Source organism: Macrotis lagotis, chromosome 1 (assembly GCF_037893015.1).
Source record: "Macrotis lagotis isolate mMagLag1 chromosome 1, bilby.v1.9.chrom.fasta, whole genome shotgun sequence".
Classification (NCBI taxonomy): Eukaryota; Metazoa; Chordata; class Mammalia; order Peramelemorphia; family Peramelidae; genus Macrotis; species Macrotis lagotis.
Genome location: NC_133658.1, coordinates 515,060,023 through 515,132,111, shown reverse-complemented (window position 1 = coordinate 515,132,111; position 72,089 = coordinate 515,060,023). Strand labels below are relative to the sequence as shown.

Here is a 72,089-nt window from a genome sequence, read left to right as displayed (position 1 = left end):
GTCAGGACAGAAGACTGAGTGATTCAATGCAACTCTAGAAATATTTAAGTGATCTGAATGAAAAGCAGTGTATTAAGTTGTGAGACATATGCAAAATTTAAATAAGACAGAACCCCTGTCCTCATGAAACTACTTGCTTCTGTCTGGCAAGGGAATATTAAGGAAAAACCAATCTTTGCTCCCTTTGACGCAGCAAGGGAAAGCTTCCTGACCTCTGGGTTGGCCCCTTGAGAAGCAACCTAGGGTAATTTGTTTTACCCTGTCCAGATGTTGCAGAGAAAGATAGGAAAATGAAAGAGAGAATTAGTATATTCCTTTCAACTGCAAAAATTAATGGAAGGTATCGTCTCCCATTGGGAGGTGTGTAGTCCTCTAAAGGTTTTTACTGAGGGTTTTGTTATTGTTATTCAGTTATGTCTAACTCTTCATGCCCCTGTTTGGGGTTTTCATGGCAAAAATACTGGGGTGGTTTACCATTTTTCCCCCTCTAGCTCATTTTACAGATGAGGAGAGTGAGGTAAACAGGATGAAATTCAGGAAGCTGATTCTTCCTGCTTCCCAACCTAGTGCTCCATCCAATATACCTCTTAGCTGCCCCATTTACTGAGGAAGGGTGAAGCACATAGGAAAATGAACTTATTGAAGAAGTCCAAGAAGAAGGACACAGCTACCTGAAGACCCATTGCATGGATAATGAAATTGTGCAACACAGATGTAACTACCACAAAACTGAAGGAGCTCTCATTTCAAACTGCTCAAAAATTGACACCAGAAGAGAAGTAATGAGCATCATTTGCTGAAATGGAACTGAAGAAAACAAGCCTGAATAACACACTGGGAGAGAGAATCATCAAGGGCTTGAGGTGATTTAGGAGAGGAAGTTTGAGAGACCCAAAACATTTGTTTGTATTTTGGTGTTGTTGTTTTGTTTTTTTTTTGGCAAGGCAATGGGGTTAAGTGACTTGTCCAAGATCACACAGCTAAGTAAGTATTAAGTGTCTGAGGTTGGATTTGAACTCAGGTCTTCCTGACTCCAAGGCCAGTGCTACCACCTCTGATGTGAGGACTTGCCAAGTCCTTTTCAGGGCTGCTCATCTAGTTTTGGTGTCTATCTACCATCCAACTCTATCTTAATCTGTGACTTCAAGAAGCTACAGCATAGGGGGCAGCTAGGTGGCAGCTAGGTGGCGCAGTAGATAAAGCACCAGCCCTGGAGTCAGGAGTACCTGGGTTCAAATCTGGTCTTATACACTTAATAATTACCTAGCTGTGTGGCCTTAGGCAAGCCACTTAACCCCCTTTGCCTTACAGAAAAAAAAAAAGATGTCAAAAAAAAAAAAAGAAGCTACAGCATATACAGTGGCCACACCTAGTAAAACCATCTTGGCAGACGGGTTGAACCAGTAAGGGGTAACCAACAAGCTCAAACCCCTCAGGGAGTTAGGGGGATGTCCACCTCAAGCATGTGAAGACTTTCTGGGACAGAATTCAGGGATGAGAACTATTTGTTCCAAAAGCTAGGAAGACCACCCATGAAAGTATCATGGAGGTGTACTTATGATGCATCCTGAACCATTGCCACTTGTTCTGGTTTTTGCCTTGCCATTGGACTTTGATGACTCAGAAAGCGAGAGGCTGAAGACTTCTGGATATTCTATCCAATTCAAATGAATCTCAAGACATCATAGGTCCTCTTCAAAAATAAAGGATTAACAACAACTGAAGAAAAGCTGCTAATTAAAGAACAGTGTGGAATAGTCAAAGGAGGTCTTGGAGAAAAGAACTTAAATGATGGAGTAAACTCAGGCCCCTACCATCTCAGGGGAAGGGCTTACTAGAAATCATGAAGATTATTTAGGTTTTTTAGGGGAAGGTAGATCTTTGGGAATGCCTTTGGTCTTCTATAGCCTCAGAAAAACAGTTCTTTTCATGTCCTTTAATTTGTAAATCATGAGTCTGAGTGCTATCAAGGGGGTTTGGGTGGGAATGGCTTCCACTGGAGGGGTGCCAGATTCTGAAGCCCTCTGGATCTACATTACTGGATCCTAGCTGAACAAATAGGCCAAGAACTGGATTTTGTCTGAAAGATGAGTTTGGGTGGGGGTGGGGGTTATTATTATTATTATTGTTAGATAAGAGAAGGCTGGAGCTACTAAACTGTTGGTTCTCTCTAGGCCCATTAGCCAATGAGTGAAAAAAAAGACGTCTGTAATCCTAATTAAAATCTTTACTCTTTTACTGGGAGTTCACATAGTTAAAGTCACACATGATCTCCTTTTAGCTTCATAACCTGATCACATGAGTCTAAGTTCTTTTGATAGATGGGGAGCTGATGTTCCAGAAAGATTAAATGATAAACTATGAAATCATAGGATTTTGAATTGTAAAGAACTCTAGAGATCCTTTAGTCCAACCTCCCCGCATTATACAAATAGGGAAACTGAGGTGAGAAGGCTTAGTGGTGATGTGACTCGTACAATGTCATATAAAGGCAGCCAGGTGATGCTTGACCTGGAGTCAGGAAGACCTGAGTTCAAATTCGACTTACTAGTCATGTGACCCTAGACAAGTCATTTATTGCTGTTTGCTTAGTTTCTTTATCTGTAAAATGATCTGGAAAAGAAAATGGCAAACCACTACAGTATCTTTGTCAAGAAAACTCCCAAATGGAGTCACAAAGATCAGATACAACCGAACAAAGGTCATATTGATGCTCAGAGGCAGAGCTGGGATTCAAACCCAAAACCTTTGATTTCTGAGCCTGTTTTCATACTGTTGTACGCCTCCATTACACTAAATGTACATTAGTCTCTTAGGCATTTTTAATATCCATAATAATATTAGACTTATGCACTGTTACTATCTAGGCACATAGTTTTGCTTTGTTGAACTTTTAAAATTTTGTTTATTTTGAGGGGAGATTTTTAACCTTCTTTTCCCTTTCTACCTCCCAGGATGGTGGAAGATTTAGATCAGGAGGAAGTTGGGACACTTTCTTAGCGGGCAGACCCATAAAAGAACCGGTCCCTTAGCACCCTCTACTGGCTACTCCTGAGGAGTCACTGGGGATGGTAGAGACTGCCTCTTCTGAACGGCACTTTGGAGTCTAGGGTTGGGGAGTAGAAGAAATAAGACTGATATGCAGAGACTTTGAAATACTATGGAAGCATTGCATGACCTGGAGTTAGGTCAGGTGGTTAAATTGTTCCCCTAGACTTGGGGAGGATTTAGGGCCATTAATTCTAAAGACCCTAGTTTATAAGAATAAGGATAATATAATCACTTCCTTCCTTCTTTTCTTTGTTGCTTTCTTCCTTTATTTTATTTCTTTCCTTTTTTATTTCCCAAACTTGAGATTAATTGTTGCAAAGAACTTCTAGTGTGGAAACTCCCTCTACTTGCCTATAATCCTGATTTTTAGAGTTGCTGGGGGCACTGGAAATTTAAGGAATTTTCTTAGAATCACACAGGCAATATGTGTCAGAAGTAGGATTTGAATACAGCTTTTCCTGACATCAAGGCCATTAATCTACTCACTATGGCAAGCTGCTAGTATACTACCATTAATTTACTATTCAGACTTTCATAAAGCTTACATTATCTATTTCCTAGATTTCTGCAAAACATTACAGATATACAAATCATTCAGGACTATACAGATTTGTTTAGAAAAATATTAAGTGTGCAAAGGGGGCTTCAAAGATATATTTGTGAGGTAGTGGTATTTGTTGCCGATGTAGATTATATGTGACTGGACGTGACTCACAGGTAGGCATGAATAGATATCTCTATAGTTTCCTCCATCCTTTAATTACTTCCCTAGGAGAGAACCCTAGAGATCCTCTAGTCCAACCTCAACCCCCCATTTTAATAATAAGGAAATGGAGGTGATACGACCCAATGGTGATATGACTCATTTAAAGTCATAAGGGTAGCTAACTGATGCTAACCTGTAGTCAGGAAGACATGAATTCAAATGTGGTTTAATAGTCGTGACCCTGAAATTTACCCCTATTTGCCTTAGTTTCCTTATCTGTAAAATGAAATGGAGAAGAAAATGGCAAATCACTCCAGTATTTTTGTTAAGAAAACCCCAAATAGGGTCACAAAGAGTCAGATACAACAGAACTAAAGTCATATAGATTCTCAGAGGTAGAGCTGGGATTCAAAGCTAGATCCTTCAATTTCTAGGGAGGCAATCTGACCACTCAGCTCTCTTTAGAGAGACAAAAAACTGGGCTAGAATTGTATCTATTCCCCATACCTACTCCCCAATATCCTAGACTATAGGATGATTTTTAGGTCCAAGATGAGTTCCTAATTACTCAAGGATACCTAAGTAATTGTTAAAGGATGCCTTACCAGGGAAGGAATGCCCCAGCTTCAAAGCTAGGGTTTGATCCCACATATAGAAAATATTAAATAAACCTTTTTTATACAAGCTGATAGCAAACAAAAATCAGAGATTTTCTGTTATACAGATGAAAAGATGGCAAACAATACACAGGGTGAGTGAATTCTCTCACTGAGATGGATATATTAACTCAGAGAAAGTCTCAGATCTTGTCCAAATGAAAATTCCTCAAAGTATCTAACATGGTAAACTGGTGAAAGGAATATGATTAAAGCTAAGTCCTTTACATTTCATCTTCTTCTTAGAGTCTTTCCTCAGGGACCTGAAGAGAATGTTCTTCCTGACAGCTGTAAATTAGAAAACCACAATCTCTCTTCTCCCAAGCTCTTAGTAACTTCCAGTCTCAAAAAAGCAGTTGAGTATTGAGTAATCTATATTTATGAATAAGAAAAGTTCCATGAAAATGAACTTTGAGCCCAGGGTAATCTATAAAATATAATCCTTGACATTTAGGCATTTACCATCAAAGAGGGGAGATAATCTAGGTACACAATAAATAGAATTCAAATATTATGTTAAATGCAAGGAAATATTGACAGTGTGGGGTTAGGGATGAGGATTCATTCTTTAGCAGTTAGGGGTTTAGTGACTCTAGAAGGAGGAGGACAAATTGGGGTGGAAGTATATTAAGTACTGGAGAAGGAATCCCAACATAGTAACAATGAGAGCTACTAAGAAAGGCAGATTTAGAAGGTTGAGCCTCTGGGTTTCTGCACAGTCAACTGTCCTGCCTACTGTGATGCTTTATCCTAAAGAGTATTTGGAAGCTAGCCTTGAAATTGTATTCCTGGCCAGGAGATTTTTGACAGTCAAGTTGGGGGCAAACTTGACTATTGTTGGTGTGTCCAGAAATCAACCAGGAGGTAGACAACACGAAATCCAGTAGACTTGAAAGTAAGCTCTTGTTGTGAGAGAACTCAGCAGGTATCACATCCAAATAGTAGCTGTGAGAGAAAGAAGGCTGGCAAACGAAGGCCAGATTGCTAAAGTTAGAACTGGATATATATATATTCTGGAGGCAGTAATGGGGAGCACAGTGAAGTTGGTATAGGTTCTGCAATCAAAACAAATCTAATCAACAATCTTGTATACCTATCAAAAGGAGTGACCAACAGGCTCATGACATTGAACTTGATACTTGCAAGAAAACACCATATCACCCTCATCAGTGGCATATATTCCCACAATGACAAATCCTGATGAGATCAAAGAAAAATTTAATGAAGATTTGAAGAGTCTCCTCAACTCACATAAAATATACCCAAAGAAGACAAGCTTATGATTCTGAGTGACTTTAATGGGAGAGTAAGTGCAGGCTACCTGACATGTCAGGGAGTTCTTGGGAGGAAGGGAGGTAGAAACAGCAACAACAGTGGTCACATGCTACTAAAGACTTGTGCATCTCATGACTTTCTCATCACTAACACTATCTTCCATTTACCTAAACTTTATGGATGCACCTCAAAGCAAAAAGTGGCATTTTAAAGCCTATATCATTGTAAATAGAAGAGACAGACAGAATGTGAGAGTGAAGAAGGCTATTGGCACAGAGTGCTGGACTGATCTTAAACTTATCCTCTTCAAGCTCGCTCATATTCAGCAAAAGTGACCACTAGAAAACTCAATATAGAAAGATCAGGATGCTTCTCTGTGTGTGAACAGATTGAGTCTGTTGGAGGGAAAGATGAACCTACTCTTAAGCTGGCAACAGAGCAGAAAGTAAGTGGGCAGTTTTCAAAGATTCAATTATATAGGACTCCATTTGCTCATCTGGGCCAGCACATTCAACATCAATTGGTTTGGTGAAAATGATTGCAGAAATTTAGAAGTTACCTCATGAAAAACCAGACTTCCATGAGATTTATCAGCAGTATGGTTTGTCTGCCTTTTCAGAGATAGTATTTAACTCCATCAAAAAGAAAGTAGTGGTAGCTAGGAAACAATAATTACCCAGCTGTGTGACTGTGTGCAAGTCACTTAATCCCATTGCCTTCAATACATAAAAAAATTTTTAAAAAAGGAAAGTGCAAGCAAAACTTAGAGAACTGCAGGATTCTTGGCTCAGTAAGGTGGCAGATGAAAGTTAGTTTTATGTTGATAGTAACAATCCAATCCAAAGCACTTTTATGAAGCCCTGATGGTTACTTATGGGTCAATGGTACATCTCAACTACTTAGTGCTAATGGAGTCACATTGATGATGATGATAATGATGATGAGTATTTTGGTGGTAAATTATTTAACTTAAAAAGGCTTTAATCTAAGACTAAAGTGGACGGAGAGTTGGTGCATGATTTTTTTTTGTTTGTAGATGATTGTGTACTCAATGCAGCCTCTGAAGCTAGATGCAACAGAATATGGATCAATTCTCTGCCACTTGTGCTAATTTTGGCCTGATAATTAACACCAAGAATTAGAGGTTGTCCACCAACCCAAACCACATTATCCATACATGAAAACTTTGGTTAGATAAAATAAAGACATTTTGAATACTTTGGATAAGTTCGTTTACCTTGGCAGTATATTTTCCAGGTATGTACACATAGATGATGAAGTTGATACACATATTGCTAGAGTTAGGTCAGTGTTTGGAAGGATCCAAAGAAAAATATAAAAAAGTTGAGGTATTAGGCTACCTACCAAAATGAAGGTCTACAATGCTGTTGATTGACCTTATTGTTGTATGCCTGTGAAACCTGAACAGTATACCAGTGCCATTCCAGAAAACTGAATCATTTCCATTTAAATTATCTTAGGAAGATTCTGAATATCACCTGGCAAGAAAACAGTACCAGATACTGAGGTCTTTTCTCAAACTGAACTGCCAAGCATTCCAGCCAAAATAGTGGAGAGAGACCAGGAACTTAAACTCTCCTGAGTTTTCCTCAGAAATGACATTATTCAATCCTCTAAATAGATTCTGGCAAACAGAATCCACAAAAGAACAGAGTGGAACATCTTCCAGCAAGTTCTGTCATGGGGAGGAGGGAAGGGGAATGTGAGTGTACCCTGGGCAGAGAACATAAACCTTTTGAGGGGTGGCAGGGCAAAGCAGAGACTAACTTGGGGTTCTTGGCTGTGGGAGAAATCTTCTTTACATCTTGCAGCAGGTAGGCTGGGAGACTCCAACACTGTGCAACTGGATGAGACAGTTGAACCTGGATTGCAAGCCCCTGGTATTCACAGCCTGGAGGGCCTAACTCAATGACTAAATTACTGGCTTTCTGGCACAGATAGCCCAGAGAGCAAGCCCCAGGTATTCCCACCAAGGGCCTGCAGAATGGGCAACTGGCACTCCCAATACAGGCAGTCCAGGCAGCAAACTGTGGGAGTTCTTAATGGTGACAGACCCAAGTCAGTAAGCAAGCCTCTAGGGTTCTCAACACTGAAGGTCTGTGAGTGGATCCTCCCCCAACAAAACTCAGTAACAAATCTCAAAATGAGTATGAGAGGTCAGAGTAAGTTACCTTAGAGATAAGGATGGGCAAAACACTATCTCAGAAAAGGATGGGAAGAGGAGGAGTAAAGCTGAGGAGGAGAATATGAATTGATCTCCAGCCCAGAAAGATTTCTTGAAAGAGTTCAAAAAGGATTTTAAAAATCAAATGGAAAACTTGGGAAAAGAAGTACAACAAAAATTCAACATTGTAAGAAATAGATGAAAGAGTTAACTTTAATTTCCATAGAAAAATAAATAGAATCTGGGTCATCACTCAGCATAAAAAGGGGGGTGAAGTTAACCTAGACAGAAAGAGACAAGAGTAAGATTCAAGGAAAGTAATGTTTAGAAATATTCTAGTGAATAGATTAAAAATTACCTAAGCCAGTAAGCTGGTGAAGGCCAGTTCTTAGGTTAAACATAGATTAGAATAACTATATTAGTAATCATACATGTTTAATGGGTTTGTTCATTTAAACATATATGGAATGTATATGTATCAAGGGGAAACATGTATTAGACATATCAGATTGTAAACACCTTACTGCCCATCCAAGGAACAGTCAAAGGAGGGACTTTTGCAGTTGGGGTTAGGGTTAAAAGAGGTGTCTTTCCAAGCTGTGTGTGTGCCTTTTGGGGACACCCATTCTTAAGAATGTAAATAAAAATTTTTCCTGTCTTCATCAATGGTCTGAGTCTGTGCAGTTTTAGGTAAGATACTTGTTTCTTCCAATTCTATTTCTCACTAACATCTTGCAACAAGAAGTGACAGAAGAAAATAAATCCTATAAAAATAAAATGAATCAAATGCAAAAGGATATTCAGACACTAACTGAAGAAAATAATTCCTTGAAGAATAAACTGGGGCTAGTAGAACCTAATGACCCCATGAAACACCAAGAATCAATTCAACAAAATCAAAAAATGAAAAAATAGAAAAAAATGTGAAATACCTTATTGAAAAAACAACTAACTTGGAAAATAAATCCAGGAGAGATAATTTAGAATTATTGAACTACCTGAAAGCCATGACCAAAAAAGAGCCTGTATAGCATTTTCCAGGAAATTGTCAAGGAAAACTACCCTGATATCCTGGGAAAAGAGGGCAAAATAGTCATTGAATAAATCGACTGATCACTTCCTGAAAGGGATCCCAAAATGAAAATGCCTAGTAATATTATAGCCAAACTCCTGAATTATCAAGGAGGGAAAGAAGGGAGGAGAGGGATAACTGCTTGAATCTTATTGTCACTGCATTGACTCAAAGAATATTTGAATAACATATCTACTCAATTGGTTTAGAAATTTATCTTTCAGATATTAGGAGGGGAAAGGGGGGAGTAGGGAAGAAGGGTCTGATAGAAGGGAGGGAAGGAAGAAGAGCAAAAGGGAAAGCAGGAAGTAAAGAGAGGGTGACGGGTAAAAGTGGGGACAGATTGAGGGAGGAGTTAATCAGAAGTAAAACACTGGCTAGGAGGGATAAAGTGAAAGGAGAAAGAAAAGTGCAAATGGAGGGGAAATAGGAGGGAGGCTAATAAAGAGTTAGTAATTATAACTGTGAATATGAATGGGATGAACTCTTCCTTAAAACAGAAATGGATAGTAGAGTGGAATAAAAAATAGTGTCCTACAAAATGCTGTTTACAAGAAACACATATGAAATAGATATGCACAGAGTGGAGGCAAAAGACTGGAGCAGAATATATTATGTTTCAGCTGAAGTGAAAAAAAAAAAGCAGGGGTAGCAATCTTTATCTCAGACAAAGCAAACATAAAAATAGATCTCATTGAAAGGGATAAAGAAAGAAACTATTTCCTAAAAGGTACCATAGACAATGAATCAATTTCAATACTAAATAGCATACCAAGTAGTATAGCATCCAAATTCTTAAAGAAAAAGCTGAATGAGTTACAAACTTTTTACAGAGAGTGAAACTCTGATGGGCAGGCTACATTATTCAAATGCAAAATGTAAATTTGTCTAAAAGACTATTTTATGGAGAAAATCATTCAAAGCAAGTGCTCATCACAAGGAGGTCAGAAGAAGCAAAAGAAGGTCACACTCTCTCTGAAGAACTTTGGAATCAGAAGTGAGACAGAGGAGACATTGGCACCAGACTGCTCAGCATGACATACCTGCAGTAAAGTAAGTACTGTGCTCTAGGAATAAAGTGACTTTATGCATGAGGTGTACAAATGTATTTATTTGGGTTTTTTTTTTTAGGCTTTTGCAAGGCAATGGGGTTAAGTGACTTGCCCAAGGCCACACAGCTAGGTAATTGTCTGAGGTCCTATTTGAACCCAGGTACTCCTGACTCCAGGCTGGTGCTCTATCCACTGCACCACCTAGCTGCCCCAGAGGTACACAAATTTAGAGACATTTCTACTCCAAATTTTCACTTGAGCTATTTGTGCCCAATCTGTGGTAGAACTTTCTGAGCTTGTATTGATCTGATTAGCCATAGTCAGACATTCTATACCTTGATCCTGACATATAGTGATGTCATCTTCATCCTCTTAGGGAAGAGGTAGGCGGTGGTGTGTCCCATGTCCCAGTTCCCTTGTGGGAAAAATACTGACAAATTACTTAATTTATGTTTCCTCATCAGTGAAATGGGAGGGTTGGATTTGATGATCTCCAAAGACCCCAGCAGCTTTCATTCCCAAGGCAGAGTTGTGTCATGGCTTGCTTTGTGGAGTCTGTGCCAACAAGCTCTCACTCTTCTCAGATATGATATATAGTTAGGGAAAAATATGTATTTTAATCTCACTGGTACGACCTTGAACAAGTCACTTAATCCCTCTCTACTTAAGTTTTCTCACCTCGGCCTTCTATTTTGAGTAGTCCCCACTTGTCCAGACAATATTGCATGCCAGATTAACGTCTTACATCCTCCTAGTACAGTGATTCTTTAAAAATATCATTCTCATCTTGTGATGGAAAATACCATCCACATCTAGAGATGGAATTATGGAGTCTGAATGCAAATCAAAACTTACTATTTTCAATTTTAAAAATTTGCTTTATGTCTTATGATTTCCCCCTCTTGTTTTTAAATTCCTTTTTGTTCCGATTTTTCATTCACAACATGATTACTAAGGAAATATGTTTAACACAATTATACATGTATAACCTATAGTAGATTGTTCTGTCTGGGGTGGGGGAGAGAGAAAGGAAAGGAGGGAGGGAGAAAAAATCTGAAACTCAAAATTTTTCAAAAAATGATTGTTGAAAACTGTCTTTGCATGTAGTTGGAAAAACAAATAAATTAATTTTAAAAAATAATCCTCAGACCCTTGGAGATTCCCAAATTCCATTCAGAAGAGTTTTCAGTTCAAAATCATTTTCATAATAAATGCAAAGGAGTTCTTCAGAGGCTTCACTACCTGTAAAATAAAAATTCAATTGAAAAAAGACAATATCTCAGCTGCAGAATGGTATGTTTACCTTACAAATGGATGAATCTACAGATATGTCTAGACTTGCTCTTTTGCTTATGAGATCAAAGATCTTATGTAAACTTTTGGCAACAAACACAAGTGATGATAAAATATTCACAAGTTTTTTTGGATCTCATGGTTTAACTTAGAAGAACATTTGCATCAAGGCACAAAAGCAATGGTGGCTAGAACTGGTGATGCCACAGTATGGAACAAGACAATAGTACTTGAACTAGCAGTCATTATATTCTTTACAGTTACACACCTTCAGGTTTAAAAAAAAGTGAGTTTCACTTAAAATTTCCTTGAAGAAACAATAAAAATGATTAATTTTATTAAATCTCAACACTTGAGTACACATATTTTTAATTTTCTCTGTAATAAATAGGAAGGAAAAGACTTGCAAATATCTGAGATGTGAGCTGAAATAACCACTTTTTTATTTGAAAGATGATTGACAGACAAAATATGGTTATTCAAATATGGTATTTAGTAGATATTTCTCAAAAAAGAGTGAAATGAGCCTGTCATTTCAAGGAAAACAACTGGCTATTTGTTGCCAATGATAAAATGTGAGCCTACTAATAAAATTTGAATTTTAGAAAACTTGCACCACTTGCTTCCAAAATACCAGGAGTTTGTCATTTTTTCCAATATTTAAAGAACTTTCTGATAAGGGTTTTTAAAAATATTGTTAAATAAATGTGTCAACATTTGGAAGATCTGCATAACTCAATGAACCAATATTTTCCAAGTGACTGATGTATGATGTTACAAAATCACATATGAGTAAAAGATCTGTTCATTGTGCAAAATAAATCAATGGATTTTAATGTAACATGCAATGTCATATGAAAAGTTCATTGATATGGTTTCATATTGCACATTGCAATTAACCTTTAAGAAACTCCCATTTGTTGAGAAGGCTATCTCCAATTATATAAAAGCACTACTAAAATACCCCTCCCTTCCTAGCTACATATTTGTATGGGGTCAAATTTTCTTCATATGCTTCAACCAAAATAGCATCACAACAGTTTGAATGTAGAAGTAACTATGAGAATCTGTCTTCTATTAAGCCCAATGCTAAAGAGATTTTCGAAAATACAAAACAATGCCACTCTTCTCAGTCATTTTTTTGTTTTGGAAAATAGTTATTTTACAAAAAAATTTATGTTGACACATAATGTTTATTGTAATTTTAAAGTTAATTCAATGTTAAATTTTAAAATTAAATATTAGAAATGTATCTAATTTAATTTCAAATACACTAAATGTCAAAAGCTATAACCTACATAAATGCTCTTTGGGGTCTTCAGAAATTTTTAGGAGTGGAAAGAGGTCTTGAGACCAAGAAATTTAAGAACTGCTGTTCTAATAGAAAGTAAGGTTCTTGAAGGCAAAGCACATTGATTACACTTTTATATTTTATATTTGGATTCCCAGTCACTAAATAAATGCTCTCTGATTTGTAGAATAGGAATAATATCCATAGAACATATTTACCAGGGTTATTAAAAGGTTTGATGAGATAATTTATACAAAGAACTTTGCAAATTTTCTAATGTTATATAACTGTCAACTTCATTATGGTCATCATCATTGTTGTCACCATCATTATCATCTTTATCATCATCATCCTCCTCTGCTCACTTTATGTTGCACTCCACTACCTTGTGGCAGAAAGGTGGGGAACTGTATGATAGAGTAAGCTTATTATTCCTCACTCTTAGATAAGGTAGTGGGGTGTGGTGGGGTATATTATGTGGACAGGTGATACTGGGGACCAAGGAGCAACTTAGTTTTTCTTTAATTAGACCCAATTAGCCAGATTCCTGCTGCCTAAAACAAGTGCAAATGAGGATAGAAATTATATCAGAGGTAAAAGATTTGGAAGAGGTAGAAATTTATGTGATTGTATAAATTAATATAAATATGTATAAATAGGTAGTAAGGTGGCACTGTGGATAGAAAGCCAGGCCTGGAGTCAGGAAAAGTCATCTTCAAATCTAGCCTCAAATACTTTCTAGCCATGTGATCCTGGGCAAATCACTTGACCTATTTACCTTAGTTTCCCCCATCTGTAAAATGGGCTGAAAACCCTCACTTTACAGAGAAGAGTGCCAAGACCTCAAATGGGATCAATAAGAGTCAGACTCAACTGAAAATGGTTGAACAATAAAAATAAATAGATGTCATCTTAAAATGGGACCAATCATGGCAAAAGGACATGTTCTGGACACTTCTTTCTACACTTTCCACCTTAGAAACTTCTATTCCTGATACATTATCTTTGAGATTTGGGGGTGGGGAGGGTATTTGACCCATAAACATAGATTTATGGATCAAAGATCTTGGACCTTTAATTCTAACAGCAATCATTCTGTAAGATATACTCTTACAGAGTTGCCTAGGGACACTGAGAATGATTTGCCATACATCTCAAAGCCAGAGGAAATATTTAAACCTAGTATTTAAAGTATTTTAAGGTTTGCTAATCAATTCACAAAAATCTCATTTGATCCTTATAACAATAAGTGAGGAAAGTGAGGCAGGTAGAGGTTAAATGACTTGCCAGGGGCAATCTGTTACTGGACAGTCCAAGAAGGGACCCTTTTTATAAAGTTGATATATTTATTTTACATGTGATTAATTTTTTTATTTACCTTTATTTGCAAGGCAAAGGAGTTAAATGACTTACCCAAGGTCACACAGCTAAGCAATTATTAAATGTCTGAGGTCGAATTTGAATTCAGGACCTCCTGACTCCAGGGTCAGTGCTCTATCCACTGGCTACCTAGATGCCCCACTGATTGAGAGAAATTTTCTGAAAATATCTTCTTGGGACCATGATATTTAAATTTATTCTAGCTTAGTTTCCTTTGGCACTCAAATTAATTTTCTAACTTTTTCAAGATTTTCCTCTCCATATATACTCATGGAAAAACAGAAAATCTGGGTTTGACCAGCACTAATTTTATACTAATAGAAATCAAAGGAAAAGAATCTGTAGCAGAACTTCTTTTGGTGTTAAAGAATTAGGAACTGAGGGAATGATCAAGAATTTGGTAGTAACCAAACAAATTATGGTATTTGATTAGGATGAAATACTTTTGTACTATAGGAATGAAGGGGGTGGTTTCAGAAAATCCTAGAAAGATATAAAAAAATTGATAAGTGAAATGAGTAGAACCAGGAGAATAATGTACCCAGTAATAGTAAAATTGTAACAATTATCAACTGTGAAAGACTTAGCAACTTTGATCAATTCAATGATTCATGACAATTTTGAAGGACTCCTGATGAAAAATGCTATTCATTCCCAGAGAGAGAATTGCTGAAGGAGAGTTCAGATTTAAGCATTTTTTCTTTTTTTCCTTTTTCTTGTTTTTTTTACCTTCACAATATAGCTAGTTGGAAATATATTTTGAATGACTTAATATGTTTAATGGGCATGATATTTCTTTCCTTCTCAATAGGTGAGGTAGGGGTAATGGGAGAGAAAGAAAATCCAGCTTAAAATTCCACCTTTGATCTTCATTACCTTCGTGGCCTTGGAGAAGTCATTTAACCTCTGCCTGCCCCAGTTTCCGTATAGGTTCAATAAAGGGGATGGGACCAGACAAGAGTTCGGATGTCTTGTCCTAGGATTCAACATATTGGCATACTTGATGGCACAACCTTGAACTAGCTCTTCTGGAGAAGCAAGGGCTTGTGATTCCTATCTGTCACAGGTCTGTGACTTGGAGGGCAGCACTACTCCCAGAGACAGGTTTCTGCTTATTTGTGAGCCTTTGATGAATCCATTTTCCATTTTCCCTTTGCAGGTCCACCGTGGGGTAGCTCTGAGAAAGCCGCCCACTAATTGGCTGGCTAGCAGAAGGAGGTCTTTTGCTAAAGATGGAAGGAAGCTGCAAGAACAGCAATAGGAAGGATTGTCCCCAGAGGAGGCTTTAAGAGAGATGCTTACACCCTGGGGAAGGGAGGAAGCTGGGGATTGGAAATGCAGGCTTCCTGGGGCGGAACATGGAATTGAAGGCTGGCCGAGGTTCTAGCCCTTGTTTGCACAAAGGATCAGTCTCCCCCCTCCCCCCCGCAATCTCACTCTGCTTTCTCAGTCTTCACTTGTACCATCCCCGGGTGGAAAGGGAGGGGGGAACCCACTCCAAAGCTGAGAGGGATAAAGGAGAGCTGATTTTTCTCCTAGTCTCCCCGCACCCCACTCCTACTCCCAAACAGCGGTTTACTTTCCAATAGAGGTCAGGGTGAGTTAGGCTAATCTTTTCATGATTGGATCCAAGGTAAAGACCCTCACCCACCCCACCCCATCCTGTGCCAAGCCCCCTGCCTTCTCCCTATGGTTGAAGATTTTCCAAGCGACCCCCTTCACTCTTCCCCTCCCCCGCCCCCTGTCCTCCCACCCCCTCCCCGCTGGAGAGAAGTGGCCTTGATGACAGGAAAGAACGTCCCAAGCCTGTGTCAGCACACCGCGTCTGGTACAGCACACATCAAGGGGCTGGTTGCCATGGAAACCCGCCGGCAGCCTCAATATCTGTCTGCACACGATCCAAGAGTGGATTATCAGATCTAACCAAAGGGAGTGTGTGATGAGGTTCATGGTGACTGGGGGAAGGGAGAAGGGGGTTTCTCGACACAACCTTATTTAAGTAGCTGGTTAAGCCTACCTCCAATTGTGGAATCTCGGGGGGGGGGGGTGTCAGAGGCCATCGACTCCAACCCAGCCTGGGGCAGCTGAGGATGCCCTGGGCTACATTAACAGACAAGCGGTCGTCTTATCCCCGCTTGAGTGAAGAGCCTCTCACCCGGGTCCCTCTGCAGCTTAGCCCACTTTGGCATACTCTAATTGTTAGCCGATTTTTCCTTCCATCAAGCTTCAATCTGTCTCTTTGAAAACTCTATCGTCCTTAGCTCTGTCCTCTGGGATCAAGAAGAATTCAACCAAAGACTTCTGCCTTATAAGGCCTGAATGCCATCATATCTGTCTCCCCTACCCAACTCCAAGCTCTCAGCTAAAGTCTTCTCTTTAAAATACCTCCAATTCCTTCAACCAATCCTCATGTTCCAAGGTCCTTTGACATCTTGGTTGTCCTCCTCTGGATCTTCCCTAATTCATTAATATCCCTATAAATATGGTGCCCAGATTTGAACTTCAAGTGTAGTCAAGACAACATTTTTGTTCTGAACATTATGCTTCTATCAATATTTCTAAAATCATATTTGCTTTTTTGGCTGCCATCTCACAGTATTTGCTGCTATTTGGCATATACTTGTGACATTTATGCTTAAATTTGCCCAATACCAACTAGAAATCTCATTTGTCTATTTCTACAAAGCCCAGCAATATATATATATATATATATACATATATATATGTATATATATATCAGTATCCAGTGTGTATATATATATATATATTATATATATATATATATATATATATGTATGTATATATCAGTATCCAGTTTTACTCCAAGATAGATACAATCTTCAGTATTTCCAGTTCACAGTCTCCTGAGGCCTAAAGAAAAATGAGGATTGCCGTTTCTTATTATTCGTCCTTCCTTCTTGAAGACCAAAGACATCACTGGGTTGATGTCTTGATTTCAAAGTGAATTGGATTTAAGTGAGGCAGAGCTGTGCAAAGTCATTAGCCTCACTTTCTCCTTCAGAGTCACTGGAGTTCAATGGCAAGACACAAGTTAAAACAACTGATGATGACCCCCAGACTATTCAGTGATTTCCTGCTTTAAATTTTGCAAAACATTTCCCCATAACAGATTGGTGAAATGTGTTCTACAAGTGTCATCAATCCCATTTTATAGTCAAGAAAAGTGAGACTTGAAATACTTAAGCAATCTGCTAACTTGTCATGCAACTAGTTGGTGTTGGAACTCAGATTCACAGGATCATAGATATAAAACTAGGGAACATTTAGACCAATTTCTTCCTTTAAAGGATCCTGAGACACAGAAAAGGGAAGTCTAATAGTAGTGCCACAGCAGGATTTGAACCCAGTTCTTTTTACTTCAAATTTAGCATTCTTTACCTTACATATTTATCTAGGTCAGAAGGGGTTACTTTGTTGGAAAGGAGTAAAAAAAAAAATTCCTTCCATGCCAGAATTATTCATCTCTTATCTGTTTGAGATAACAAAATTCACAGATACCATTTTGCCATAGTTGTTTTTCTTGACTCCACCCTTTGTTCATCATCTTTTGTTGGTCATACCTTCTGGGGTACAGACATGCAGATAAACCAACTACTATCTCCCTTTAGAATTCAGGGGCTCTTAACCTGATGCCTATTACTTTAAAAAATTTAATAACTTTATTTCAATATAACTGGTTTCCATTGTAATGATATGTATTTTATTTTGTGCATAAACATATTATTCTGGCTTACCAAACTATCACAGAAGTCAATGACACAAAAAATGGTGTAAGAATCTATTTAATCTTCAGCAGTAATAAGGGGATAAGAATATTAAAGGATGAAATTTATAACCATATCTGCTCTTATTTGATCATAGTTTATTACTGTTATTAGAATAATACTAAAATAGCAGTATGCATTTATTTATTCAACATGAATTTTTAGGTCATCACAAATTCTAAGCATGGTGTGAGACAAAGGGAAAAAACAGATTTTTGCCTTCAAGAAGCTTACAATAGAGTGAAGGAAACAATATAGACATATATAAATACTAAATATCTCCAAGTGATGAGGGTGGGAACAGCACTAGTATCTGAAAGATTCAAGAAAGATCTTATTTAAGAGGTGGTGGTACAATGAACTAAGCTTTTCATTTATTTATTCATGTATTTATTCTTTTATTTGTTTATTTTGGAGGCAATCAGAATTAAGTGAGTTGTTCAGGGTTAAGTGACATACTCAGGGTCACAAGTGCCTGAGACTGGATTTGAACTCAGAAATTTTCTGACTCCAAGGCTGGTTGTTCTACCCATTGCCCTATGAGCTGAACTTTAGTGGGAATGAGGGATTCTAAGAGGTGCAGGTAAGGAGAAGGACACAAAGCTACATAGATAAGTCACTGTGAGGAACTATAGCTCAGTTTGACATGGAACACAGAGGATGGATATGATATGTCAGAAGTTTGGATGATGTGTTGTAGGCAGATTGTGAAGTATTTTAAAGGTCATACTATTGAGTTTGTGGGCATAGAATACTGGACCTCAAGTCAGGAAGACTTGTTTTCATGAGTTCAAATCTGACCTCAGACATTTATTAGCTGTTTTATCCTGGACAAGTAAATTAATTTTCTTTGCCTCAATATCCACATCTGTAAAATGAGCTGAAAAAGGAAATGGCAAACCACTTCAATATATTTGTCAAGAAAACAACAAATGGGTTTTACAAAGAGTCTGATACAATTGAACAACAAACTGAGTTTGTATTTTATCCTGGAGGAAACCAGTAGAACTTCTTGAGTGGGGGAGTAATGCAGCTGAGTTGTTTCTTAGAAATATTATTGTCGGGGCGGCTAGGTGGTGCAGTGGATAAAGCACCGGCCCTGGAGTCAGGAGTACCTGGGTTCAGACAATAATTACCTAGCTGTGTGGCCTTGAGCAAGCCACTTAACCCCATTTGCCTTGCAAATACCTAAACAAAATATCATTGTCAGTGAATATGATGGAAAAAAATTGTTGGATGTTGGAGGAAATGTGGGAAAACTGGGACACTACTGCATTGTTGGTGGAGTTGTGAACTGATCAGATCATTCTGGAAAGCAATTTGAAACTAGTCCAAAGAGCTATAAAATTGTGCCTACAGCATACTTTGATCCAGCGATACCACTTGTAGATCTATATCCCAAAGACATCAAAGAGAGAGAGAGAGAGAGAGAGAGAGAGAGAGATCTATTTTACAAAACTAAGGCACTTCTTTTTGTAGTAGCTAAGAATTGGAAACCTAGAGGGGTGACCAACAATTGGGAAATGACTAAACAAGCTGTGATATATAATTGCAATAGAATATTATTACTGTGCTATTAGAAATAATAAACAGGATGATTTCAGAAAAACCTGGAAAGACTTACATGAACTGACACATAGTGAAGTGAACAGAACTAGAAGAGCATTGTACACAGTAATAGCAATATTGTTCAAGAAGAATTGTTAATGACTTAGTTATTCTCAGCAATACCACGATCCAAGACAATCCCAAAGGAGAAATGATGAAGTATACTATCTACCTCCAGAGAAAGAACTGGTATTGATTGAATAAAGATTTTGAAGCATGCCACTTTTCACTTTCATTTTTTCTTTTATTCAAGTCTTTTTGTTCAAAATGACTAATATAGAATTGTTTTGCATATTTGCACATGTATAACCTATATCTGATTGCCATCTCAGGGATTGAAAAGGGGAGAGGGGGGATTGAATTTAGAACTCAAAACATTGAATAAAAATGTTTAAAAAATTGGACAAAAAAAGAAATATTCATTGACCAGTTTTGTGGAAGATGAATTAGAGAAGGAAGAAGCTTGAGGCATGGACATCAATTAGGAGATCATTACAGTAGTCCTAATAGAAGGTGATGAGGGCCTGAACTAGTAGCTATGTAAAGAGAGTAGAGGACAGATGAGAAAAATTGGTATGGTAGAATTGGCAAGTGATTAAATATGGGGGGGGGTGATAGAGAGTAAGGAGCCAAGGATGAGAGTACAAACTTCAGGCCTTATCACCTTCCTTTTCTCAGCCCCTTTCCTAGATTGTTTCAATAGTCTGTTTTCTTGGGGGAAAGGAGAAAAGGAAACCGGGGTTAAATGACTTGAACTAGTAAATGTTTGAAGTGGAATTTGAACTCAGGTTTTCTTCACTTCAGGGTCAGTTGCTCTATTTACTCTACCACCTAGACACCCTATGAGATAATGCAAATTGGAAAAAAAATTATTGCCTCCGGAATAGACTCTTTTGTCTCTGTGTGTGTGTGTGTGGCCGGATTTGAACTCAGGTACTCCTGACTCCAGGGGCGCCCCTGAAATAGACTCTTAAGGGTCCCTATGCTTCAAGTTTAATCCTCTCTAGACTATCCATTGCCACCAAAGTCATCCTCCCTAAGCACAGACATAACCATGTGACTCCCCTTCTTAACCAGTAGATTAATACAGAAGATTCTTATTATTCCTAAGATAAAATATCTGATTAGCTTTGAAAGCCTTTCACAATCTGTCCCAGGATTTCCTGCTCCATTACTATATCTACATTCTGTGATCCCCACACATAACACCCACCTCTCAATTTCAATTTTTTTCTAGCTGTTCCCCAAGGTAGAGGTTTTCCATTTTTTCCCTTTAAACTGCAGTTCTATCACAAATTCTGCATGAAGCCAATCCTCATCTTTCCCAACTGTATTTAGCTACTTTAAATACATATGTTTTTATTTACTTATGTGGCATGCCTCAAAAGTCATAGTGCAATCCTAAACCATTAAAAGTTAGGATTGCACTAAGGTTCTAAGCTATTACAGGTTGTTCAGTCATTTTTCAGTCTTGTTTCAGAGTGACTTGCCCAGAGTCTCACAGCTAGGAAGTATGTGAGTCCAGAGTTGAACTCAGGAAGACTCATCTTCCTGACTCCAGACCCAGCACTCTATCCACTGCATCACCTAGCTATTCCTATTAAACATCAGGACTGCTAGGTGACCCTGGGAGGAAATAATAAACTAATCCAATACCTTTGCCTAGAAAACTTCAAATGAGGTCATGGAGAATTGGGCATGATTGAGCAACAAAAAGCTATTAAAGTCAGAACTTCACAAGATGTTGAGGTTGGCCTGGGTCTATATTGTGTTTTTAGATGTACTTGTCTCCATCATAGAATATAAGCTCTGAGAAAGTGAAACTTGTTTCCTTCTTTGTACTTTGTATTTCTAAGCCGAGCATAGCACCTGCTACATAGTAAGTGCTTAACCAATGATGTTTGTCCTTTGTTCTTGAAGAAGACCATGACATCAGGGAGGTGATGCCATGACAAGCTCATGGATTGGATTTGAATGAGGAGGTGCTGAGCTAAGTCACCACCCTCACTTTCTACTCCAGAGCCATCTGGGTCTATTGGCCAGATAGGAATCAGGATGACTGGAGATGGCCCTGGATGCGAGGCAATCAGATTTAAATGACTTGCCCAAAGTCATACAGCTAATAAGTGCCTGAAGTTGGACTTGAACTCAAGTCCCCTTGATTCCAGAGCTGTTGCTCTATCTTGATTGAATGGAAAAACCACAGTGCCTTGACTTAGGAAGTTAAAAAGAAGTGATTTCATTAGAAACAAAAAAAGGAGTTCCGGACAACATGTTTTGGACATGTTGTATTTGAAATGCTTACAGAGCACACTGAACCAATACTAGAGACATACATAAGCATTTCCTTACAACTTTCTTATCTAAAAAGTTGAAATTGCACTAGCCATGGAAGAAGCATTTGACAAGCACTCTGTATTTCTATTACTACCCTTGGTGTTGAAGAGAGGTTGAATGGCACACATGGACAAGTGGCCATTCCTTGTCAGTAAAGGCTCAGAAGGAAACCCCCTAGATTTATAGATCTAGAGCTATTAGAGACCTCAGAAACCATTTCCCTCATTTTACAGAGTAGAGAAACTGAGGCCCATTGAGTTTAGTGGATTTGCCCAAGATGACACAGAGAGTGAGGCTCAAAAGCTAAATTTGAATCTGAACCTATCAGTACAAGGTCAAGTTTCTTTCCATGGTACCACCTTACTTCCTAAATTCAATTTTATTTTTAAAGTGCCAGTTTGGGCAAATCCTCTAGTCTGAGGGGAGGATAGCTTATCATAAACTGTTAAGTGAAATTAAATGAAATAGGATCCTGTATTTGATGGAAGATATAACTCTCCATTCTTTCCCCAGTTTTGAGTTATGTAAAGTCAGTGGTGCTCAGTCCCATTTCATGTTATTTAGGTGTCAAGAAGCCAACATCAAATTGATTTTGGGTGAGATTTGGTTGAGGGATGAGAGGAAGGGGAATTCAAGGGGATGGGGATGATGGCAGAACAGAAAGGGCATAGAATTCTAGGGATATGAGGATAAAGCAGAATGATCTGTCAACAAAATCTGTCTTCCTCTGAGGTTTTATAGAGCAGACACATTTTTCCATCTCTTTTAATCCTCATCTGACAGAGAGGATTTTCTAGCCATTAAATCATAGCTTTTCTGGGGAAAAAAAAAAAGAAAAAGAACCACTCAGACCCACAAAAGTATCCCATCCCCTCCTTTCCAGTACCTTGTTGTTTTCTGCCGAACTTGGGCAATAGGTGAGGAAGTGGATGGTCAGTTCTGAGGAATGGAGGAAGACCCAGAGGGCATCCTTCCAGGTAAGTGATTGATGCTCTGAGTTTCTTTATCTAATGAGAAACAGTTCTTTGCACAGGCGTGCAGAATATTGTTTTTCTAGCTCCCTGGTCAGTAATTCTGTTTAAAAGATTTTAGTCAAGTGAAGGACTCACCAACAGTTGTCCTGATGGTCAGACTAGCCCCGGGGCACCTCCCAAAAGGGCTTTGAAAATTGCTGCTGAAGTATTTGTTTTCTAAAATTCTACCACAAAGATGGGTTGCTTACCAGGGAAAGGGGAATAAAAGAAAAGGAAGATTATTAGGAAGTTCAAAATAATAAAGGAGGGTATATTTCCTAGTTCTAGAGCAGTAGTTCTTAAAGTGAAGTTGGGGGTCTACTGGGGTCCCTAGGTTCTTTTGGGGAATTCAAAAAGGTCAAATAATTTTCATAATAATAAATAATACATGCTAAATGTTAAAAATTAAAAATAACAAATTATAAATTATAATAAATTTAAATTTCCAATATGGTAAATATCAATTGGTATAATCCACATAAGCAAAAGCTCTTTGGGTAGTGTTCTCTATCATTTTTAAGATTATTGAAGGGATCCTGAAATTAAAAAGATTGACAATTGCTGCTCTAAAGTCCAGAGGGATGTACAGCTGAGTACTATTCAACTACTAATATTTATAATAATAGATAGATTTTTATAGGGCTTTACAGCTTAAAAATGTTTTTCAGAATTGCAGGGTCATGGGATTTTTAGAGCTGGAAGCTACCCTAGGGATCACTAGTTCAACCCTTTTATATTACAGAAGTGGAAACTGAAGGACTGTAGTATGTTAAAAAGGACTGGAATTTGCACTAGGATCTGAAACTCAGTTCTGCCCGCACTGTGAGACCTTGGGTAAGTCATTTTACTTCTTTGGACCTCAGTTTCCTTATTTCCTGTATTTCCTTATTTGAGATAGGGTTATTGACTTGATGATATCTAAGTTCTCTTTCTGCTAAATATATGATAGACAAATTCTGAAATGCCTGGAATCAGTGGATAGACCACTGGCCTTAGTTAGGAGGACTAGAGTTCAAATCCAGCCTCAGACGCCACTTACCAGCTGTGTGACCTTGGGTAAATCACTTAATCCTGATTGCCTCACATCTAGGGCCATCTCCAGTTGTCCTGATTCATATCTACCCACTGTCCTAGAGGGCTCTGAAGGAGAAAGTGAGGCTGGTGACTTAGCACAGCCCCACCTCCAATCCTATCCATATGCTTGTCATAGCATCACCTCTCTGATGTCATGGTCTTTTTTGAGAACGAAGGATGAACATCATCATCTAAGATGCTCAGGGAGATTAGGTGATTTGATTGGCTAAACTCAAACTCCCCAAAAGAAGACAGAATATGAACCCAGGACTCATGGCTTTCTGCCACGGCTTTCTTCTATTAGGTTTCCTTTGTTTCCATAGGCGCAGAAGCTTAGCTGCCTCTGAGCTGCAGGACGTGAACAGACTGGAGATGTTTGCCCTCATCTTGAATGGTGAGTAATCACCAAGCCTCTTCTCCTTCCCTCTTCCCTTCTCCGTCTCCTTCCCTTCCCCCCTTTCCTTTCTCTCTCCCTCTCCCAATCCCCCAGCCCCCTCTCTTTTCCTCCCTCCCCTCCTGTCTTTGCTCTCCTCTCCTCTCCACTTAAACCTCAAGCACTACTTTGACTGTTGCACGCATGCGTAAGAAAACCTCTTAGGAAATTCCTGAAAACCACACAGTTTTTACCCAGCTAGAATGCATTTAACATGGAACAAGTGAAACCGCCACTGGAATATTTCTTTCGGACAAGCTTCCACCAAAAAAAGGGAAAAATATGATGGATGAGTGGAAAGACCATAGAAAAAACAAGCCCTCCAAAAGCAAACACCTCCCTCCTCCTGCCTCCCTCCCACCCCCATCACACCCTACCCCCCCCCCCCCCCCCCCCCCCCCCCCCCCGCCAAATTCAGTCCTTCTTTTTCTGATTTTCTTATTCTCATTTCAGTTATGGATCCATGGCCCTGTGCTCCCCTTTTGATTACACACACAGCATTCTTTCCCTAAAGGTAGTCTCTTCAGATAAACAAAAAGTCCCCAGTAAGTCCCTTATAGCATTCCAAATCCGGTAGGGATTGCACCAGGAGAATTTAGCTCATTCCAGATGAAAAATCTTCTTCCTCGTATGGTCCCTTCCTTCTTCTGGTTTATGAGCTAGATAATAATTACAACTGGAATATCACACTTTTTTTGCACTGGGAGGGAAGGAACACAAAACTAAAGAATTTGAGTCCCTGTCTATTTGTGAAGCAGAATAGCGACAAGGCATTTATTAGAGCAGGAAAAAAACAATAAAACAACAGTAACCTTACTCCTTGCACCATCTTTAATCAGAATTTAGCCAACACCAGTGATGCTGTCTCCATAACGGGCTGGAAGGAGAGAGAGGCAAAAAGAGAGAGACAGAGATACACGGATGTATCCTGTTTCCAAGGAGTTTATGATTTTGAAGAAGCAAATTAGTAATGTAAGAAACTCTCAAAGAAAGGAGACGGTGTGATAAAGTGCTAACTTTAGTGATATGAGCAATATTACACTTAGTATGTGGCATAGACAGGAAATACAAGATGACCTCCTCAAAGCAAGTGAAGTGTAAATCAAAATCGATCTGTGAAATCTAAGGGGGACAGGGAGGTACCCAAGGAAAGAAAGAAACCTCAGAAAATCAATGAAGGGGAAAGAACCTTGAGTTGGAAACAAAATGGTGGTCATTTAAATTGGCCCAACAAATAGATATTCAATAGGTGAATGGAGAGGTTAGAAAGACATTTCAGACCTTGGGAAAGGGATAAACAAAGGTAGAAGAAAGGAAAGTGTTAGGTAGGGCATGGTCATAGGTCCCAAAAAGGGATGTAGAAAATATCATTTAGCTTCCAATTGATTCTTGAGTTCATATCTAGCAGTGTTTCTAGAATCCTGGACCCAGAGTTCTTCCTACTACTGGAAATGAATTCCACATCTTAGGCTTTTCAGCTAGTATCCTCTTGATATTTAGGAGCTTGCTCTGTTTCTTACTACTGACAAGTGGCACAATGATCTATACAAGGGCAGAGCAGACACAGAGGAAAAAGTCTCTGATTTTCAAACCATTATGCCTCCTCTGGCTTCTGGCTCCTCTCTCTCTCTCTCTCTCTCTCTCTCTCTCTCTCTCTCTCTCTCTCTCTCTCTCTGTAACCTAGAATCTTTCAGCTGAAGTATCAAGTGGTCAGATGTTTGTCATTTTTTTCTCATTATGTATTCACGGACTTTTCTAGCTCAACATATTTATGAAAGGAACCCTTACCCATTACTGATATGTGATCAATAGACCTCCAAGGAAAAGATGCCATTTTTTCTCTAGGCAGTCCATTCTACTTTTGAATATCTCTGATTATTGGGAAGCTTTTCCTGATATCAGTCTTAAATTTGTCTCTTTGCTACCTCTTATTGGTATCTCTATTCTCATCATTCTTCAGGAGATCTTTCTCTGTGTCTCAGCTGTTAATGTCTCCTTCTCTGAGATGACCTTCTATTATTCCTTATTAAGCTCATTCTATAATTCTCATCCTTTCTCTATATTTCAGTCCTTCAAATATTTGAAGACAACTATCCTGTCTCTTCCTCTTTGCTAGTCTTTTGGTCTCTCCAGGATAAACATCCTTCATTCTTTCCATCTTCATCTGACCTGGACTCAAGACCCTTCCTCATTCTGGTTGTCGTTCCCCTGATAATCTTCAGCTTTTCAATGTGCTATGCCTGAAGTCAGGAAGAATTAAATTCAGCTTCAGACACTTTAATAGCTGTGCAACCCTGGACAAGTCACTCAACCTCTGTTTGCCTCAGTTACTTCAACTGTAAAATGGGAACAAAATTTCACAGTTGTGAAGATCAGATGAGATAATATTTGTAAAATACCTGGTACATTGAAAGCACTTACTTAATAAGTGCTTATTCCTTTCCTTCCCCCCTATTTTCTGAAACCATGGAATCTAGGATTGAACACAATAATCTGTCTGACCACTGCAGAGTCCTTGATCTCGTGTTAACTCTTTCTCCCTTGCTAAAGAGTCTTGTCACTCCTGTTTATCAATTTACTTTATCACTGTTCACTGGTAGTTAATGAAAGTTCCAATAATTTGGGGAAGGGAGGGGAAGCAGACAAAACAAGATAATACCAACAATTCTCCTCAGCAGAGAAAATTGTATTTTTCTTTCTTTTTTCTTTTTGACATCTGTAATTTTTCTTCCTTTTTCTTCCTTTTTTTTTTTTAGGTTTTTGCAAGGCAATGGGGTTAAGTGGCTTGCCCAAGGCCACACAGCTAGGTAATTATTAAGTGTATGAGGTCACATTTGAACTCAGGTCCTCCTGACTCCAGGGCCAGTGCTTTATTCACTGTGCCACCTAGCTACCCCTGACATCTGTATTTTTAAAAGTGAACTGAACTAGTCTCTAAAGTAAGAGAGGGGAAAAATGAAAAAAAAAACCCAAGAAGAAAGTTGTCCAATTATAGGGCATAGGAATCATCTTGAGATCCTTCTAATCTAGTTATAAGTAGTCAGCAAAGCTCCCAGGGTTCATTGGTCCCATTCCACCTAAGGAGCATCTTCTAGGCAGATTGGTGCCTTCTCTGCATTTTGTAATCTTAGAAAGGTTCCTGAGTTGACAGTGTGATCTGACAGTCCCTCCCCTCTACCCAACTGAATGCATCTTTAGCTATCCTATGTGAAACATATGTTCCAGGAATAAGGAGGACTGAGGATGTGCCCTGATCAGAACATCTCTAAATTATTGTGTTGAGTTCTAGATGGTTGCGTTTAGGAAGATCAGGAAAACTGTCCTAGGAAGGCAGCCAGAATTCTAAAGGACCTTGAGTCTTTGCATGTGAAGATTGAGTGAAGGAACTGTGGATGCTTAGTTTGGAGAAGAGAAGACTCAGGAGGGACATGACAGCTGTCTTCAAGTTTTTGAAGGATTTTGTACTGAGGAGGGAGTTGTCTTAGCCTATTTGCCTTCAGAGGGCAAAATGGGCAGAATGTTGCTAGAACGAACATTGAAACTTGATTCCAGGAAAAGCTTCCTAATAAGTTGAGGTACCTAAAAGTGGGTAGAATGGACCACCCAGGGAGAAAGTGGGTTAGCACTCCTTGGAAGTTCTTAAGAAAAGATTGGGAAAAAACCACTTATTTCTAGGGAATTTTATTTTGGGGGTTATGAATTGTACTAGATGACCACTAAGGCTCAGTCTAAATCTAAAAATTCTAGGATTTTTTTTTTTTTGGTCTGTTGAAAGAGTAATTTTTAATGACTGTTTCATCTTAAAAGTTTGCTGTTCAGTTGTTCAGTCACATAGAGATAATAAAAATAGAAAATTTAAAAACAAAATATGCCAATACTTTTAAAGATACAAAATCATTACATTTCAAAGGTTTTTCTTTCCAATACAAGATTCTACCTAAGATAAAAACAGATAAGTTATAATTAGGGTGCTTCTGACTTTTTAGTAACCTCAGTATTTTTTTATTTTACTATTCCCTCACCTCCTTCCCAAGTCTATTACACTTTAAGCTAAAAGTCAATAAGCTGCTATTAGGTACATTTAAGTTCCATCTTGAAGGTAGGGACTATGTTTTATTAATTTTTCTATTTCCCCTCACAATCTAACATAATACTTTGCTTTAAGTAGGCACTCATTAAATGATTATTCAAATTCTTGTTGAATCTTATAAATTCATTTACCCTAGGTATTAAAGACTTAATATATAACACCTCTCAAGAGTATCACATTTGCATTTTAAAAGCAAGGAAGATAGTCTTAACCAGAAGGACTAATCTCATCAATGGTGGAGAAGTGGGGGAGGAGGTCTCTTTTCCTAAATTAACACACCATTAGGTATGGCTTTCTTCAACTACAGATAAAACTAATCCTGATTTCCAGTTTCATATATCAACAATTCAGAGAGGAATCATGGAATAGGAGATGAGAGCTGGTCTCAAAGTTAGGAAGAACTGAATTGAAGACCCATTTCTCAGACCTGCTGACAGTGTAGCCTTGGACAAATCTTTTAATCTATTAGTGATCTAGATAACTTTCTAAGACTACAAATTGCAAAGAAAATGCTATTTTGTACAGGCAGTTTCTTCACCAATAAGTTCTCTATACTATGGAAAAAGAGTTCAGTTTTCTATCCTTGATTATCATAATCTGCCTGGGGAAGACTTGCAGACTAGAAAGCAAGGTAAATTGATTTCTTGATTCCAACTGGCCCATTACTGTGGTTGATTAAAGCTCTCTTGGGAAGGTTCAAAACTACAATTCCTGTCCAATCCCTAGAAAGATACTTGGTTGGTTTCTATGCCGAAAGCTAATTGGGAGACCACAGGTGGTTTTTGAAGGTAAATATATGTGGTCAGTCCTTGACAGTGCTAAAGAAATTCTCTTTTGTTTGAGAATTCCACTCTAGGTCTCAACCCAAAGGCCAGTGGGGGATGGGGTAGACAGATGTGGATGGGACAGCTTACAAAGCTGTTGATGACAGCTTACAAAAGGGGTTGAATAAATTAAAAAAAACCAACAAACCCAGAAATTTAAACCCTCCCACTTGCTATTTTGACTTTATGAGGTTCACAAATAATTTAAAAACAAATTAAATGAAGACACACTCTAAATCTGTGGTTGGAAATTGCCTGAGTAATTATTCCCTTAGCTAACCTTGAGAGGAGGGGAAAAAACTCCACACATATAAAAACGTATGAACTGTGGAAAGTGGAATGGTTCAGCTGGTATGGATTAAACATGTTCCTAAAGGGGGAAAAAGCAGGGATGGTGTTTGCTGCTCTCCACAGGCTATTAAGTGTACCACCACCAAGAAACAAAACCAAGAATCCATCAGGGGAGAAAAAAATTCTACTGAGCTGTGGGGAGCTATTCGTTTTATGCTCTGTATTTAATATCACACTATACAAACCCTTTTTAATTGCTTTCATCAGTCCGCTTGCAATCAGAAGGAAATTTAGCATTACCTAATTTAATTTCTTGATTGCAGAGTCTGTACAGTACTTGAAGGATTCTCATATGAGAAAATTTATCATCGTTACAGTTATTAGTGACAACTCATTGTTCTCAAGGTGATACTAGTGGAGTGCAGGGCTCTAACCAGTCCTACCAGTAGCAAGCATTTCAAGGTAGGCCTGGTGAGAACTGGCTTCTAGATTTAGAAGGGCTTTACACTGGAGGCTTGGCATGGAGGTGTTGCCAATTACATCCACCAAGGGAGTACCCATATAACTATGAAATCCCAGATCCTTGAAGTATTGAAATATTAGTGTTTTCAGTGTTGCTAAGACAATGTGGAATAGTGACCAGAAAGTGAAGAAGTCTAGAATTCAAGTCCTATCCTGTTCTATGTTGGCTGTGTGATCCCATGCAAGCCACATAATCATTCAGTGTCCCAAGACAATTCTTTAAAATTATTAGAATGCAAGTTCCTCAAGAACAAGTTTACATTTTATCTTTCTTTATATCCCTAGCACTCAGGAGAATATTTGGCTCACAAGAGGCATTTAATAAATACTTATTGATGAAGATCATAACATGTAGAGTAAACAGGAGTTCCCTACTGTCCCAATGATATCATAACTCTGGACAAAACAAATATATAACAAACCCTTACTCATAGATGACAGTATCTTATACTTTTAACTTCAAAAAGGTGATTTTACAATATAATTTCATTTCAACCATAAAACAAAGCTATATTAGAATGATTCACTTTTAGGAAGAAATAACCTTGTTATTTAGTTGTTTCTAATTCTTCATGACCCCATTTAGGGTCTTCTTGGCAAAGATACTGGAGTGGTTTGCCATTTTGTTCTCCAGTCCATTTCACAAATGAGGAAACCCAGGAAACAGGGTTAAGCGGCTTGCCCAGGGTCACACAGCTAGTATGTGTCTGAGCCCAGATTTGAATTCAGGAAACTGAGTTTTCCTGACTCCAGGTCTTGTACTCTCTTCTCTAGTCACCTAGCTGCCCCAAGGTATTAATGGAGATATTAATTCCTTCATCTTCTTGATAGGTTTGAATTCTCTTTGTCCTCTTTGCCACTAGCTCAAGTTCAGGGCTAGTTTGAATACCTGAACAATGGCCTTACACTTGGGCTTTAAAAAGGCTTATTTTATGACAAGATAGAACAGTAAGGAGCTTCACATATGGCACATCCAAGGAAGTGCAATGTACTCCTGGGAAATCCATACATCCAGAAGGAGACACAGAATGAATGACTCAGTCCTGCTTTGCTTCAATCCAGTTCACAAACAAGTCAAGATCTTATCCATATCATGTCATTAGTCCTTTTGAGAAGGAAAGACAAATATCATCAACAGAATGAGAGAGAGCATGGAGGCATAGAAGGAGCCAGGAAGCTGACAGATGGAATCAGGAAGGAGTACTAGTTTGATAGGGAACTGCATCATCTTAATGCCACCTGGGTTTCTTCTATTCATTGAGTCATAAGAGAAAATGGCACCTATCACAAGAAAAGGGTTGCTTAACTCTCTTCCTGGCAATCTTGTATTTCTTCCATGCTTGTGTATATGTGTGTGGACTCAACTCTATGGTACTACAAGTCTGGAAGATTATGAGGTACTGGGAGAAAGGGGTGCTTGCTTCCAGAGGGAAGCGTTGTTTGATTTTCTATTAACCTTGAGTTCCTTCACAGTTTTAGGGGAAAAATGGTTTATAGAAAAAACTGAGACCATTCACCATCAACTCCCTTCTCTCCCTTTTCCTTCATCTCCTATCACTCAAGTGCCTTCTGTCACTATCTCCACCCTGGTCTCTGTGTCTCATGATGAAGTGATCTTATTCGTTACTAAGGTAAACCCCTCTTAACTGTTCAAATGATCCCATTCGATCTCACAGATTTCCCCTCAGTCCTCCCCACTCTTTCATTTGTTTTTAGTTTCTCCCTCTTTACTGGCTCATTTCTTATTGACTACAAATATACCCATGTCTTCGTATTCTTAGAAATCCTCTTTCCATTGTCCTATTTTTCTTATGCTCTTTGTAGCTAAACTCTTTGAAAAGGTTGTCTACATTAGAGACCTCCATTTTCTCCCCTTTCATATTCTTCTTAACTCTTATAATCTGGCTTCTGACCTTACCGTTTCAAATTACTGGTATTTCATTGTATTGCCTTGAGGGAAACCTTTTTGTAATCCCCCTCCCCCCATGATAAGACACAGGGCCTGGAACATTTGTTGTTCAATCCTTTCAGTCAAGTCCTACTCTTTGTGACTCCATTTGGGGTTTTCTTGACCAAGGTACTGGAGTGCGTTGCCATTTTTCTTCTCCAGTCCATTTTATGGATGAGGAAACTGAGACAAACAAAGTCAAATGACTTGCTTACATGGGAAGTGAAGGCCCTTTCAGATAAGAGATGAATTTTGATGATTCCAGAAGATCAAATAAAAGAGGGTGGGAGGAGGACAAACTATAGAAATTATTTTTAGAGGCATTCAGAGTTGAACTAGGTTTATGAGAAGCCAAAGATGCAGCAGTTGGCCACTGTTTATTATTGTTACTTCTATGACCAGAGCCATTACCAGCAATCTTAGTACCTGGTAAAGGAACCCCAAAACAAACAGCAAATGTGGTATCTACAGCAAACAACATGAGTGGTATCTTTAAATAAAATTTTAAAACAAATACAAGTGGGTTTTGGGCTAAGGAGAGACCCTGGGCTACCCTGAGCCTGCTGGAGGAAGGAACCAGATGGTTTGGGGAAGTTTTTGGAAATTATATCCAAGCCTGGAATTCCTGAGGGCAATTCCTCTCCCTCATTCCCATCAAATCTTAAACAGACTACCTCCATCTCTTCTCTGGCACTTGTTCCCTTCTCTCCTCATCCTAGATTAGACCCTTATCACCTTTCACCTGGGCTATTACAATAACCCCTTATTTGGTCTCCCATCCTCAAAACTCTTCCAACCCAATCTGGCCTTCCTGTGGAGGCCACAATTCTGACCAGGCTATTCCTTTGTTCAATGAACTCTATGGTTTCCTGTCACCTCTGTGACAAAACGCATTTAATTCAATTCACAACTTGCTTCCAGTCTATCTTTCCAGGTTTATTATACATTATTTTCTTCAGACAGTCTGTAAACAATTCAGCCTAACTGGCATGCCTCTCACTTTTCCTCACACAAAATCTTCCATTTCCTTTAAACTTATGTCTTCTCTTGCCTCCATCTTTACCAATCTTTCATTTCCTTTAAAGCTCAGCTTAGATATCTTCTTAAGTAAGTCTTCCATGATAGATACACTCACCTGCTAAGTCCTTCACTTACATTGTGGGTATATTAATTAATTAATTTATTTATTATTATTTATTAACTTTATAATATTTATTAAAATATATTTGTGCAAATATACACACACATTTATGCTATTTCCTATTTAGAATGTAAACTCCTTGAGGGGAAGGACATTTCATTTTTTTTCTTTGTATCACCAACACAAATCACAGTACATTTAATAAATACTTATTGCCCAACTGATTAAGAAATTCCTGGGGTGGCTAGATAGTGCAGTGGATAAAGCACCAGCCCTGGAATCAGGAGTACCTGGGTTCAAATCTGGTCTCAGACACTTGATAATTACCTAGCTGTGTGGCCTTGGGCAAGCCACTTAACCCCATTGCCTTGCAAAAACAAAAACAAACAAACAAACAAAAAAGAAATTCCAGAAATCTGACAGTAATTTGTGAACAGCACACAATCCCATAGAAGTTAGATAGAATCTGGACTGTTCCAGTGGCAAGTTGTAAGGTTGTGAAAATTCTTTTCTAGTTATAAAGAAAAGTTTGATGTATTCCTTGGAAAGATAGAAAATTTTAAAAATAAAAACAACTAGCATCTCTATTCTACTACAAGGTTTGCATGGGATTTTACAAATATCTCAACTTTGGGAGACAGGTATTATTATTATTCCCATTTTACAGATGAAAAAACTGAGGCAGAGAGCAGTTAAGTGACTTGCCCAAAGTTATTACACAGATAGTATCTAGAGATGGATTAGAACTCAAATCTTCCTAACTTCAATTCTAGTTTCTTTAGTTGATTACTTTCATTTGGTTTTAAAAAGAAGTATAATTATTGGAAAACTTATCAATAAGGATAATAATAATGTTTGATCTATGAATCAGAGATTCTATAGATACAGTCTTGGCATATCCATTAGCTTAGATTTCTATGTGGGATTCATGTCCATTCCCAGAAAATTTCCATAATAAATCCAGTGTGCCATAACCTCCCCTGCTTCTTTTAATTATAGTGAATACTAGTAAAATTCTTGGGCTTTTCATCTATTTTCCCCTTTCTTAATCTTTGGACCAAATTATCATTCATATGAAGCTATAGGCCACCTAGGCCCACCCGTGTGTCTTTTTTATTGCTATTTATGTTACTTGACATTTTGATTCTTCTGAGATGCTCATGTTCCCTGAGTCATCACCATTTATAACTTTACTGGGAAATGTTGCTAAAATTTATGGGTTTTTGTAATAGGGAGCATTGAAAACAATTTCCCAAATGTCTATTCTGGTCATTTTCCAAATGCTTCCTTCCTCTCATCATTTTTGGGCTAAACTCATTGTCCATTTGAAGTGCCCATTCAGGATACATACAGGACGATACAAGCATGCACTATATATATGTATATATATATATATACATATATATATATATATATACATATATATACACACACACAGTTAAATCACCAATGCATTCAAGAATCAGATCCATAAGGAAGAAAGAAAACATTAGAAATAACAAAATTACACAATACATTCAACTGCCCATTCAACTGCATATTCAAATGTGGGTATTGCCTCATTTTTCAGGTAAGTCCCACCTATCCACCCAGAATGGATGATTAGACTGATTTCTTTCAAATGCCTGTGAATTTAGTTGAGGAGGCTTTCCTGATGTCCTTTGTGACTAAGGGTTTTTGGAGAATCTCATCATTTTTTTTTAATTAAAGATTTTATTTATTTTGAGTTTTACAATTTTTCTCCAATCTTACTCCCCCCCCACAGAAAGCAATTTGTCAGTCTTTATTTACATTATTTCCATGTTGTACATTGATCCAAATTGAGTGTGATGAGAGAGAAATCATATCCTTAAAGAAGAAACAAAGTATAAGAGATAACAAGATCAGACAATAAGATAGCAGTTTTTTTCTAAATTAAAGGGAATAGTCCTTGAATTTTGTTCAAACTCCACAGTTCTTTATCTGGATATAGATGATATTTTCCATTGCAGATAGCCCCAAATTGTCCCTGGTTGTTGCACTCATGGAACAAGCAAGTCCATCAAGGTTAATCATCACCCCCATGTTGCTGTTAGGGTGTACAGTGTTTTTCTGGTTCTGTTCATCTCACTCAGCATCAGTTCACACAAATCCATTCAGGCTTCCCTGAATTCCTGTCCCTCCTGGTTTCTAATAGAACAATAGTGTTCCATGACATACATATACCACAGTTTGCTAAACCATTCCCCAATTAAAGGACATTTATTTGATTTCTAATTCTTTGCCACCACAAACAGGGCTGCTATAAATATGTTTGTACAAGTGATGTTTTTACCCTTTTTCATCATCTCTTCAGGGTATAGACCCAGTAGTGGTATTGCTGGATCAAAGGGTATGCACATTTTTGTTGCCCTTTGAGCATAGTTCCAAATAAGAGAATCTCATCATTGATACCAAATGCTCCTTTCCATGAAAATATTAAATATTTTCTTATTTTGTACATCACTTTATCACAAAATTAAATATCCCCAATTCCTTCTTCCTCAACCTTGAACTTTTTTTTTGTTTTTTGTTTTTTGTTTTTTATTTGTTTTCCAATTACATACGATAGTTGCTACCAGTCATTTTCTTTTGGCAAGGTTTTGAGTATTACAGTTTTTCTCCCTCCCTCCCTCCCTCCTTCCCCCCTTCCTCCAATAGAAGGCAATCCAATATAGGCTTTAATTGCATCCATGATAAACACAGATCGAAATTGAATGTGTTGTGAGAGAAGAATCAGATCCATAAGGAAGAAAGAAAACATTAGAGATAACAAAATTACACAATACATGTCAACTTTAAAAATTGAAGATAATAAACTTTGGTCTTTTTTTAAACTCCACAGTTCCTTCTCTGGATACAGATGGTATTCTCCATCATAAATTCCCTAAAATCATCCCTGATTATTGTGCTGATGGAATGAACAAGTGCATTATAGTTGATCATCTCCCCATGTTGTTGTTAGTATGCATAACATTCTTCTGGTTCTTCTCATCTCACCCAGCATCAGTTCATGCAAATCTTTCCGGACTTTCCAGACTTTTCTGAAATCCCATCCCTCATGATTTTTAATAGAACAATAGTGTTCCATCTCATCCATATACCACAGATTGTTCAGCTATTCCCAACTGATGGACATCCTCTCAATTTCCAATTTGTTGCCACTACAAACAGAGCTGTTATGTATATTTTTGTACATGTGGATTTTTTACCCTTTTTCACAATCTTTTCAGGGTATAGACCCAGTAGTGGTATTGCTGGATCAAAGGGTATGCACATTTTTATAGCCCTTTGAGCATAATTCCAGATTGCTCCAGAAAGATTGGATGAGGTCACAGCTCCATCAACAATATATTAGTGTCCTAGATTTCCCACATCCCCCCCAACATTGATCATTATCCTTTCTGGTCATATTGACTCATCTGAGAGGTATGAGATTTGACCTTGAACTCTTGACTATTCTCTTACCCACCTTCTGCATGCTCTCTAACTTATTAATGTCCTTCCTAACATGTGATGGACACATCTGAACACAATACAGTACACTAGATGTGAAAAACCCTCTTCTGCAAGATGGCCTTTCAGCTTAGAAACAGCTGTGTGGCTAAGGTAGTGTGGCAAGAACTAAGAACCTACCTCTTTTTTTCAATATATATATATATATATATATATATATATATATATATATATATATACATACAATGAGATCTAGGGTTATATTGACTATTTTGGTTGCCATCTTGTATTATTGACTCATACATGAGTACACAAAAATGTTCACATCCCTCTCATATCAACTGCTATCACATAGTATAATGGACAAGGTGCTAGACTTAAGTTCAGTTCCTGTCCTAGACAGGATGGAACCCTGGGTAAGTGACTTAACCACTCACCCTTATTTTCTTTATCTATGGAATGGGGATAATAATAGTACCTAAGGCTATTATGAGGATCAAATGAAATAATGCTTTGTAAACTGCTTTATGAATGTGAGATAGTTTTATTCAACATATTTATCTCCATCAAATTTCTTTTTATAAGATCTGGCCTATCAATATTTCTAGATATTGGTTCTGTAATCTACCATTTTAGTTATACTAGTTTTGTGTCCTCTACAAATTAGATAAGCAAGCCTTCATCTAAGGCATTCTATAAAAAATATTCAATAATATAGACCAAGAACAGATTCTTAGGATTCAGCATTAGAATTTTTTCTTGGGGAGGCTAGGTGGTACAGTGGATAGAGCACCGGCCCTGGAGTCAGGAGTACCTGAGTTCAAGTTTGGCCTCAGACACTTAATAATTGCCTAGCTGTGTGGCCCTGGGCAAGCCACTTAACCCCATTGCCTTGTAACCCCCCCCCCGGCCAAATAAAAAGCATTTTTCTTCCATTTTGACCTTACTCTATTAAAGTCTACTTTGGGAGTCCAGTTAGTCAATTAGTTCCAAATTTATCTAACTTTATTCTTATTGATTCCACATTCCAGTGAAATACCAATTTTTCCCTGAACTTGAGACTTCATCTTCTACAAATTTTTGCAAGCCATTTCCCCACTCCTAAAATGAGCTCATTCCTTATTGAAATCTTTCAGAATCTTTGTCTTTCTTCAAGGTTCAATGCAAGTACAATTTGTTCATTGAAACCTTTGTCTTTGAGTAAACAGCATTTTTAATTTTTTAGAGATTATAGTGTTCTAAGATTTGCACAAAATATATCCTCACTGATTGAGAAATAACTGAACAAATTGCCTATAAACATAATGAACTTTTATTAGTGTGTGAAGAATGATTAATATGAAAAATTAATTAATTAAAAAGTAATTAATATGAAAAATTCAGAGAAACATGGGAAGACATCTTTGAAATAAAGTAGGGTAAAGTAAGTAGAGCTTAAAGAACTATCTACACAATAACTAAAATAAACAACTGGGTGATTCAGAGGATAGAACACTAACCCTGAATCTTAGTTCAAATCCGGCCTCAGACACGTCCTATCTGTTTAACATTGGTCAAGTCACTTAACCCTGATTGCCTCAAAAAAAAAGTAAATAAAGCCATCATTGAAACAACAAAATTCTAGTTAAGTACAACAACCAATATTAATAGCATATTTTAGTTCAACAAATTTTATTAAACATTTATTTTATATAAATTCTCATGGTTGATATAAAGGAAATATTTCCTGCCTTTAAGATGCTTACATTCTATGAGAGAGATGAAAATGAACACTGCTAAGTGTATATAACATTTCTATCCATTCATGTTGGGCAGTTTCCTAAAAAGACAATCCTGTGATGCTGTGTACATGAAAGGAGAGGACTTCTAATTAGCTTAGAGATCTTTGGCCCAATGATACTGAAATATATGTATATGCAAAGTAGGATATATAGCATATGTGTGTATGTGTATATATTTATATATGAAGATAGGACTTCAGATTGTTGGAGAAGGAAGTTATTGAGAGGCAATGGAAAGAGTTTTGAACTATGGATAGTCACCCAGAACATGTGGGAAAACCAGTCTTCAATAGTGCCTACAATGTAAGATTGCTAAAAGTGGACCTCAAACATCTCCTTGTCCCCTTCTCCATTATTCTCTTTTCTTGGGAACTGAGATCTTATTTATTTCTGAAGAGCTTATTTACTCATGTGAATACTTTCAATATTCTAAAATATACTTTATCAGTTTCTACTTATTCACTTTGATAAAAAGTTTTACTAATTTTTTTATGAATCTTTTTGATTCATAGTATATATTTTTTTGTTTCAGTGTATATTTGGTGGGAGTCAAGAGTGAGCTAACTATGGACCTTTCCTTGAGATTAATCAGGAAAGGTGACTTTTAATCTGAACCCTTTTGTCATATCTCTAGATTACAGATAAATTAAATATATGATAGATATAATTTTAGCTCAAAATCTCTTGGACATAATAGAATGATATCTGTCCTTTCCTAGCTTGATTTTTAGGACCTCTTTAACTTTTCTCAAAGGGTGGAAATTATAGTCTCCCTTGAAGTACTGGACCAGATCTCAGATTAAATATTTGGAAGGCCACACATAAATTGACTTTCCTCTTCTCTCCTTTCTTCCCCATCTCTCTCAGTTTCTCTCTGTCTCTGTTTCTCTTCAACCAAATCAGAAGAGCTAATATTTTATTGATATGCCTTAATGTGAATTCTAATTTAGTTTATCATATTTTGAGTTTAGGGGCCACACTTGAATAACAGTATGCTGGTAGCATTGCCTTTTTAATGCAATCTAAGGTTGTATTTGGGATAATGATTCCTAAAGGGATATCCTAGGTCTCAACTGCAAACTACCATTCTTGCCTTAATTTTTTTTTATTTTATTTTTTTATTTAAGGCAAGATTTTATTTAAGACTTGCCCAAGGTCACACAGCTAGGCAGTTATTAAGCATCTGAGGTCAGATTTGAACTCAGGTCCTCCTGACTCCAGGGCCAGTGCTCTATCCACTGAGCCACCTAGCTGCCCCTCCCTTGCCTTAATGTTACTTCATTTTCCAAAAGGTAAAGGTAGTTGCAATGGGAACTGTGACTTTGGAACTGATTCTCACTGATAAAGAGGAACTGGTGTCTGGGGAAATGAATCTTGTTGGGGAAGTGAGTACTACCTTAGCATTTGTGGAAGAGGAGAATAAAGGTGGATACAGTCTGACATGAATCCAAATTCTGGGGAAAGGAAATGTCATATATTTCAGAGAAAGAATTGGTATGAGGTCATTGACCAAATTGGTTTTGTGGGAACTCAATCCAGGAAAGATGGGAAGGTGGAAAAAATACATCATGAAGAAGAGGAAAAAATGGAGTTGTCTTTAAACCTTGATGTAAATATACCAAGAACTAGCTGATTTAGATTTTAAAAACATATGCAGAAGATAACCTTTAATGAAGGATGAATACAAAAGCAGATTTAAGAATCTTTAAAAATAATATTAGGAATGCCAAAGTTTAGAGAGAAAGTTGGTAAGCAAATAAATCAATGATCATAAAAGGATTTTTAAATGTTATATTGAAAAATAGAGGAAGATTAAAGAAGGGACTCCTTGTTCAAGGAGGCCCAAAGTCCACTGGGCAATGAGTCAGGAAAACTTATCTTCGTCAGATCAAATCTGGTCTTGGACACTTAAGTCACTTAACTCTTAACCTCACTTTCCTTATCTGTAAAAGGAGCTGGAAAAGGTTATGGCAAACCTCTCCAGTATCTGTGCTAAGAAACTCCAAATGGGGTTGAAAGAATCAAATGTGACTGAAAAATGACTGAACAATAATACAAGAAAATACAAAATGAAGCATTCATTTGGGTAAAAAAACCAAACTAAACCAAAATGGGCAGAGGTTAAGTGACTTGCCTAACAACTAAAAATGATAGAACAAAAATGGATAATAGGAAATTAATATCCAAGTTAAGAAGACAGTAAGAGAATCATCTCAGACACACACACACACACACAAACACATGTGCCCAATATGTAAAATGTATAATGCATGAGTATATACATATCTATTCTTTATTTGCAGACATGCATATAAATGGTGATTCTTTTACTATAATATGGATTTTGTGATTTTCATATATAATATACATACACATGTGAGAGATACATATATGTTTGTACAAACATACACGCAACTTTTTTTATTCTTTAAAGAATTGCTGTATGTGACATTGAGACAATTTCAGTAATCTTTGAAAGAAATTACTGGGCATGTTTTCCTCATTTTTAAAATAGAGAAGTAATTTAATACTGAAACCCAGATACCAGTGAACTTGGCTTCAATTTTTGGGAAAATTATAGAATATATTATTAAAAGGATTCTCACTCCTAGGAAGCAGTGACCATGAAAAGTTCTAATGAGTTAAGCAGAAATAGATTATGCCTCATTTCCTTTTTTTGAAAAGATTACTAATCTGGTAGATAAATGCAATGCTGCTAGAATATCTTACCTAGATTATAGTCAAGCCTTTTCTGCCATTTTGGTGAACAAGTAGGCAGATGGGAGTTAAGGTGGATGTGGATGTTATTGAAATAGTTTGAATGTCCAGACCCAGAATCCTCATTGTATGTCACTTTGCTGATATCTTGTTTTACTTCAGCTATCTATAACTGGCTCTGTATACTATTTAAAATTTGTATCAATAACTTGTATAAAGTCATAAATGGCATGTATAGATCATTTGCAAATAATAGAAACCAAGGTTTGTACAGGTTGAATGTCAAATTTAGGACCCTAAAGAAATCAACATTCTAGAATTCTGGACCAGATCTAACAAGGGAAAATAAAAAAGGGATCATTGTAAATATAAGCTGCCTCACAAGGTGTAGGATGTTCCCCAGTACTTGAGGTCTTTACGCAAAGGCTAAATGTTGACTTGTCAGGTTTGTTGTAGAGACAAGTCTTGTTTAGTTAGAAATTGGATTAGGTCAACTCTGAGGTTCCCTCCAGGGCTGAGATTCTATGAAAAATGGGGAAGGCTGGTAGACAGTAGCTCATTTAAAAAAAAAAGACTGTTGGTTTTGTTTTGTTTTGTTTTTTTTGGTGGGCTGAAAGCTCACTATGCATCCACCTGAGTTATGGAAGCAAAATAGGCTTCTGCAGTCAGGTTGCATTTGGGGAAGTACAGAGTTCAGAACTAGAAAGATGATTGATTCTCTATGGTCTGTCCTGGTTTATTGCATTTGTTCCCTCTAGGCTATTATACTTCAGAAACAATACTGATAAACTGGAGAGATTCAACAGTGTGGTGATCAGGATGGTTGAGGGTTCTTTAAGGATTCCTGAAAGGAACTGGGAATGCTTAATTCTGAGGAGGGATATGTGGGAGGAGGGAAAGGTGATTTGGAATGATTGCTATCTTCAGTGGTTTCACAGAGTTTGGCTTGTTCTCCTTGAACCATATGAAACTGCTTCTCCACTAAGCTGCTTGACTGCCCCAATGAGCAGAACTTCTAGTCTTCTTATACATTTCTCATTTCTACTCATTCTGTAGTCCAGATATATACTCATTTATTTCTATTTGCTGTCCCTCACACACCTCCCATTATGGTGTCTTTGCTATCCCTCATGTATGAAATGCTCTCCCTCCTCATGTCTGCCTCTTGGAATCGCTTGAAACCCCTCATGGAATCACAGACTCTCAAGGTTGAAAGAGATTTTAGAGGTAATATAGTCTTACTTATTTCTTCTCCTAACAATAATTAATAATAACAATAATAAATATTCAAATAACTTTTTTTCAGGTTTGAAAAACCCTTTACCTAGGGTTTCTCACTTGATCCTCACACCAATCCTTTATTTTTATTTTACAGATAAGGAAACTGAAGTGTAGAGAGATCAAGTCACTTACTTGTCCAGGGTCACAGAGCTCTAATTGTCATATTTCTGGATTTGAACTCAGGTCTCTCTGATCCCACAACCAGTGCTCTCTAATGCACAACCTAGCTGTTTCTACATGAAGAAAAAAGTCCTCTGAGAAAACTCAACAAGTAGTGATTTAGCTTTTGCTTTAAGACTTCTTTGAGGAAGGATTTTAGTACCTCCCCCAAAACAGTTCCTTCTACTTCTAGGCAGCCCAACTTGATAGGAAGTTACAGCTAAAGTTGTATGTAAAAGGTTTTTTTTTTCAGCTTCTACCATCACTGCTAGTTCAAGTAATCACTCAATCAACTAATAAACATTTTTTTTGGTACATACTATCTTTTAGGAATGTAGTTTTAAGATTTCCAAAACAGAACTTATCATCCCCCCCCCCAAATCCACCCATCCTGCAAATTTCTCTATTTGTCACATAAATAAAATAAATTGGCATTCTAACAAGGAATTCCAAACACAAAATAAAATATAAACACTTCTATAATGTCACAGAATATAAGTCCTTCTCTATATCACACCTTGAAAGTGTGGGTTAATCCTCATAATATTTCTTTAGGTTTGCTCTTGCACAAGTAGGTCTAAGTTCCCAGAAATAAATCATCAGTCATTCCATCAATAAACACTTATTAAGTACTTACCATGTCCCAGAGACTGTGCTAACAGTTATATTTCAGTTCTCATTTAATCCCTAAGGTCTAAGGGATAACCTTTGAACACCTCATCCAATGTGTCTCCTACCCTAGTCATTCACATCAGTGACACCCACAATAGGCTTATCATGTAACATGTGATTTTATACAACCAGCTATTTACAATAATGACACTTTTAGAATAAAAGTAACCTTTTACTTCACAAAAGCAAAAGAAATTGTCAATATTATAGATATTGATAGATTAGAGTAAATGTAGAAGTCATAGAATACAACACAATTCTCATAGAAATCTGAATCACACTCTGCCACACAATATCTCTCTTGAATAATGGCCACATATTTACAGGAAACAGTCAAGGAAGCACATGAGATATTAAAACTCATGTGCTTATCATAAATAATATTTCTGGATTGTAGATTCAGTGATATTGTTCCACTTAGGAATATCTGCATCTTATGAAACTACTTCTCTGCTAGCTACTTGACTGTTAATGCTTACCACTGTTCAATTTAATTTTTTTTTGTTTTTTGCAAGGCAATGGGATTAAGTGGCTTGCCCAAGGCCACACAGCTAGGTAATTATTGAATGTCTGAAGCTGGATTTGAACTCAGGTACTCCTGACTCCAAGGCCGGTGTTCTATCCACTGTGCCACCTAGCTGCCCCTTACCACTGTTTAGATAGGGAAATCCTTTACTTGAGATGCCTTCTACCACCCTTCCTTCGGACTTGTCCTCCTTTCTCAAGTCAAAAGTGGCAGCAGAGAGTAACAAGCCCAATGAAAAGAGTCATCCTTTTCCAATTGTAGATGATGCTCAAGGGGGGAGGGGAGATGAAGTTTAGGGGCTTTTGGATAATGAAGTTATTGCTATCTCTCAACAATCAGGAATCATTCTGCTGAAGCCATCTATCAGCTGACTGCTTTTGACACAACTCTCAGAGTAGTTTTTTAGTCTGCTCTCTATGGCTTTGATGCTTCTCCCCAGGTTCTTGTGTTTGATTCATCTGTCACCTTTGCTATTCCTTTATGAGGCAGATTAGTGGAGCAATGATTACATCATTGGACCTGAAGTCAGGATGATCTGAATTTGAATTATACCTCTGACACTTACAAACTGTGCAGCCCTGGACAAACCACTTAACCTCTAATTTGTCTCAGTTTCCTCAATTGTAAAATGGGGATAATAACAGTATCTAACTTGCAGAGTTGTTGTAAGGATCAAATGAGGCATTATTTGTAAATTGTCTGGCACATAGTAGGTTCCATATAAATCTTATTCTTCTTTCCCTTCAATCCCTTGATATTACAACTCATCTTTTATTTAAAAAGCTCAACTTCCCTAATTTCTCCTAAAAAATCATTTTCAGAGAAATTTTGAAGTCTTTTTAAAATCATACTTCATTTTCTAAATTTTCATTTGATTTCTCAATGTTTTAGTTTTACCCTCTATTGTCTTAAAATGACATATGCAAATTAGCTGAGATATCCATCTTGCTTTGTAACTCTGAAAGCTTTTAACACAGTCTATCTCTTTGGGGCTCTTGAAGCTTTTCCTAACACTCTTATTTCAATAGTTTTTAATAAAAAACTTTTTTTTATTATTTTTAAACTGTTCTCACATAACTCCATGGAGTTGATAAAGGAATATGAGTCCTCACATCTATATCACAGATCATTTTCTCTTCAAAACAGTCCAAATCCCATCTGAAAGTCATGTTTCTTCATACACAAAAATTGACAGTGACTATTAAAACAATGTCCTTTTGCTACTTGTATTAGGTATCAAAATAGTCACCTATAATAATACCTTATGCCCTTTGACAATTCATATAAATCTCTTCCTTTACACATTTTCTGTCCTTTCATCATTAAAATGTTCCACATTTCTTAAAGGAGAGTGAATGTTACATGTTTATATATTACATATTTATATTATAATCACCCAGGTCCACAATCTTAGCTATGTTCGTCTCCTTTCCCTCATTCAATCATTTTACAAGTTTTGTTAATTCCACTTTTAAAATGTATGTACAAAATATACAAAACATACATATATGGGTATGTACATATGTTTACATAATATGCATGCATTCTTTTCCTATACTCATAGGATCACAAACATAATTTACATTTTTATCACTTCTCAGCTACTACAATAGCTTTCTAATTAGTGTTCTTACCTCTTCTTGCCTCCTTCTAATGTACCTATCACATAACTGCTAAAATAATTTTCCCTAAGGCACAGGTTCTCATCTTGTCACTCCCCTACTTGAAATCTTTCAGTGGTTCCCTGTTATTTCTAGAATAAAATACAAAATTTCTAGCCAGGCTTTAAGATTCCATAAAACTTTCTATTCAACACACTAGTGACCCAAAAGTCTTAGTGTGGTTTAAAACATCTTTGCTATTATCATCATTACTTAAAACTACACTAAGGCTGTTGGGACATTTTGTATTGTTCCTACTATACCCATCATGAATTCTATATTCCAACTAAACTCAGTTACTATCTGTTCTCTAACTTTATTGCTGTCATTGAAGTGCTTTGGCAAGGGCCTTTCACAATACCTGATGTGTTTTCCTTCCACATCTGTTCTTTGCAGAATTCATCCTTATTTTTCATCAGTGATCACCTCAAGTGATCAAGTATCACCTTCTAAGTGTTCCCTAATTCTCAGCTTGAAAGTGTTCTCTCCCTCTCTCAACTCTTCCAAGAACACTTTGTGTGGGTCTTCCCTCCCCTCACCCCTAATACTCACTATTTCTGCACATGGTGCTCCCCCGACTTTGTGATAATTGCAAGCCCTTTCAAGAGAGCAATCACTGCTTAATTTTTTTGTCTTTGTCTCTAGCACCTAGCCAAGTGCTCTTGCACAGTAAGCACTCAGTAAATGCTTTTGACTTAAATTGACCTGAACTGAGGGGCTAATCATAATAGCTGCTTGTAGTTCTTTTTTTCATAATAAATGACCATATTTATATTTATATATATGACTATATTAAATATATATTAAATATATATAAATATACATTATATATAAATATATATATTAAATATATTAAATATAAATATATATGACCATATTTCATAATAAATGACCATATTTATATTTAAGACTTGCAAAACTCTTTAGCACTAGTTTGAAAGGAATAAACTCAAAAATATAAAAAAAGGTAACATTTGTTAAAGGTGCTTTGCAAACTTTAAAGGGATATAGAAATGTTAATTATCCATTTTGACCTGGTTAGAGTAGTTTGCTATAAGTCCATTATAAAAGTAAATTTCATGCTGGAAATAGTGTGATGCTGTTCTTTTTTCTTTCGACAAAACTTGAAAAAGTCTCTGTTCTGGGTTTTTATATAAATTTTATATAAATTAGCCAAGTTTGATAGACAAGTTTCTGGGTATCTGGGTTGACTGAATTTAATAGTGATTCCTCTAAAAGCCTATGATTAATAGAGCAATAGTGGAGGAAATATTTATCCAAGACTTTTATGGATGGTGCCCACAAAGACTTCTTGCCTCTTTTAGGGTAGGGATAAAGAAAAAGACATTTTATTTTTAAGACCTAGTCTTTTCTAGCCAAGAGAATTTATTTTTTTGTTCATTTCATTAATTTCATTAATTATTTTGAATTTTACAACTTATCCCCTAATCTCGCTTCCCTCCCTTCATCCCCCTCAGAAGGCAGTCTGTTGTTAGTCTTTACATTCTATACATTGGTATACATTGATCTAAGTTGAAAGTGATGAGAGAAATCTTATCCTAAAAAAAAATAAAGTATAAGAGATAGAAAAGTTACATAATAAGATACTTTTTTTAAATTAAAGGTACTATGGGGTGGCTAGGGGGTGCAGTGGAAAGAGCACCAGCCCTGGAGCCAGGAGTACCTGAGTTCAAATCTGGCCTCAGTCACATTACCCCCATGTTGCTGTTAGGGTGTACAGTGTTTTTCTGGTTCTGCTCATCTCACTCAGCATCAGTTCATGCAAATCCTTCCAGAATTCCCTGAATTCCCCATACCTCCTCTTTTCTAATAGAATAGTGTTCCATAACATACATTAGCCAACAGAATTTCATGTCTCATGTTCATTTCTCCATTTCAGAGAAATACCTAGGGTTACATTTATATGATATCATATCACCTTTCCTCAATATAGATAACTTGCTGCAATATAGATAACTTCTAGATTTGAGGTTTGTTCCAATGATGAATCTGCATAATATAAATTGTTCATTTAGATTATTCTTTCAGGTGTTTTATGAATAATACCCATACCATAAAAGACTTTATTTTACAGTAATATCATTCAGTTGCTTGTTTTACCAGACCACACAAAAATTCTCTAAAGAATTGGGAAAAGAGGACTGATGGAAAATTTGCATTCTGTCAGTACTAAAATCAGGTGGTAAATGACAGAGTTCAGATTTAAACTCAGGTACTTTGTCTCCAGATCTAATGTCATGGTTTTAGATGTGGAATTTAGATTTACATTTGGATAGAGGTCATCTATTCCAATCTTTTCAGTTTACAGAGTCTGAAACTAACAGTCCTAAGAGGGTCACACTAGCAGTAAATAAGAGCTAGTTTTCAGACCAATGTCCTCTGACCCCAGAGACAGTTTTATTTCTACACATGATCACATAGTCCTTACTGTACTTTTATATTTTCAGCACCCTTACAGAGGGTAGATGCTAATATAGCATGCTTGTGGAACTCTTCCCTGGAATAAATTTCATAATTTTTGAGCAACTAAACTTAGCATTAGGCAAATTTTAAGGAGCAATGAGAATGGTACTAAACGGAATATATTACAAAAGTATGGAGGCCAAGGATCCCCACTGTAATTACCATCCTTGTCTCAAAGCACTTCCCACAATTTTAGACTAGCTGTATGATCTTGGGAAAGTCACTTAACTCTGATTGCCTCATCCAGGGCTATCTCTCCTGTCCTGATTCATATATGGCCACTGGATCCAGAAAATGAAGCTGGTGACTCCCTCACTCAAATTCACTTCACGTGCATGTCATGGCATCACTTCCCTGATGTCATGGTCTTCTTCCAGAACAAAGGATAAACATAAAAATAATGCAACTGTTCCAGAAACTCTCAGGGTTTTCATTTGTTTCAGGAATGAGAGATCTAGATTTAAACTTTAGTTCTGTTGCTTATTGCCTGAGTGACTTTGACTTCAGGCACCTTATCTTGAGTTGAAAATAGGCAGAGATAGAGACACTTTTGTTGCCAAATATTGAGGTACAGTGATGCGGATTGCAAGATATCCTGAGAGAATTCAGACTCAGGCTATCTTCAAGTTCAAGTGAAGGCATTTATTTGTGGGATTCATACTGCTCAACAGTGTACTAGCCTCCCAAAGGGAGATAGCCCTGACTATATTTCTTTTTAAAACAAATTTAATTGATTTATTTATTTTTCAATTACATGAAAAGATAGTTTTCAACATTCAATCTTTTACAAACTTTCAATATTTTTCAGACAACCTTCCTTCTCATCTCCTCTCCATGGCAGCAAACAAATTGATATAGGTTGTACATGTATAATCATGTTTAACATATTTCCATATTAGTCATATTGTGAAAAAAAAGAATTAGAAACCAAGGGTAGAAAAAAAGTACAAAAAAACATAACAGAAGTTTTAAAAAGTGAACATAGTTGGCTTTGGTCTACATTCAAAATCCATTAATTTTTTCTATGGAAGTGGATGGCATTTTCCATAACAGATCACTCAGGATTGTCCTTGATCATTAAACTACTCAGAGACTGGTGTCCATCATAGTTGATTATCTCACAATGTTGCTGCTGACTGTAGTTCTTGAGGGCATCTGAGCGGCACAGTAGTCAGAGCACTGCTGTTTTCTTGAGTTCAAATCTGGCTTCAGACACTTAATAACTGTGTGACCTGGTCAAGTCACTTCACCTGTTTGCCTCTGTTTCCTCATTGGTAAAATGATCTGGAGAAGGAAGTGGAAAAGTCCTCCAGTACTTCTGTCAATAGTTCTTTAAGGTAGTGTTTCTCAAAATAGTCCAGGGACCCAAGGAAATCCCCCAGATCTTTACGAGGGGTCCAGGAGGTAAAAACTATTTTCATAATAATACTGACATTTTGGGTGGAGCCAAGGTGGTAGCATGAAGGCAGGAATTCTTGGAAACTCATTCTCCAAGAAACTCCAAAAGCCATCAGATTAAGACTCTAGCCAAAATTTAGAGGGGGCAGAACCCACAGAAAGACTGAGTAATACAATTTCCCAGTCCAAGGAAACTTAGAAGTTCCATGGGAAAGATCTGTTTCACCAGGACAGGGGTTGGAAAAAGCCACTGTGAGTGCAACAGCAACCATAGCTGCAGTGCAGTGCAGCCAGGTTGAGTGCCTAGATCTCTGGGGCACCTGGGTCTGTGGCAGAGTGGGCCAGTTTCCAGACATCCTGACCTGGGGATCACTGGGAACAGCTTGAAGGGATAGTGAGAGAACTCTGCTGCACCAGAGTGAGTGTGGAGTGAGCACCGGCCTCAGAGCAGCCCTGTGGTAAGAACCTGTTAATGGGAATCAGGGAAGCCAGCCTGCACCTCCAGAGCACATCCCACAGATGGTAAAGGGGTCGGGGGGGATTTCAGAGGTCCCTCTACTCTCCCTGGGGCAGGACTCAGCTATTTGCCCACACTCAGATCCACGTTGCAATCTGGACCCCCACAACACCAACATAGCTGAGCAGGGATTGTCCTCACAGCTCCAAGACAGAGGGGAGGGCCTGTGGTCATCTATACACCAAAGAACAGGCAAGAGAGCAGTCAAAGTCTCTCATAGGACCCTGGCGGAATTAAGGTTCATTATGGGTTGTACAAAACCTCCCCCCCACCCAAGCCTTGGAAGTGCAGTAAAGCAGTCATAGGCTGAGTAAATGAGCAAACAACAGAAAAAGAAGACTCTGACCATGGACAATTACTTTGGTCCCATGGAAGATTCAGAAGATGACAAAAAGAGAAATAGAAAATGGGTCCAAGCTATGGATGAGCTCAAAAAAGACTTTGAAAAGCAGTTAAGGGAGGTAGAGGGAAAACTGGAAGGATAAATGAGAACAATACAGATAAATCATGAAAACCAAATCAGAGGCTTGGTGAAAGAAATACAAAAAAAATGTTAAAAATCAGTTTAAGGTGTGGCTAGGTGGTGCAGTGGATAGAGCACAGCCCTGGAGTCAGGAGTACCTGAGTTCAAATCCAGCCTCAGACTCTTAAAAATTACCTAGCTGTGTGGCTCTGGGCAAGCCACTTAACCCCATTGCCTTGGGAAAAAACAAACAAAAAAAAAAACAGTTTAAGCCAAAGGGAAAAAGCAACACAAAAGGCAAATGAGGAGAAGAATACCTTAAAAAGTATAATTAGCCAACTGGAAAAGAAGATTAAAAAAACCTTTTTTGGGGGGCGGAGCCAAGATGGCGACAGGAGAGGATTGTCTCTCTTAAGTGCTCTCTTTCTCTCTCAAAACTTATAAACTAAGGACTCTAACTAAATTTTCGAGGGACAGAATCCACAGAGGGATCCAGTGAGGCAGTTCTCCAACCTAAGGTAACCTGAAAAAGAGCAGAAAGGCTCTGCTCCACACGGTTGGAGGGGTAGCCTGTCTACACCCCAGGGAGCACAGGGCACAACTTGGGGAACCAGCGGGGGAACCTCTGCCAGAGCAAGCACGTGAAGCCCATCCCTCAGAGCACTCAGCAAGCAGTATGGCCATGGCAGCCCAGATCCAGGAACCGGAAGCAGGCAGAGCTGGTAAGCAGGAGCCCCCAGGTGTGAGTGCTGAGCCTAGGGAGGGGAGTGGAGAGAGACCACTGAGCTCTGTCCTCTGACTCTGGAACAGGACTCTGGAGCTCTGACCACATTCACATCCTGATCGCAGTCTAGGCTCCCCATAGAACAGCAGGGGCCCCCCAACCTCAACCTCATGGCAGAAGGGTGTGGTTATGGTCATTCACAGACCAGGAGGGAAGACAGAGCCTTACATATGGAGATCCTTGTGGGGGGGGTGTCCCAATAATACTCAAAAGCTCGGGAAGCACCCCAAAACCAGAAACAGGCTGGAGAAATGAGTAAGCAGAGAAAAAAGAGGAACACCATTGAGAAATACTTTGCCTATGATCCCAAGAAGGCTCAAAACACTCAATCTGAAGATTAGGAAGTACATGCTCCTGCATCTAAAGAAAAAACAGAAATCGGGCTCAGGCTATGACAGAGCTCAAAAAAGACTTTGAAAATCAAGTGAGGGAGATAGAAGAAATATTGGGAAAAGAAATGAGAGAGATGTAGGTAAAACATGAAAATGAAGTCAGCAGCTTAGTCAAGGAGATCCAAAAAAAATGCTGAATAACATGTTAAAAACCAGCATAGGTCAAATGGATAAAACAGTTCAAAAAGTTATTCGGGAGAAGAATGTTTTAAAAAAGCAGAATTGGCCAGATGGAAAAAGAGATAAGTAAGTTCTTTGAGGAAAACAAATCCTTCAGATGTAGAATGGAACTGAGGGAGGCTGCTGATTTTATGAGAAATCAAGACACAATACTTCAAAACCCAAAGAATGAAAAATTAGAAGAAAATGTGAAACATCTCGTTGAAAAAATAACTGATATGGAAAACAGATTCGGGAAAGATAATCTAAAGATTATTGGAATACCTGAAAGTTATGATCAGGAAAAGAGCCTTGACATCATTTTCAGAGAACTACTACAGGAAAATTGCCCTGATATCCTAGAAGCAGAGGGCAAAATAGAAATTGAATCCACCAATCTCCCCAAGAGATTCCAAAAAAAAAAAAACCAACCCAGGAATATTATAGCCAAGTTCTAGAATTCCCAAGTCAAAGAGCAAACATTACAAGCAGCCAGAAGGACACAATTAAAATATCGTGGAGCTGCAGTCAGGATCACACAGGACTTAGCAGCAACTATATCAAAAGCTCATAGGGCTTGGAATATAATATTCCGGAAGGCAAATGAGCTCAGCATGCAACCGAAAATCAACTACCTAGCAAAACTAAATGTCCTCTTCCAGGCAAAAGATGAACTTTCAATGAACCAGGGGAATTTCATATGTTCTGTTGGAATGGCCAGAGCTGAACAGAAGGTTTGATCTTCAAATACAGGACTCAGGTGAAGCATAGAGAGTGGAGAAGGGTAAAATATGAGGGACTTAATGATGATGAACTACATGTATTCCTGCATAGAAAAATGATACTGATAATACTCATATGAACTTTCTCATTTAATAGAGCAGGTAGAAGGAGCTTTTATAGATGAAGCACAGGAGAGAGCTAAATTTGAAGATATAATGTGGTGTAAAAATGGAGTCATTGGCTAAAAGAGAAATGTAATGAGAGAAAGAAAAAGGAGAGGTGGAATAGGCTAAGATATTTCATATAAGATTTTTTTTATTGCAATGATATGGAAGGGGGGAAGGCAAGGGGGGAATGAGGGAATCTTCACTTTCATCAGAGGTGGCTAGGAGAGGAAACAGCATATATACTCAACGGGGTATAGGCATCTGGAGTAAGAAGGAGGGGGGGACAGGAGGAAGGGGGGGATGTGAGTGATGGAGAAGAGGCTGGACCATGGGGGGAGAGTGGTCAAATATAACACATTTTCTTTTTTACTTCTTGCAAGGGCCTGGGATTGGATGGCCTGTCCGGGACCATAGGGCTGGGTGGATGCTGGGCCTAAAGGGTAGTATGTGGGCTCAGGGCCTCTTGGACCCAGGGCTGGGGGTCTGTCTGCTGCACCACTCAGCTGCCCTACAGTAGAGACAGAGTGAAAGGAGAGAGAAAATATATTATATGATAGTGGAGAAGTATAAATGGAGGGAGTTGCAATCAGCAATATGGAAAATATGGAAGTAGCTTTTGTGATGGATTTATCATAAAGAATGGGATCCACCCATGAAAGACCTGAAGGTGTTGGACCATAGACTGAAGCACATTTATTCTTCTTATTATTTTTTGGGGGGGTTGCAGGTTAAATGGGGGTGGGTGAATTGCCTGCACAGCTGGATGATTGTTGGGTGTCTGAGGCTGGATTTGGACCCAGGTGTTCCTGGTTCCAGGGCCGGTGCTCTGTCCACCACCTGGCCACCCTTACTATTATTTTATGGGTTTTTTTGTTTTTTTGCAGGGCAATGGGGTTGGGGTGGCTTGCCTGGGGTCACAGCTGGGTGATTGTTGGGTGTCTGGGGCAGGATTTGGGCTTGGGTGCTCCTGGCTCCAGGGCTGGTGCTCTGTCCAATGCCCCACCTGGCTACACCTACTATTATTATTATTTTTAATTTTAATTTTTTTCTCTTTCCTTTACTTTATTACTCATAGGGTCTATATATATATTTTTGGGGGGACGGGGTATTATGTTTACTCTTAGATAAGCATATTTTAGTAACGTACAAAAAACATCATTTTTACAAAATAAGAATAAATTTTTAAAAAAAGGAAAAAAAAAACCTCTCTGAAGGAAATAACTCCTCAAATGCAGAATGGAACTAAAGGACACTGATTGGTGACTTTGTGAGAAATCAGGAAGAAATAAAACTATTCCACCACCACCACCCCCAATTAGAAGAAAATGTGAATATCTGATTGGAAAACAACTGACCTTGAAAACAGATCCAAGAGAGATAATTTAAAAATTATTGGGCTACCTGAAAGTCATGAACAGGAAAAGAGCCTAGACTTCATTTCTCAAGAAATAATACAGCAAATTTGCCCTGAGATCCTAGGAGCAGAGGATAAAATAGAAATTGAAGGAATTCACCAATCACCTCCTGAAAGAGATCCAAAAGAAAACTGCCAGGAATATTATAGCCAAATTCCAAAACTCCACAGATCAAAGGGAAAATACTAAAAGCTGCCAGAAACAAACAATTCAGTTACCATGGCTCTATAGATAAGATTCCACAGGATCTGGCAGCATCAACATTAATGGCTTGGAATATGATATTCCAGAAGATAAAATATCTTGGTTTACAACTGAAAATCAACTACCCAGCAAAAGTGAACATCCTTTTTCAGGGGAAAAGATGGACTTTCAATGAAACAGGATTTTCAAACTTTCCTACTTAAACAAGAGCTGAACAGAAAGTTTGATCTCCAAGAACAGGACTTGGGGGAACCATAGAGGGGGTGGACAAGAAGGACTATTAGGAACTTAATGATGTTGAACTGTTTGTATTCCTGCATAGGAAGAAGATACTGATAACTCATAAGAACTTTAAGAGCAGTTTGAAGGAACATATATAGACAAGGCACAGAAAGGAGCTGAATATAATGGTATAATGTAGTAAAAAGATGGAGTCAGTTGAGTGATGAAGGAAGGTACTGGGAAGTGAAGGGAGAGGAGGAAGTGGCTAGGATATTTCACATGGGAGTCAGGAAAGAGCTTTTTTCAATGGAGTGGAATGGGGGAAGGTGAAGGAGAATGAGTGAGCCTTTATTCTCATCAGAAATGGCTCAGAGTGGAAATAATATACACACTTAATGGGGTATGGAAATCTTTCTTACCCCAGAGAAAAATGATAGGAAAGGGGATTGGCTAAGGGAGAATGGGGGGAGGAAAGGGGGGGGAATAGGTGAAAGAAGAGAGGGAAGGTTGTGGGAGAGGGTACTCAGATACAACAAACACATTTTTGAACAAGGACAGGGTGAAAAGAGAGAGAGAAAATGGAATAGATGAGAGTGGGAAGGAATAGAGTGGAGGGAAATACACCTAGGAATAGCAACTGTGGGTAAAATATTGAAGCAGCTTCTTTGGTGGACTCATGATAAAGAAGGCAATTCATCCCAGAGACTGAGCCACTGGAATCTGAACATAGACTGAAGTACATTTTTTTAATCTCTCACTATTCTTGAGGTTTCTCATCTTTTTTGGGGGGGAGGGGTTAATGTTTACTCTCACAAGATTATTGTAATAATAATAAACAAATAAACCAAGAACAGCAAAAAAATTTATATTTTAATTTCCAGTGTGGTTAATAGCAATAGATATAATCCACATAAAGAAAATATTTCTACTGGTTTGGATGCCTGATTCACCAAGGACTGCAGTGGATCTGAGCTACTTCCTTACTTTGTGTCAGTCCTTTCCTAGGAACAGTAAAGCTGATTTGCATTTCATCCCCTCTGCTGACTCTGCATTCTGTTTTATGAGGTTCCATCTTTCCTTGAAAATTCCAAACTTCATGACAACTGCATCCATCAAGGTCACCCGGCAACCTTTTACAGCAATTACCAGTAAATTTCCATTTGAAAGGTGAGACTCAGAATGGTTGAGCAGTATATGGTTACAGAGTTAGTGAGAGTCAGAGGAGGGATGTGAACGGAGACTTCAGGACCTCAAGTTTCACACTCAGTTGGAACGATCAGGACACAAAAATCAATGCCCAGCAAATGGTAAAACAGTAAATGGGGAATTATGGATGTGCTGGAGCCAGCTCTAAGCAGATATGGAGTTGATTGTTAAATTTTCACTGTCCACATTTATACCTCAGAAGGAGGAAGTTGCTACAAATCAGAGACTGATTCATTGTTTTGAGTGCCTAGCTTTAAGAAAATATGTAAGATTCAGATTAAACTTAAATGCCTTTGTACATATCCCCCAACCTCCTCAGCCCAGTTAATGAACTTTTATCGGCACAATCTTGTACTGTTCTATAAACATTGAGCAAGTTTTTTTATTTTTAATTTTTTATTTATTTTTATTTATTTTTTAGGATTTTGCAAGGCAATGGGTGTTAAGTGGCTTGCCCAGGGCCACACAGCTAGATATTTATTAAGTGTCTGAGGCCGGATTTGAACTCAGGTACTCCTGACTCCAGGGCCGGTGCTCTTTCCACTGTGCCATCTAGCCGTCCCTTGAGCAAGTTTGAATCCAGACTTCTTTTTCTCTTTAATCAAAAAAATAAGTTCAATAGAAGTTTCCATCGGGGTGGAAGGGTTGAGCTGCCACTGGGAGCTTTGGGATGTTCTCCATTTTTCTACCACGTATATGGCCCTAGAAGATATTTTTCTTTCTCCTAGGATGCAACCCCTAGGGTTAACTGTAAAGAAATTGTTCTTGATGTGAGGAAAGAGTCTAGAAAAGGCATTTTGTGGGGGTATAAGAGAGACTAAGCCTATAAATCCTTCCTCTCCTACAATGGCCCAATGGGATCTTTTCACTTTATATCAGTAAGCTGTAACGGTGATCTTGGTTTCAAATAGGTGAAAGGAGGAGTAATTTGCACGAACACAAGAGCTGTTCAGTTGCCCGTGTAGCCGTGAGCCAACCTGCAGTTTTCTTGGCCAAGAGACCAGAGTGGTTTGCTTCTTCCTTCCCCATCTCATTTTACAGATTAAGGAAGCCGAGGCAGGGCTGGGTGACTTGCCGGGGGTCCGCAGCTCGGTCCCAGGCCAGTCGCCCTGACTGCCGCGCTGCGTCCGCCCAGCCCCCTGGCAGTCCCGGAGGTGCAGGGCGGTGAATCGGAAGGCGCCCGGGAGGGCGGGTGGGCTTGCTCGGGGGACGAGCAGGCTGGGAGGCTGGGGTTCGGCGCCTCGTACTAACCGCGGCCTCTTCTCCTCTCCCCGCGGCCCGCGCAGCCGTGCTCTGCTGCCCCTGGGCGCAGGCGCTCTGGGCCTGTGCGCGCACCTGCCCGGCCGGCTGCACCTGCACGGCCGAGCGCAGCTGCTCGGTGCTGTGCGACAGGACGGGCCTCCTGCGGATCCCGGCCGAGTTCCCCGGCCAGGCCGCGGCCATCGCCCTGGACAGGAACGGCATCCGGTTCCTGGCGGAGCGCGCCTTCGGGACGCTGCCCTCCCTGCGGCGCCTGTCGCTGAGCCACAACCGCATCTCCGTCATCACGCCGGGGGCCTTCAAGGGCCTGCCGCAGCTGGCCGAGCTCAGCATCGCGCACAACGCCGACCTGCGCTACCTGCACAGCAGGACCTTCGCGGCGCTGCGGCGCCTGGTGCGGCTGGACCTGGCGGCCTGCGGCCTCTTCGGCATCCCCGAGCGGCTGCTGGCCGAGCTGCCGGCCCTGCGGGAGCTGGCCGCCTTCCGCAACCACTTCCGGCGCGTGCCGGCGGCGGTGCGCGGCCTGCCCAACCTGACGCACCTCTACCTGGAGCGCAACCGCATCGAGGCCGTGGCCTACGACTCGCTGCGCGGCCTGGGCCGCCTGCGCTCGCTCAGCCTGCAGGGCAACCGCATCGGCGTGCTGCACGCCGGCGCCTTCCGGGGCTGCGGGGCCGTGGAGCACCTGCACCTCAACGACAACCTGCTGGGCGCCCTGCCCGCGGGCTCCTTCGCCGGCCTGGGCCGCCTGCGGACGCTCAACCTGGGCGGTAACGCGCTCGGCCGGGTGTCCCGCGCCTGGTTCGCGGAGCTGGCGGAGCTCGAGGTGCTGCGCCTCGACAGGAACAGGATCCGGTTCGTGGAGGACGGCGCCTTCGGGAACCTCAGCAGCCTGGCGGCCCTGCACCTCAACGGCAACCGCCTGTCCTCCCTGCCGCTGGCCGCCTTCCAGCCCGCCTTCCCGCTCGGCCGCCTCTTCCTCTTCCGGAACCCCTGGCGCTGCGACTGCGCGCTGCAGTGGCTGCAGGAGTGGATGGAGAGCTCGGGCCGGGCCGCCGACGTGCCCTGCGCCGCCCCGGCCTCCGTGGCCGGCGCCGACCTCAGCCGCGTGGCCTTCCGCCGCTCCGGGGAGGGGCTCTGCCTGGACCCCGAGGAGCTCAACGCCACGGGCCCCGGCGAGGGCGCGGGCGGGAGCGAGGAGAGCGAGCGCGCAGGCGCGAGCGCGGGCCGCGCAGGCGCGCTGGGCGTCCTGCTCTCCCGGCTGCTGGCCCCGCGGGCCCCGCCGGAGGGCAACGCCACGGGGGGCGGGGCCTCGGCCACGGGGGGCGGGGCCTCGGCCACGGGGGGCGGGGCCCACAACGCCTCTGTGCCGCGCAGCCGGGCCTCGCGCCCCGCGGGGCCCGGGCCGGCCCGGGCCCTGCCCTGCTGGGCCTCCCTCCACCTGTTTCTCTGTGCCATAGTGACGAGACTGAACGTGGAATGAGACCCCGCGCCCGCCACCACCTGCCCCGGCAGAGAAACCAGCGTGGCGCTGCGTGACCCTTCACCCCGCCGCCCTGCAAAAAACAAAACTGAACAAAAAAAAAAAAAGCATTGGCACCTGGTTGGCAGAGGACTGCTGGCAGAGGGGCCAGGGCTGTGCGCCTAGTTAGCAGAGAGCCAGAAGGCCGCTCTGCTCTGCCCCCCCCCCCCCAGTCAGCTGGACAGAGGACAGAAGATGAGCACGGCCTTCAGTGCTTGCCCAGAGTGACTTTTTGCATTTATGACACATACTCGTTGTTGCCTGCCAAGCCCAGTCCCTGAGGTTTGCGTGACCGGGACATGGCAGTGCTTTGCCATTTCCTTCTTCAGTGGATTAAGGCTAAGAGAGGTTAAATGACTTGCCCGGGGCGATAGATCTTCCTGATTAGGCCCAGCGCTCCATCCACTAGGTCACCTACCTATAATACAGATGGCAGATTGCCTCTGAGCTCTCGCCATGACCACTCCTCATTCAAGAGTTTTAGGGTCTGAAATTCCCACCACAGGAGAGGTTTTTTCCCTCTGGAGTTAAACATCACCTTCTCTTGGCTCCTTTTTTTGAAGAAAATCCCTACCCCTGGGAGAGGCAGTACATTATATCCTCCTTACTTTACAATAAATTAATTAGTGTACTTTCCTTCCTGAAATGGGGAAAGGGGGTTGCTGTGAAACCACAGTAGAAGAGGCTGAGGACACTGGAGGTATGGGGGCTGAAGCGACTGACTGGAGGAAGGCACAGAAAGGATAATTTTTAGGGAGGGTATTGACAGTGAAAAATAAATTCACATTACAATTCAGTGTAGGCCACAAAAGAATTGCCAAGTAGATGGGGAATTCCTTGGATCTTGTAATAAAGGAAAAAGGGATGGGAGCAGAGTCTGGTCCTTTGCCCATTTTGATATTTACCAATTCTACAGAAGATGTAGGATTTGGGAAATGTAGCGTGGAGAAATTTTCACTCTATGACACTTGATTATAAGCAGGAACCCAGGACTGCCCAGGGACAAGGAAGAAAGCCATTTTCTATGGTTGCCCCACCCTTCAACCCCATCCTAGGACGGTTACTGGCTTTTTCCAAGCCCCGCCTTCAACATCAGTCTTTAGAAACGGAAAAATTCAATGGTTGGAATGAGAATGGACAGAAGTGGGCTGCTCTTGGATAATTCCCAGACCTCCTGACAGCACTCCTTGTGGTTTTCAGTTAATGTTTCAGGCAGAGACTGAAGAGAGGAGGCTTTGGAAAAAAATTGACTCAAGCTGAGCTACCATCTTTTCCCATTTATTCTTTCCAAGCAGGAAGATTAAGAGCTTTCTTCTCATTCTCTACTCACAATTCGCTGCCCCAAAACACTGAATGTCCTTGTGTTTTGTTTATCCAAAGTAAAAAGAAGAGCCAGATCAGTTAATCAGTCAACAATAAACAGTTATTAAGTGCCAGGAGTTGTGGGGTTAAAAATCTCCAGGTACTGAGGATGAACAAAAGAGGCAAAAGTCCCTATCCTCAAAGAGTTTTTAGTCTAATGAATTGCCAGATACCTCAAAAATGCTAACTTGATCTACCTAGTGCATAGGATACAATGATTGTGGATTTCCAGAATATTTACAAATTAATAGACAATTGTATAATGAAAAGCTATTTTTCAGACCCAACCTGGCTAGGAAATATTTCATCCAGCCCACCACTGGATGTTTAGTGCTAGAATTTTTAAAGAGGGGGTATTATTAACATTCATACATTTTTAAGAGCATTTTTTTATAGTTATTAGGCAGTAGGTTTTTTTTTTTAAGAAATCACATTGCATAAAACAAATGCTAAAGGGTAATTTTTATGTTTTCAATACAGTTTTTCAGGTCTTATTTTTCATGTGCAAGAATCAGAGAAGGTCAGGTCAGAAAAATCATGTATTCTAACCCTATACTATTGATGGGAGGGCTTGAATGATGGGGGCCCTGTGTTTTGCATCTTTGTAACCATGGAAGTGCAGGGAAGAGCCTCTCAGGCTGGGTTGCCAAGGAGCAGAATGTCACCTAGAGAAAAATGTTTTTCATTACTTTTGACCTGAGAGGGTTTGCAGTATCAGCTTTAATATGTTTTCTTGGTACTGACAGGGTGGCTGACTGCTTTGCCTTTTAGAGATACAGTTTTTATATTGGAAGTTTTTGAATGAATATCAAAACCTAAAGATCCTCCTGAGAGATTTTTTTTAATAAAGCTAACCAGAATTCCAGCAGAATTATGGGTAAAATGGGCTGGGAGGCATATAACAAATCAAGAGCAGCCTGGAATGAGATTTTTAGAGAATAGTAAGCCTTTATGAACCAAGAGGAGAAAGCACTCCTATTTTCAGGTGTTATTTTTTTTTTCAGGCCCTTACAGGTGCCACTTTGTACCTTGAGGAACATAGAATATGAAAATGGCTTGTTCAGGGTCACTCTGTCTTCAAAATGTGTCAATTGTCTTCATTTAGAATCAAGCCTATCATTGTTAACAGTGATAGGAACATTAAGATCTGGGAGGAAGAAAACTAGGACAAGAGCCATTAAAATTCCCCCCCTAAGATCAAGTACCACCTCTTGCCATTTCCACTACACTAGATTTCTCAGGAGAAAGAAAACATGGAGAAAAAAATGTTCATATTTTATGCATTTTAAAAAAAAGGTCCTATAATTCTCTTCCCACTCCCACACTCCCACAGAGTGGAACAGCCAGATCTGCATTAGTTTTCTTTCCTAGGTTCTTTATATAAGATCTAGTAATCTCAATGTAAACAATGCTATAGTGATAGAGTTTTGACTATATGTTTCAATAGGCAGGGGTATTTAAAAAACAAAGCAAAATAAAGCTAATTTTAGTATGGTGATAATCCAAGTCTGTTGAGCCCTAAAAATTAGAGCCTCTGAGGTCCCCCCCAGATCAAAAATCTATGATTCTATGATTCCAGCTCTGATAATTTTGGAAGATGGACCGCTTGCTTGTCAGATTTTTGTGGATTTTTTAAAAATTTATTTTTATTAAAGGTATTATTTGAGTTTTACAATTTCCCCCCGCAATCTTTTTGTGAATTTTTTTTTGTAAAAGTTTGAGTCCTTACTTGTTTTCAGGGACTTAGGGGGTTTAAGAGAAAGAACAGGGCCACCTTTAAAGAAACTGCTTTATTTAAACAAATTCCTTATTAATATATGAGATCCAAAGAAGTGAGATTAAAAATTCAGAAAATGAAAATGAATTATCTTTAGCATCAATCAATACTTAACACCTACCTTTAACATTGTTCCGAAAACTTAGTAAAAGGGCACTCAATTAATGACTGTTGGGTTCCTGTGGAGACTTTGCAGAATCTTACAGAATATGTTACTAAATCCATGTGGATAGCTTGGAATGACTCCTTGTGTCTTATACTAAATCTATTTATGAAAGTCTCTAAAAGAACGGAAAACAATAAGAAAGATTCTTTAATTTTAATTTTTTTTAAATTTTCTTTTATTTAAGGCAATGGGGGTTGAGTGACTTGCCCAACATCATACAGCTGGACAATTAAGTTCTGGATTTGAACTCAGGTCCTCCTGATTCCAGGACCCGTGCTCTGTCCACTACACCACCTAGCTGCCCCAACAGGAAATATTCTTGAAGAAATGGTGACAGCTTGAAATATATTTCTACTGTGTCTCTTCTCAATTGCTGTGTGTCTTCAGAAGGTTGCTGACTAATTTCTCTGGAAGCCAGATAAGGATCTTGAATATCTACAATATAGAACCTTGGTCTGGGCAAGAAAGTGGTTATTCGGTAGTTTTTCAGTACATCCAACTCTTTGCAACTCCAATTTTATCTTGGCAAAGATACTGGAGTGGTTTGCTATTTCCTTTTCCATCTAATTTTACAGATGAGGAAACTGAGGCAGAGTTCAGTGAGTAGATTTGAACTTAGGAAGAGGCATTGTCCTGACTCCAGTCCTGGCACTGTGGTACCTACTTTCCTAGGCAGGGAAGAAGAGGTCACACTGGCTTAGCAATTTGAGACTTGATTCTTAAAATAACTGATGTTCATTCCTTATACTCTTAAAAAAATTTACTGTCTTTTGCAGCATATTTCCCAATATACTCTTTCCACTTCACCAACCATTGAATCTTTCCTTGTAACAAACAAAAAGAGTTCAACAAAATCATTTGAGTGAGAAATACACACAGCACTTGCCAAAGCCTACACCTGTAATACTCCATCTGTCCATTGAGAAGAGGAAATTGGTTTTTAAAAATTTTTTTTACCTTTCTTGATTTTACTTTTTAAAAAAAGTCTCATTTTTATTATTATGAACTTGACACACATATATTTCTCTCTACAAAGAATATCAAAAGCCTATGTATAAAACCTTTAATCTCCACTATCTACAGCTTGGCATCCTTTTCTGTGTATTTCAAATTTTTCACGATAGTTTCAGCATTGCCTTGCTTGTCTCTGTCTCTTTCTGAATTTCTTTACATTTCTTCTGTTTATTTTTAAATGGTTCATTGATGCTTGTTTCTTTTCTTTTTTTTAGTATCACTCTCACTGTCCCATCCCCAAATAAAAGTCCTTCCTACTGCAAAGGTTTCGGTGCTGACTTTTTTGATGCATTTTCTGCAATGTTTAGATACTCAGCAAAAAACCATTTAGCATCAAGCAAAGCTTACCCCAGGGGTCTGAAAACTCTTCTTTTTTCAAGATAAAAAGATAAAGAGGTTTGCTTAATGTGTTTTTTGGACCCTTTTAAATTAAGACCCTAAATTTAGTGGTTGCCTTCCATTAAAAGTTGTAGCCATTTAGTAGTTATGGATTATAGAGATCTAGATATTATTTGTACTTTCTGATTTCACTGATAATCACTGTGATTAATATAATAGATATGGTAGCAGCAGTCTTGAGGAGTTGCAAGACCAAAAAGTCATAATATGTTTTATGCCATCCATTGAAATAAATTTTGTGTATCTCTATTTTCATTTTTTGGAAAAAAAAATGGTACCCAGCTCCTTGGGTTGTTATGAGGAATAAGTAATAAATAATTATAACCCACTTCTTTTTTTTTTTAGTTTTTTCCAAGGCAAATGGGGTTAAGTGGCTTGCCCAAGGCCACATGGCTAAGTAATTAAGTGTCTGAGGTAGGATTTGAACCTAGGTACTCCTGACTCCAAGGCCAGTGCTCTATCCACTGCACCACCTAGACGTGCCTATAACCCACTTCTTAGGCATAATGCAGAATACCACTTAGTGCTCTAAGAAAGGAAAGAGAAACTTCATTAATTTAAATGGCTAGCACATGGAAAGAGTACATTGTTGTCAATATAGTTTGATAATTAAGAGAAAATAGGCAACTGAATATATTTTACTCTAAGGTTTTAATTTCCTAAGTGTAATTTCCCACCAGAGTTAGAAGAGCAGGTTTGGCAAATTCCTGGAATGTCAGGGTAATTATCAGGGATTCCAGGCCATTGTTACTCCTTCCATTGTCCCTAAGAAAAAGGGTTGCTTTTTTTTTTTTTTTTTTTTTAAAAAAGAATGATTTCTTCTTGTGGTAGCTCTGTCTTTACTGATCACTGTAGATTTCCCCTATCCAAAGTATTTTGAAGAGGTGGTTACAATAAAATTGTTATTGCATTATAACAACTATCATAAAGCTATAAAATTGAGCTAAAGCTATAAAATATCATTACGTCAGTAACATTTAATAACATGGTTCCTTTGGAACTAATGATCTCCTCTAATGTTGTTTCACCTATCCCATTTCCCCAAGAAATGGTTAATAGTACTTGACAAAGTATGCCTGTAACATTTCTCAGTTGGATTTTTTGCCCCCAGCTCTCAGAATTTTACCTCAATTAAAAACAATCATTCTGACTAGGTAATATAAATTTGGAAAACAGAAAGCAAGTTTATGGAGGCTGGATCAGAGTGTACGAGAAGTGTGTTGTGATAGGCACCCAAGGACAATAGCACCTGGCTGGGGGATAGGGGTGCTGGTGGGAGGAAGCTGTGGAAAGAAAAAAAAGGCTGGAAACAACTTTTGCCTTGGGCTGTATCTATTTTCATCAAGCAGAGTGGTACTTTTCTGATGTCACCTTTTGAACAAAACTATGAAAACTGAGAAATCACTGCATGTTCCATGACTTTGAAGAGGAAGGAAATGCGGAACAAGATTCTGGATCAAGAGAAGAGGGACAGGAGGGAAAGATATATTCCTTCTGAAAACATACGTTATGGTTATGAAGGATATAAAATGAGATGGAAGGGAAGGGAAAAAAGAAAGGTATAGGTTACTAGTGGGAGACTTCAACCTCCCACTCTCAGATCTAGATAAATCAAATCATAAAATAAACAAGAAAGAAAGAAGTTAAGGAGGTAAATAGATTGTTAGAAAAATTAGATATGGTAGACTTATGGAGGAAACTGAATGGGGATAGAAAGGAATATAGCTTTTTCTCTGCAGTACATGGAACTTATACAAAAATTGACCATGTACTAGGACATAAAAACTTAATGATCAACTGCAGAAAGGCAGAAATAGTGAATACATCTTTCGCAGATCACAATGCAATAAAAGTTATATGTAATACTGGGCCAAGGAGATATAGACCCAGAACAAATTGGAAACTGAATAACCTCATTTTAAAAAAATGAGTGGACCAAAAAACAAATTATAGAAAGAATTAACCATTTTATCCTAGATAATGATAATCATGAAGCAACATACCAAAACCTATGGGATTCATTCAAAGCAACTCTCAGGGGATATATTATAGCTCTAAATGCTTACATGAATAAGTTGGAGAAAGAGGAAATCAATGAACTAAACATGCAACTAAAAAAATTAGAGAAAGAACAAATCAAAAATCCCCAATTAAATACCAAATTAGAAATTCTAAAAATTAAAGGAGAAATTAATAAAATTGAAAGCAAAAAACTATTGAATTAATAAATAAAACCAAAAGTTGATATTATGAAAAAAATCAATAAAATTGACAAATCTCTGGTCAATTTGATTAAAAAAAGAAAGAAGAAAACCAAATTGCTAGTATCATAAATGAAAAAAACTCACCACCAAATGAGGAGGAAATTAAAGTAATAATTTGAAATTATTTTGCCCAACTCTATGCCAATAAATTTGATAATCTAAGTGAAATGGATGAATATTTACAAAAATATCAGTTGCCCAGGTTAAATGAAGAAGAGATTAAATACCTAAACAACCCTATCTCAGAAAAAGAAATTCAACAAGCCATCATTGAACTCCCTAAAAAAAAAAATCTCCAGGGCCTGATGGATTCACAAGTGAATTCTATCAAACATTTAAGGAACAATTGGTTCCAATTCTATATAAACTCTTTGGAAAAATAGGGAAAGATGGAACTCTGCCTAACTCTTTCTACGAAAACAATATGGTGCTGTTACCTAAACCAGGAAGAGTTAAAACAGAGAAAGAAAATTATAGACCTATTTCCCTGATGAATATAGATAAAAAATCTTAAATAAAATATTAGCAAAATTATTACAACAAGTTATCACTAGGATAATACACTATGATCAAGTAGGATTTATTCCAGGAATGCAGGGTTGGTTCAATATTAGGAAAACTGTTAGTATACTCAATTATATCAACAACAAATCTATCAGAAATCATATGATCATATCAATAGATGCTGAAAAAGCTTTTGACAAAATACAGCATCCATTCCTATTAAAAACACTAGAGAGTGTAGGAATAAATTGACTGTTTCTTAAAATAATTAGCAGTATCTATCTGAAACCATCAACAAGCATCATACTCAATGGGGAGAGGCTAGAGGCATTCCCAATAAGATCAGGGGTGAAACAAGGGTGCCCATTATCACCACTACTATTCAATATTGTATTAGAAATGTTAGAGTCAGCAATTAGAGAAGAAAAAGAAATTGAAGGAATTAGAATTGGGAAGGAAGAGACAAAACTCTCACTCTTTGCAGATGACATGATGGTCTACCTAGAGAATCCCAAGAAATCACCCAAAAAAGTACTGGAAACAATTAGCAATTTTAGCAAAGTTGCAGGTTATAAAATAAACCCTCATAATTCCTCAACTTTTCTATATATGTCTAGCAAGATACAGCAGGAAGAGCTAGAAAGAGAAATCCCATTCAGAGTAATCTCAGACAATATAAAATACTTGGGAGTCTTTTTGCCACGACAGACTCAGAATCTTTTTGAAAATAATTATAAAACACTTCTCACACAAATTAAATCAGATTTAAATAACTGGGCAAATATCAACTGCTCATGGATAGGGAGAGCTAATATAATAAAAACGACAATTCTACCAAAACTAAACTATCTGTTTAGTGCACTACCAATCAAAATTCCAAAAAATTACTTTAACTAGTTAGAAAAAATTGTAAGTAAATTCATATGGAGAAATAAAAAGTCAAGAATTGCCAGGAGCTTAATGAAAAAAAGTGCAAAAGAAGGTGGCTTAGCCCTACCTGATCTAAAATTATATTATAAAGCATCAGTCATCAAAACTGTTTGGTATTGGCTAAGAAATAGAGTGGTGGACCAGTGGAATAGACTAGGTGCAAAAGCAGGAGATGATTATGGTAATCTGCTGTTTGATAAACCCAAAGAGTCCAGCCATTGGGATAAAAACTCCCTCTTTGATAAAAACTGCTGGGATAATTGCAAGTTAGTATGGAAGAAACTTAGATTAGACCAACACCTCACACCCTTTACCAAGATAAGATCCAAATGGTTACAGGACTTAGACATAAAAAAAACAATACTATAAGCAAATTAGAAGATCAAGGACTAGTTTACCTGTCAGATCTATGGAAAGGGGAGCAGTTTATGACTAAGGAAGAGTTGGAGAACCTCACCAAAAACCAATTAGATGCTTTCGATTACATTAAATTAAAAAGCTTTTGCACAGATAAAACCACTGTAACCAAGATCAAAAGAAATGTAGTAAATTTGGAAACAATCTTTACAACTAATGATTCTGACAAAGGACTCATTTCTAAAATATACAGAGAACTGAGTCATATTTTTAAAACAAAAAGCCATTCCCCAATTGACAAATGGTCAAAGGATATGCAAAGGCAATTTACAGATGAGGAGATCAAAGTAATCCATAGCCATATGAAAAAATGCTCTAAATCATTAATTATTAGAGAAATGCAAATTAAAGCTTCTCCACACCTCTCAGATTGGCCAATATGACCAGAAAGGATAATGATCATTGTTGGAAGGGATGTGGGAAATCTGGAACACTATTACACTGTTGGTGGAGCTGTGAACTCATCCAACCCTTCTGGAGAGCTATTTGGAATTATGCCCAAAGGGCAACAAAAACATGCATACCCTTTGATCCAGCAATACCATTATTGGGTCTATATCCTGAAGAGATGAAGAAAAAGGGTAAAAACATTACTTGTACAAAAATATTTGTAGCAGCCCTGTTTGTGGTGGCAAAGAATTGGAAATCAAGTAAATGTCCTTCAATTGGGGAATGGCTTAGCAAACTGTGTTTTATGTATGTCATGGAACACTATTGTTCTATTAGAAACCAGGAGGGATGGGATTTCAGGGAAGCCTGGAGGGATTTGCATGAACTGATGCTGAGTGAGATGAGCAGAACCAGAAAAACACTGTACACCCTAACAGCAACATGAGAGTGATGATCAACCTTGAAGGACTTGCTCATTCCATCAGTGCAACAATCGGGAGCAATTTTCGGGTGTCCACAAAGGAGAGTGCCATCTGTATCCAGTTAAGGAGCTGTGGAGTTTGAACAAAGTTCAAGGACTATTGCCTTCAATTTAGAAAAAAACAGATATCTTATTGTCTGATCTTGTTACCTCTTAGAATTCTTGTCTCTTCTCTAAGGATATGATTTCTCTCTCATCACACCCAATTTGGATCAAGGTACAACATGGAAACAAAGTAAAGACTGACAGATTGCTTTCCATGGTGGGGGTAGGGGAAGGAAGTAAGATTGGGGGGAAAATTGTAAAACTCAAATAATATCTTTAATAAAAATTATTTTTAAAAAATCCTAAAAAAAAAGAAAGGTATAGGTTGAAAACTTTAAAATAAAACTACATGTTTTTATAGTATTCTTTCATGTTTAACTGGATGGACAACTTGATAAAACATAAAGAACTCTGGCATGTTCTCAAGAAGTCAGAAAACCTGGGTTTGTGTCCCAGAACTCAAGAAAAGTAGAGTTAACAGTTATGGGCCTTGTAGCCAAGAATAAGAAAGGTTATTGAGGCAGAAATTAGGCATTTAGGGTCTAGATCACCATTTGTAATTAAAAAAGCAAAACTAAATCCAAGTTCAATTACTTTTGTGTAGTCACCATTTCCTCATCTCTGCAATGTAAAATCAACAGGGCATGCCATATAGGATCTCTTAAAATGGAAAATGAACAGAAAAATTTGCTAAAGAAATCCCATATTGTAATCTAGACTTCAAATTTGGTCTGCTCCATTGCCTCTCTCATTTGTGACCAAAGAGTCCCAGAGCTGTTAGCCCTGCTTTTCTTTATCTGTTCCCCTCTCTTAGCTTGAATATACATAACTTGGGTAATGCTAAGAAAAGCTGTCCTGTCCTGATTAATGCAGAAAGAGCAGGGGGGAATGACTGAACATGGGGTTGGTCCTGTGAGGCTTCTTCTATTGCAAACTCCCTCAGTACACTGCTGAGATAGGCAGAGGAGTTCAAAGGGCAAAGAGAACCCCTCTTCAATTATTCTCTCATCTTCCTTTAGGGGGATGCCCATTTACATGTGGAAAAATATACCATTAAGCAGGAAATGTCTAAAAGATGTGATTTTTGGGGAGGAGAATTGAACACCCTACCAACATGTCAACATCATAAAATAAATACCTAAATGCCCCAGATGGGAATTTTCTGGCATTAAAAATAAATGTATTTATAAAGAGAAGAATGAAAAATACCTCCTATTATATTTCCACATGTTATGATCTAGGTTAAGGGCTTACTCCTTCTAAGTTCAAACTGTAGCTTGTGGTGGTAAAGAGCCAAAAAATGGTAAAGATTTACTAATTGCTTGGGAAAAGCCTGTAAAGTTTAAGATCCCTCCAAGAGGTAGACAGAGCTAATCTGGTGAGGTCCTTGGGGTCCAATGGGAGGGGCCACCACCACTTACCTTGTGACACTGGGTTTATAATGTATGTCTTGAGCTTTTTAAATTACAATGTTCTCCATCTCTGTTCTTGCTCTTCATATATACAAAATTTCCAAGAGTGTGTCTTCTTAGATGATCAAATACAGACAAGGTAGCACTTGGCATTAGGAGCAGGGTTGATACAGTAGAGAGAGGGCTGAATTGGAAGGGGCCTGGGGGAGCACATAAATGACCCTGCCACTTATTTTATGCATGCTCTTGGGATATTCCACCCCTCTGGATTTCTCTTTCTTCATCAATAAAATGAAAGGACTGAACTAGATGACCGCTAAGATTTACAATTCCTACTCTAAACCCATTGGGCACCTTGCTGATTTGATATTAATATCAATAGCAGATCTGACCTGGATCCCATCTTTTCAGCCCTCAGCCCCATCCCATACCATCCCCCCCCCCTCCCCATCCCACGGGAATTAATTGACCTAAATTTTGGTCTTGTCCTAGGATAGAGCTGTCCAGATCAGAAGGTGAGTCAATCCTCAGTTCACCCTCAATTATCTCTCTGGCCCCAGACCAAGTTTCATTATATCTACCATCCCCAAGACATATGGCCTGACCAGGAAGGAGACCTTGCTGGTTTTCCTGTTAAAGCACACACCTCACCACTCCCTGCTTTCTGTTAATTGCTTGGAGTCAAATCACCGCTGCCATTGCAGTGGGGAGTAGTGTGGCTATCTCCTGCCCTGTGGCTTTAATCACAGTACTTATAATTTCCCAGAACAAATTTTTCTTTTCTGGCCCACACTCTCTGGGTTGGCATTGGATCTTCCTGGGAGAAGAAATGTTCCATGAGGATAGGGACAGTGTCATTTCTGTATTTATATCCCTAAAATCTAGTATAGGGTCTGGCACAAAGCACCATGGGAATGGCCAATGCTATATAATAATAATAATAATAATAATACTATTGTTTAGATAAGATTTTAAGATTGGCAAAGAGCTATACAAACATCTGATTTTATCCTCACAACCTCACAATCCTCACAACATAGGCACTATGATTATTCCCATTTTACAGATGAGGAAACTGATGCAGACAGGGCGTCACACAACTAACATCTGAAGGGGATTTGAATCCAGGTCTTTTCCATTCTAGTTCAGGCATCATTATGACTCTGCAAGCTTAAGGACAGGCAGTATAAGTGGTATAAACTCCTTAGAAAAGCTGGAGAATAATGGGCATCAACTAATAAATCTGGAAATGTCTTTTAAATATATATATATATATATGCATATATATGCATAATGACCAGCAATATTACATCTGTGCTGACATTAATATTCCTGCATCAAATCCATAAATGTACCAATTTCCCAACACGTGTCTCCTCTAGGAATTTCCCTTTTCTTGTTCTCTGTTCTTCTAGCACAAACTCTTTTGCATTACCAGGTCTATGGGTGCACTCATTATACTTTATAGATACACCCTGGAGCTGAAATGTAGAGTGAATTATGCTGTTAATAATAGTTTTAATATTCTAGTATCTGAATTTGCTGTTTTGGGATTTGTGGAACAGTGCTTGGAATTATTCAATTAAATCAGTGAAGTGGGAAGAATGAGGAAAAATACAGAAATATAAATGTTCATATTCTTATTTTAACTTCACTACTTGTATTTGGCATATGACCTTAAAACCATAAGGTACAGAGAATAAATCAGGGTAGCAGTTATATTTCTTGTTTTATGTGTATACACAAACTAATTCTGGAAGAACCAAGGCAACACACAAATATTTTGGGAATTTCTTTTACAACATTTACAATTTTCTTCTACAACAAAATAGAAAAATAAAGCCAAATGCTTTGTGACTGAATTTTGGCCATAATTTGTATACCATTTCCATGTGTATACATACATATTTTTATATGTTCTTAATATTGATTCCTAAAATTTTTTGAACTAAAATAATTCAAGGAGCAAAAATATTATCTTCCTTGAACATGATTCTCCAAGACTGTAATGAGGCAAAAATGTTAGTAGTACAATGGAGAATCTTAAGTTTGAATCCTGCTTCTTCTACTTACTATATGACTGTGGACAAGTCATTTAATCAGTCTGGAACACAATTTCCATACTTGTGAAATGAAAAAAAAATTCATTCTTTTGTCACAGATTGTTGTGAAGCTCAAATGGGATTATGTGTAAAATATTTTGTAAACCTTAAAGTGTCTACTATTAATACTATCTTCATGGATTTGATATAGAGAAAATATACTTTGTAAATTAAAACATATTGATAAAATTTGTGCCTATTTGCATACACATTTTAAAAATGGAAATGTGTTAGAATCATAGCTTAATTATTTGAGTGAGTCACACTTCTGTAAAGTGAAGATGACGCCAGCAAAGCAAATAATCTCTTATTTATTTCATTACAGTGAGTCACAGTAGTACTGCCAATGGATTATTCCTGGTGATCTTTGTGAAGTTTTATGTAAAGTTTTCTTAAGGGTATAGGTTGTTTTATTTTTGATTTTTTTATTCCCAGGGTTTCAGTAGGGCCTGACACCTAATGGGTATTTCATAAATGTTTGTTGAATGATGAATGGAATAAGAAAAAATAAATGGACAGAATAAGAAATTAGAACTCAGACCAGGCCGAGGACCGAATCAAAAGCAACCATCAATATATATATATATATATATATATATATATATATATAT

At 38.5% G+C, this 72,089-nt stretch overlaps 1 protein-coding gene across 1 annotated transcript; it reads left to right on the top strand.

Moving 5' to 3' along the window:
• Positions 1-22,637: 22,637 nt before the first annotated feature.
• NYX (nyctalopin) lies at positions 22,638-58,176 on the top strand. The gene is made up of 4 exons (XM_074210538.1): positions 22,638-22,668; positions 24,083-24,172; positions 56,345-56,587; positions 56,651-58,176. The coding sequence occupies exons 1-4, from the start codon at positions 22,638-22,640 to the stop codon at positions 58,174-58,176; spliced, it is 1,890 nt and encodes a 629-aa protein (XP_074066639.1).
• The last annotated feature ends 13,913 nt before the right edge of the window (positions 58,177-72,089 follow it).

Coding starts and splice junctions, on each gene's coding strand:
- NYX (XM_074210538.1), top strand. CDS start 22,638: ATGGAGGAAGACCCAGAGGGCATCCTTCCAG. Junction 22,669..24,082: donor CCCAGAGGGCATCCTTCCAG/GTAAGTGATTGA, acceptor TTCTTCTATTAG/GTTTCCTTTGTTTCCATAGG. Junction 56,588..56,650: donor GCCCCCTGGCAGTCCCGGAG/GTGCAGGGCGGT, acceptor GGGGACGAGCAG/GCTGGGAGGCTGGGGTTCGG.